We start from the raw sequence: 72,089 nt of genomic DNA, 5'->3' as shown, positions 1-72,089 counted from the left end.
TAGTTTTCAATTATTGAATTGATTTCAAAATATTTTATCTTTCAGATATGTCTCATTTACACACAACGGGAAAGAGGTAAGGACCTTTATTAAATTAAACCTAATTTAAATTGAATTAGGCACCCTATATTCAACTTCAGGTAATGACATCCATCAACATATGAATACTTTTAAGTATAACCAATGAGTTTTAAGTAACCCTTTTTTCATAATTAATGAAATAAATATACATTTTTTATTAGAAATATCAATATACAAAAAAGTGAAAGTAAAATGTGAATGCATGAAATTGACAATTAGAGGGAGACACAGGCAAATCTTTCATTTCTTTGTTTTGAATTTTCCATTCATTATTCTGTATATGTCCCACAAATTAATGCAATAAGTAGTCACAGGAACTAAACTTTTCTCCTTACAAAAAAAGCATTGATGCAAAGCATCAAAGGGCGTCCAAGCAAGAAATGCAGCAAGTGAAGATGAACTAGTACACATATGATGACAAGATATTCTTATAAACTACCAGAAATGTATATCACTTATGAATGAGTGGACGAAAGACATCGTTCATCATGAACTTTGATTGGCATGCTAGAGATTAGAATACTACTTATTTCTTTATGATCGTGGTTATTAATAGCAACGGATATACATGTATGCAATCATTTATAATCCATATGTGTAACGCATGATCAACACGTACCACACCTTTGTAATTGTCCCTTATTATGTTATCGCTATTAGCGAAGACCCCCTCTTAAGGTATCTGTTCACACTTTAAGTTAGTAAAAATATGACACTGGTTATATTACCATGTTGATCATGTTGAGCATAATTGTTTATTATACAATAATTGTAATATCTATTAATTTTAATAAAAAAATACAAATTTTATGAATATTGTTTTTTCTTTTCTTTTTTGTGTTTTATGTGCTATTTTAATACTGAGTTTTTACTACTCTTTTTTTATTACAATTGTAAAATAAATTTTAAGAATTCAATTGTCATATTGACCGACGATTATAAGTCAAAGCTTAACTGGAAAAAGTCAGTAAATTATGGTTTATCTTTCAATATATGATATTGTTTATTCTTAAACCATGTACATGTACATTTGTATTTTTCTTTATCATTTTTTAAATTATCAATCAATTGAATAATTCATAAAATCTAATTTGTAACTTTAAATAATTCCTTGGTATCTTTACTAAACACGGAAAACAAATTAAATAAAATGCTTCAAAGTTGATAATGTCATTATAATACCATAAAAATGTACCTTTTTCTCAATTATTGTACATATCACGGATTTATATTACATATAAATCCGTGTACATATTTATTGTTTTTATCTCATATAGATAAAATGAAACATGCTATTGTTGTTGTTTTTTTCTAATTGTAACGATATCAAACATCTACTCCAAAACCGGGAGAGACCGGACAATAAACGTGCGGTACTATTCGCCGGTCACTAGTAAATCCCGGTCAAAATAGACCGGGAGAGACCGGTAATTACCGATAGGAGTGATACATAGATATATCTATAAATAGATTTTTGGAATATTTAGTTCATCAACTGATAATTCTAGGATACATGTACAACAATAACATACCATGATAACCCACTGTGTACTACAAAATGATAAATAAAATACCCCGAAGAGCGCGATTTATTTACGGAAAAGGTTATTTCATTTGAAAATGTTTGCATTGCGAAATTTTCCAGTTTGCTATTCATTGTAACATATCGCGACATTTCATTCTTAATTAATAATCAAGCACCCTCATACCGATCGGAATGATCGGCTTTTATTATGACCGACTAAAAGGCTCGAGAAGTTGCTGTCGCCCTTTCACAAAATCTGATTTCATTCCATAAGGGCGCCGCGCTTCGGCGCGGACGCCAATAAAGTATAAAATGGTGATTTCGTAACTTGACCTACGCTGGTTGAATATAATAAATACGTCACCTTCTTTCTCATAAAAACAATTTCTACATTTTGGCGAATGATAACTGGAATTATACGAAAATCAGAAGCAATCGTCAGACATAAGACATGTGCATTGTGTTAAAAAAGGCAATGATGACCTAATAAACGTTTGACAAAACAATTTTCCGTTATGATAATATTTGTTATGAACTTTGTCGTTAATGCAGCGAACATTAAGAATTAAATATCATTATCACGTGTTGTTGTTCAATCGATATTTCATGTAATACTATGTAAAACAACTTTATATTTAGATAAGTGCGCTTACTTGACTTAATCAGCAACGTTATTTTTAAATGTAATAATAATGCCTCACAAGTATAAATATTGTTTTTGCCTTCGCAGTCTGTCTGTCCGCCTGTCGATTTGCTAGTCTGTCCGTCCGCGTTCGGCATGTCCGCAAAGTGCTTTTAAGATTTTAATGAAACAACAGAGGACTGATCAGTATCATCCCTAGTTGTGCATATCGCTGGTACGTTCTGCTTCGCTGGACAAAACAGCCGCAAGAGCTAAAACTAGAAGAAAAAAAAATGTTGCCGGTTTTTAATAGTCAAATTGTTTGCAGGATTTCAATGAAACTTAATAGAAATGATCATTACCATCCCTAGCTGTGCATATTGCTGGCATTTACCCTTTTGCTGCAAAAATCACCGTCAGCTATAAATAAAAAAATCTTGTCCGGCTTTCACACGAGCACCTGAGTAGAACCACCGACGTTGTTAAAGTTTATAGGGACGGTCAGTCTAATTTATATAAGTATGTGTATTTTATCACAGCAAAATTGATAAATTGATGTAAACATTACAATGTTTAAGACAGAGTTGTTAAAAGTTATAGACAGGTCAATATTATGTATGTAACGTAATGTTTTTGACTTTTTAGACTTGTTTATATACTGATACAATACAACATATCGGTATCATTGTTTATATTGGAATAAAATACTTTTATTTTGTTATAAATAGAAATAAGGAAGATAACACAATGTTATACAATGAATGATAAGTTGGTATTGTAGCAAAAAAATATGATAAACAAGATCAACAAGGAAAGGCGGCGTTCAATGAACGCAGCCCCCATCCGACCCAGTAAGCATTATGTTACATACTTTATAAACTGATATAATAGAAACAATTGACTGTTGTTTAACTCTTTTTTGTGATACACTAAATATTGTTTTTTTATTAGCCCACATGAGCTAGCTCAGTGTGAACCTTTAGGATCGTTGAATTTCCGCCTTCCGTCGACTGTGTCATCCGCCCACATTTGATCGGTAACACTATAGGGGTCATACTTTTGTCTTAGTCAACATCAAACTTTGTCAGGATGCTTGTCTAGGATGAGTTCAATCATGCGTCATCTCGGATAAAAACTAGGTCGCAGGAGCTAAAAATAGGAAATATTTGTTAACATTCTAGATGCTTCTGTTTTGATCTAAATGTCCCTGACAATGGTCTGAAAATTTGTTTTGATGATTTCTAGGTCACGTTTGAATATGGGTAACATTTGGTAAAAAACTAGGTTACACCGTCCAAATATGGAAAAATCTTGTTAACACGCTAATGGTCATATATGTTTACTCAATTGTCTTCAAACTGAGCCAGGTTGCTTGTCTAGGAAAATGCGCAAATGTGTTTGAACATGGATTGTCTCAAATGAAACAAACTAGGTAACAGGAGATGAAATAGAAAACATTTGCTAACATTCTAGTGGCTGCTGTTTTGATCCAAATATTCCGAATTTGTCTGAAAGTTTTATTTTTATAATTTCTAGATCAAGTTGGAATACCGGTCATCTGGGGTCAAACACTAGATCACATCGCTCAAATTCAAAAATTATCTTGTAAACACTCTAGTGTCTACATTTTTGACTCAATTGTCATCAAACTGACTTGAAATTTGGACCAGAAATACAATTCCTGATGCCAACTTGAATTTTTATATCAACTGACATGTTCGTGAAGTTGGCAGCCTAACAGCCTGAAGTTGGCAGCCTAGCAGCCTGAAGTTGGCAGCCTAGCAGCCTGGCAGCCTAGCAGCCTATCAGCCTAAAGAAAACTAAGGATAATACAAACATGAAAACCGTCGGATATGAATTGGTAGCTCATACTTAGACCGTTCCACATCTTATTCAGTATCGCGATCTTTATTTTTTTTAAATATTCAATTTGAACTTTTTTTTTATTTTAACACTTCGAAATTTGTGACGTAAGCAGCTTAGCAGCCTGGCAGCCTAACAGCCTAAAGAAAACTAAGGATAATACAAACATGAAAACCGTCGGAAATGAGTCAGTAGCACATACTTAGACCATTCCACATCTTTTTTTTTTCAGTATCGCGTTCTTTATTTTTTAAATATTGAACTTTTTTTTTTATTTTAACACTTCGAATTTTGGGAAGTAAGCAGCCTAGCAGCCTGGCAGCCTAGCAGCCTAAAGAAAACTAAGGATAATACAAACATGAAAACCATCGGAAATGAGTCGGTAGCACATACTTAGACCATTTCACGTCTTTTGTTAGTATTGCACTCTTTGTTTTTTTTAAATATTGAACTTGTTTTTTTTGACACTTCGAAATTTGTGACGTTAGCAGCCTAGAACCTTAGCAGCCTAGCAGCCTGAAGAAAACTTAGGATAATACAAACATGAAAACCGTCGGAAATGAGTCGGTAGCACATACTTAGACCATTCCACATCTATGTTCAGTATCGCAACCTTTATATTTTAAATATTGAACTTTGTTATTTTTTGTTTTTGTTTATTGACCCTTCGAAATTTGTGAAGTAAGCAGCCTAGCAGCCTGGCAGCCTTAATGAAAACTTATGATAATACAAACATGAAAACCGTCGGAAATGAGTCGGTTGCACATACTTAGACCATTGCACGTCTTTTTTCAGTATCGCGATCTCTATTTTTTGAGATATTGCACTTTGTTTGGATTTTTTTTTTTTTTTGCTTTTTTTTGACACTTCGAAATTGTGAAGTTAGCAGCTTAGCTCCCTTGCAGCCTGGCTGCCTAGCAGCCTGAAGAAAACTAAGGATAATACAAACTGAAAACCGTCGGAAATGAGTCGGTAGCACATACATAGACCATTCCACATCTTTGTTCAGTATCGCGATAATTATTTTTTTAGATATTGAACATTGTTTGTTTTTTGTTGTTGTTTTTTTGACACTTCGAAATTGTGAAGTTAGCAGTCTAGCTCCCTAGCAGCTTGGCTGCCTAGCAGCCTAGCAGCCTGAAGAAAACTAAGGATAATACAAATTGAAAACTGTCGGTAGCACATACTTAGACCATTACACATCTTTTTTCAGTATTGCAATCTTTATTTTTTTAAATATTGAACATTGTTGTTTTTTTTGACACTACGAAATTTGTGAAGCTAGCAGCCTAGCAGCCTGGCAGCTAAGCAGCCTAACAGCCTAAAGAAAACTAAGGATAAAACATGAAAACCGTTGGAAATGAATCTTGGCCCTCTTGTTTGTTTTAATTCAATTTATTTTTTTTAATTTAAAAGTTAATTTAATTGTTCTAATTGTGTTTTTTGTGTTGTTGTTGTTTTTTAGGTTGGCAAATTCTTACTATACCCCTGGAATTATCACTTTGCTGTAGGATTATTATCTTCTGGAGACGTAGTTAAACTTACTTCATTACCCGAAGAGTAGATATACAATCATGAAGTCACGATTTCGGCATGTAAGATCAATCATAAAGACGGCAATAATAAAAGAACATCAGAAGGAAATGCAACATAGAAAGAGTCATTGAACAAACGAAGCAATATTTTTAGTTGTAAATATATACTTGCAAGTGACAAAACACTAAGTCGTATTATTTATTATTTGTATTTTTATCATTTATGTTTTCAAATACTGTAGAGTGTCTACAAAAAACATATTATAAATGATATTAGTTTAGACGTACACTGTATGCCTATCAAGATAATAGTAACAATGTTACTTTTACTATCGTTTGCATAATACTTCACGCAGTAGTTCATTAAAGACAATACAAAACTTTGAAATGTCAAGGCATTTAAGTATAAATGCCAAGATATTGTAACTATCTACGTGCGATATTGTGTGTGCAGGAACGCAGTTGTAAATTTATTGTCGCAAAGTTATTCGTTTTATATGATTATTAATTGATTGTAAGTATTTTCTAGACGGCAATGAACAATCATTCACATTGGTAAACACAAAATATGCATATTTTTGTAAATATTTAAAATGATATCTTATGGAAAATTTACGTGCGCGTGTGTCTGTATATTTATATAATGATGATTTGGTTACTTGCTTGTTGTTTCTTTACAAAGACTGTCAACTCATTTGCGTTGTTCAATCAAAATCAAGTTTGCAGCTGCAGCTACATGTAATAATACTTGTACAATAGACCATGCTAAATGTGTGTGTATGCATAGATGTTTTTTGGTACAATATCTGGCAGTTTATTATTTTCTCCGATTGTGTTTCACCTTCTTGATTCCTTAAGGCCATTTGTATATAACAGTCATGATAAATACTTAAGCTAAAGATAATTTTACATATACATATGATACATTTCGTGAACTCTGAAGTTGTCACCATTGCGATATAGCTGCAAATACAAATTAATTATAGTATCAGCTAAGAAAAAGAAAATGCACCCAATATTACTTTATTCAGGTCAAATAAGTAGCTCTTATTCCTTTTCGTTTCGCAAAAAGACCTTCGAAGCACATGCTATCAAAATATTATATTACCCTACACAATTTATGTAAGTAAGCATGTTTTCGTTTTTTTTGTACTGTCGAATACATATTTTGTATGATAGTGAAACGCACAATAAAACAACTTCATAGTTCATCATTTGTTGAAGTATAATTAATGTTAATAAGCAATATATACTAGTATACTATACTATACTATATAATACTGTACTATACTATACTGTATCTAAACCATTGTCAATAACATTGACTGATTGATAGATAGAATGAACATATCTTAGGGCATTAATCTCTCATGTAATGACATATTTTTCGTTTCAAGAAAATATTTTACATTCTCGTGAATTTAGGTAAACCAAAAATGATGCGGTGGGATCTAGTCAAAAAGTAAGCACAGTATTAACATCTCTCCAAATACGATAATCCACCAGTAATTAAATGAAAATCAGCGCATAAATAAACAAATCTGAATATTTATTTGAATTCGTGTAACTTGAATACGTATCATATTTGTATTATTTTGTTTCTCATTTCAAAATGTATGCATAATTATGCCATTTGACTCGACATAAATCTTTGGTGATTCACATTTGAACTAAACTTTATCATTATTATTATTATGATTATGATTATGATTATTATTATTATTATTATTATTATTATAGTTTTATGTTAATGCAAATAAATAAGCATCACAGTGATTTCCTTTTCTTGTTTGCACATTTGATTTGCTAATGTTTTTTTGTGATTTATACAAACTGAGTTTTATTGTAAATAAAATTGAAATTGCTGTACTTTCATCTTCACCTTCAATTGAGTAAAAGAAATTCCTGAAGAACCTGCAAAACGGAATGATTGAAACATTGCAAACTCAATGTTTATGAACGATACTTGAAAGTGCAAGCTAGCTGACCTGTTTTAAGAGAATACGATTACCGGCATTTTCACATTTACATTACAAATCGGTCAAACTGTAAGGGTACAGCAAAATCATTTCAATTTTTTTTTAAAATTTGCTTTTTTTGTTTTGTTTATTTTCTTGTTGTTTGTTTTATTTATCTTTTAATTTATTCCTTTCTTCTTTTATTTCGTTTTTATGTTTTTTTTCCTTTCAAGTTCAACTCCTTAAAATCGCAATTTCATTTAAATATAATATTATAAACACTAATTCATTATTGTCATCACATGACTTCATTCACTTGAATTCAAAAGCTTAAATGTGAATATTCATCATATTAAATTTTTGAAGATGACATCGTTTATGATTCACGAGCTTTCACAAAAAGAATATAGCCTGAAGTATTATTAATAGTGTTTAAATATAGAATATGTTACGTTTAAAAGTTAAAATCGTTAATCGTGAAGAGTTCGTGAAACTGTAAATATGAAAGATCGATCTTATAGTCTTCTGTGCAGTTGTATATTCTCAAATTGTTCATGTAAAAATAAAACGGCTGATTTCTATAAATAAATTTCTTTTGTCTGTTTATTATTATGTTGCCTTCTAGATTTGTCGAAGGATTTAAATTATCACAAAGTTAGAAGTTACGTTTTCACATCAACAACTGTATTTCAAATCTGCAGTGCATTCGATGAATATACAAAACCGTCAAAATCATGAGACAAACGATGAATGAGAAAATAAAGAATATATCAATACACGTATATAAGTACAAGTAAATTGTACATGCAAAACACGCAGAGACAGCAAATTAATAAATAAAAAATGCAAAGTCAGAAGTTACGTTTTCACATCAACAACTGTATTTCAAATATACCGTGCGCATGCGCGGCATTAAATTATGAGCGAAAATCGAGGTCCGTAATTATAGTTTCGTTACTAAAGTGTATGATATATAAAAGTAACAATTATAAAAGAATGAAACATAAATATAACTTAACTAATGGTTTTCATAAACGTACATTTCAGATATATCAGGTTCGATTTATTTGACTGTAATTCAGATTTATGATTATCTAAAATTTTAATGACTTGTTTTCCCTTTTGCAAGCAAATTCTTTTTTCAGACTAAAATGACCTGGTTTCAGTCATCCAATACGAGGGGTGCTCGGGAAGTTTAAGGACTTTTGCTGTAGTTTGATAAGTAATAGGAATTGAAAAAAAAAAGAAAAACACCATAAAATATTTAATTCTTTTACAGCCAGCTGTAAAAATTACAATGAAATACATTAAACAATAAGTAAATTACAAATAAAACAAAACATACATATAAAACATCATATACGGAGCACGCTAACGTCACGTCAGTGCTAAATATGTTAACGTCAAATTTCCCCGATCGTCATATCGACACACTAACTTCTCGACGTAATCTCCATTCACAGCGATACATTTTTTATGCCTCTTAACCCATTTGTCGTACGTGTCCTCGTACCAGATGTTGTCGAATGACGAAACTATTTTGTAATTCCAACCGGTCTTTTACTCCAGTTTTCAATACCGATGGTCGACATCCTCTATTGACTCTCTGTCTTTTCGAAACATGTCGTGCCATCTAAATACTAGCGATCTACAGCATTTCTTTGTTGTACTAGATGCTTGAATCATTTTATACGGTCTCCGTTTTTGTCTTTTCTATTCCTACACAAAACTTGATGATTGCCCTGACTTCAACGTCACTTATTGACTTCACTTTTCTCTTGATTTGTGTAAGCACCAGTGATGTTAAAACCGTTGTTATTCAAACAATTGTAACGATTTACAAGTAGAATTTTCTGGAAATGACGTTGACGATGTATTTAACGCTCGTGCTTTTTCGTGACGTTATCCATTGTAATTTAAAAAATTATTATCAATTAAATATATCGGTTCCATTAACTTAAATACGATAAAATCGGAGTGCTCCGTATATGCGTTATGCGTTATGCGGTTTCTATAGAAACAAGTTTCGAGCGGTATTTGTCTATTCTTGTTAGTGAGCGTTATACTACATATTGAGCACATATTTAAATTACATTTTGTGAAATATGGATAAAACGCACCATTAAGGAAAAAATACAGCAAAAGTCCTTAAACTTCCCGAACACCCCTCGTAGTATGCTGAAAGCGAAAATGTTTAAGAAATAATTTTTCATAATTGTGAAAATAATGCGCTACATATGCTAATTAAAATAATGTTTGCATTATGAATTGTTGATCTCTTTTTGCTGTTTTTTTTTAATTTTATGTGTAATAACTACGGAGCGGCGGGATATTTCTATGAATTGTAACCTAAAATGGTTTATTATGAAGTATACAAAGTACCCACCACCTATTTCACTATGAACTACTTTGATAACAATAACAACAAATCTAGCTACTAAAACTGAATATATACAGGCATGCATAAATTGTATCATAAAAACTATACCATAAGTTACAACGGTTACTAGTTTGTACAGATCAGTCTTATTTAACTATAATTGAGATGGACGCGCATTTTTTCTGTTTTAAGAGTATTGGCTGTACTGCAGCCTGATGGACATAATATGTCATTGTTATTCATACTCGTTCTGGTATATTATTTTTTTTAGTTTGATTTGATGTAATTTGTCGATTGATGTCATATACTATAACTGTTTTATCGCCATGGCATAATGTTTCCTTTTTTAACAGATATAAATAAATAAATGAATAAATCTTTAGCTACATTAAAGTTATTTTTGATAAGGCATTTTTTCAAGTTGTTTTCGCTACCGCAAAAAAAAGATATACAAAAGACATCAAATGATGGATGAGGATTGTAAACTGTTACCAATGTTGATTCAAGATTAAAGGGTTTATTTCCGTGGGAATAAATCATTCAGCTTATGTACATTTTGATTAAATGAGAGTAAGCTTCATTTCATTAATTATCTTTGTTTATATTTTTCATTTATTTATTTATTAATATATTTATTTATTTATTCATTTATTTATTTTATTGATTCCCTTTTTCTTTGCTACTGGGAATGTTCGTTACCCCTGCCCCGTTTGAGCCTCTGTGAAAAAAACTACACTGATATATACAAGGTGCGAACAAACACAACTGCTATATAGCAGTCGATTTTTTTTCTATTATGAATCAATGAAAAAAAACTGAACTGCTACATATCAATACAGTTTTAAATGTTCATTGAAGTGAACTGAGTATAATGGGTTAGTAAGAACAAAGACAACGCTAATGGTGTGTATTGTCATACTAAGGTACAATATATTCGTGCCAACACCATGTCTACGTCGATTATCTCGATGCATGTATTTATCACATTCTGTGACAAGTTTTTCGTCTCAATATGCTGAAACATTCGGATCCGGACACCGAATCGTTATTCGAACGCTCGGATATCCGGACTCCGAATGACATTCTTAACATATTATATTAGGAAATGCGTCACAACTTTACTTTACAAAACGGTCACTTAACCAAGACTGAAGTAACATTAGTAACATAAAATATATCTGTATTCAGTTTGCTAAGTGGATGTATATTTAATTAAGCAGAAAAATCGCTGTATAAAACAGCTTCCAGTTTTTAAAACTTACAAAGCGATAGGTAAGAACTTTTACCATGATTATGATAAGTGTTTGCTTTATGTTTCATTAAATTTCTGCATCGATATTACTTGCATAGTAGTCTAAGTTCCAATACGATATGTACTTATGTTTAAATACTGAGTAAATACAGATTAACTAAATTTGTTATTATAATAATAACAGTTCACAGATCTGTTTCAATTGACATAAAATATCATCTTATTGTTTTCTCTATCGAATCAGTTATTAAATTGCTTATCAATTTTCTTGCTCACCAGAGGACAATGTCCTCTAGGTGAGCTTTTGCGATGGTCCATTGTCCGTCGTGCATCGCCCGTGCGTCTGTGCGTACGTCAATAATTGATTTAAACAACTTCTCTCCCTTCACGATTTGGCCGAATTTGTTGAAACTTTGCAGGGATGTTTCTTGCCTGAAGCTCTACCAAAATTGTACCAAGAATTAATTTGATAAGGAACTCTAGTTGCAATATCAACCGATATATTATTTTACAAATAATCTTAAAACATGTTGTTTTTTTTAAAAAAAGAGCTAGAGCTTGGACAAGTGTCATGAAACATCTAGTGGATGTATACCAAGTTTGTTCAAATGAACCCCTAGGGTCAAAAAAGAACCTGCCCTAGGAGGTTATTGATTTTCTTCTTGTTTTGATCCAAAAGTACTATATATTAGATATTAGGCATGAAACATCTTCTAGTGGATGTCTACCAAGTTTGTTCAAGTAAATACCATAAGGTCAAAATTGGCCGGGCCATGGGGAATTGATTTTCCATATATGTATATAGTAAAAAAATCTTCTTAAGAAAATCTTAAAGAACAAGAGCTTAGATATTTGGTCTGAAACATCTTCTAGTGGATGACTATCAAGTTTGTTTAAATCAAAGCCCTAAAGTCTAATTGGCCCGGTCTCAGGGGTCATTAATTTTCCTTATATGTATCAAGTAAAATCTTAAAAAATCTTCTTGTGACATCTAGTGGATGTCTACCAAGTTTGTTCAAATAGATGCCATAGGGTCAAAATTGGCCCGGTTCCATGGGTCAGTGACTTTCCATATATGTATGTAATAAACAAATCTCCTTGTGAAAATCCAAAAGTGATAGAGCTTAGATATTTGGCATGAAACATCTTTTAGTGAATTTATACCAAGTTTGTTCAAATTAAAGTCCATGGGAGAAACATGGGTGAAAATTTGCCCCGCCACAGGAGACCATTGATTTTTTTTTATATATGCATATAGAAAATACTTTAAAAATCGTCCAGAAAAAAAAATGTAAGAGGTTAGATATATGGCATAAAACATCTTCTAGCAGATGTCTATCAAGTTTGTTGAAATGAAAGCCCTTATGCCAAAATTGGCCTGGCCCCAGGGGTCATTGAGTTTCCTAAAATGTTTATAAAACTTTAATAATCGTCTTGTGAAAATCCAAGAGATAGAGCTTAGATATTTGGCATGAAACATGTTATACATGTTCTGGTGTATATCAATTATGTTTGTTGAAATGAAACGCTAGGGTCAAAATTGGCCCCGACCCAGGGGATCGAGATCGACATTTCAATCCCCAGCCATATCAAATATTTGTTTCTCTTCTCTTTTTTATGCCATCTTTTAATTAGCTCAACTCTCACTTAGCGACAGGCTAAACTGTTTAATTAAATGTTTGCCAGATTCTAAAATTAAAAAAAAAACAACAATATATAAAGAACATCTACACCACTCGTTTAATTTTGAAATAATTTTACACAGAAATTTCCTTGGTGCCAACAATCTTTCAGATTAAGCTGTCCCTTTTTCAAATGGTGCGTCTGGGGTGAAAAGGGGCTCCACTTTGACCTTTTGACCTATTTCTAAGGTGAACGATCTAGGGACCTGTGAGCCCTCTTTTTGTATTGCTGTTAAAATTTTATATTGTTATTTCCATCCAAATTCAAAAATGACTGTTTAAAAATCAACTGATTGTTGCACATACACGTGCACATTCATCGTAACTGGTAATTTAAAACGTTTTGTCCATCCAAAAGTTTTATGACACATATTTTAATCTACATACCTTTTGAATCAATGTCATGCCTTAAAATAATATTTTATTTATGTATTTATTTATTTATTTATTTATTTATCTATCTAATCTATCTATTTATTTATTTGTTTATTGCATACTCATCAATATACACAACTATAATAATATAAAATGCACATAACCAATCTTTAAGTTTTATAAGAGAAAAAAAAGTTGAATTACTATTTCCATATAAAAAAATAAATTACCATCAATAATTGAGCCCGGATTTTGAACCTGTGTTAAAATGAATCTACTGAAGTATATTGAAATACTTGGGTAACACAATACCTTTATTTTTCCATAAAGGGAATAATATGAGCAGCCATGATATGACATTTCCAAAAAAGTGGTCAAATTTGACATTTTACTTTGTTTCAAAGATTCTCAAAATGCATTATTTTCTGAATCATTTTAGACAAAAAATAATATTTTTGGACAATAAAAACTTGATTAAAACGCTATTGAACATTATTGGCGACGTCGTTTTATTTGGCGTTGGTGACGACGTCATTCAACAAGGGATATCATTGATGCCATGTGTCACCTCATGATAGTCATAACTCGGCAAAAAACCATTCAACATAAAAATCTGTGTAATATGCACAATATTTTGTGCCAACGATTAATCCTGTAAAGTTTCATTGACATTCCATAACTGGTATAAAAGGAAAAATTAAAATCATTAAAGGGCCAAAACTCTGACAAAAATTAATGAACCAAAAATGATAATGAGATGGTATTAATCATTCCCCTTCAGTTTTGATGAAAAGTTATTTCTGAGTGGTCCAGACAAAAGTTATGTGGCTGGCAAAAAAACAACTACCTTTTTATTTCAAGGGCAACAACTCAAAAAAATATTCAATCGGAAGAAAACTTGTGTTTTATAAGCAGCTACTTGATATATCAATCAATCATGTATAGTTTCATTGAAACTGCATGAGTAGTATACTAGGAGTAGTTCGGACAAACTTTATTAACACCCTTTTCATTCAAAGATCATAACTCAGCCAAATATCATTCAAGCGAAAACCCCGTAAAATATGCGCATCTACACTTGGAATTGATCATTCCTGTAAAGGTTGTGTTAAATTGAAACAAGAAACACCTTTTTTGTTCAAGGGGCATACCTCGGCCAAAATTCATTCAACCGGAAAATCCGTGCAATGTGCGCAAGGACTTGAGCTACAAATCAGTCCTGATTTATAAGTTTCATTTTTCCAATGTTCACGAGGAAAAGAACTGCTCATATCGTGCAATGAAAATTCTAAATTATTATAAACCATATCTTTAGCATTTTTAAATGTTATTTACTTGATTTCGAGAGTGCTTATATTTTATCCAATCAGAATATTTATTACTATTTAATGCTGTATGAAAGAGCCTATCTCTTTTTGCATTAAATTTTTCGTATACTGCTCAGTTTTTTTATAATTCCAATTTTTTCTTTTAAAAGGCTTGTTTGAATCAAATTCTACGGATAAATTATCGATGATAAGTGGTATAAGAGGAGAGGCAGTCCAAACAAACTTAAAAAAATACAAAATAAAATAAACATTAAAGGGCAATAACTTTGACAAAAATCATTGAATCGGAAAATGCTGACAATGTGCACAGCTGACTTGCTACTTATTATTCCTGTAAAGTTTGGATAAAATTGCACAAGTACTTTCTGAAGAGTAGTTCTGACATGTTTTTGACAGACGGACGGAAAGACAAATAGACGTGGGAGAAGTGACCCCTTTATGTCGCCACTACTCCGTAGAGGCAATAAAAAATGCTACATCACATGGTTTAAACTAAATCATCGTTTTGCTTAATATATACTCTTACATGTATAATATATAAGTACGTAAAACGCATACACATTTAAATATTAAAATTATTGACAAGGTAGCTCACATTTTTATAATGACTTTATTAAGCAAACTTTGTTCAAGAGTACCGTATCAATTGTAAGCCATCTAAAGTTGTGTGATCATATAAATGTATAGTATATTCACGTAAAACACTAACAACACCTATTTTTAAGCATGATCAATATTTTTTTTTTGCATTGGAAACTTACTCACGTAAAGAAAATGACCTTAGAAGTTCAACGGCTACGCGTACACTGCGCTTAACAAAATAATATACAGCTTAGAGTAACCATCGTGTTGATATATTTTTTTTAAATTATTTTAGCAAAGTTATTGTCTTTGAATCAAGAAATATCCTTTAAAGAACATGATTCACAATACATTTAAGGACATTACGGAATCATAAGTACTCAGGAAACAAAACAGTTCGACAAAGCTTGGTTCGCAACTCCGTGAGTGATTCTCTGAGTGATATTTGTTTTATCTCACTTAATAAAAACATAGACTTTAACTTATTAGCATAAACTATAACAACAACTTGACAGAGTACATCTCAAATAACAACGCAAAATATTGACAAAATAAAATATCACCATATATCTTCTACGTGACAAATGTAGTATATAAAACATGACGGAATTTAAACCACTTTAAGTGCTTTACGCACACATACATTACACTTCACAATTGTCGATCAATTATATACATGTACATCAATGTACAATTATGTTTAAGTGTCCGTTACATAAAGTAATGATATTTATGTGATGTGATATCATACTTGTTCTAGTAAGTGTTAATTTTTTACATATCACCTACGACATGTTACATTATAGAGAAATACTTGATAAACATCTTGACACTGGAAATGAAATAACAATCAAAAGAATACAGGTAATTTTTATTTCAGGATTACGGACCTAAATGGCCATCAATAAGAATAAGTTGTTCATAACTTTTTGTTTAAGACATTTATTTTTCAAATATAAGAAAATTACACCTTCCGAATTTTCTAATTTTTTTTTTTTTGAGTGTCACACCCCACCTTTGTTTTTTTTGCTCAAATATCAATCATACTGGCACATTTAGAGGAATTATTTTTACATATGATAGATGTGTTGTAGAAAATCTATGTTATTTTTTTTTCATTTAACGAAGTCGATGTAATCTTACAATTACGTTAAGACAATATCACGTCACTCCTCACCAGCATGGGAACACGCTTTAGTCTGTCAAGGGTCTGGACACCTTTTTAATTTTTACAACATTCATATTCAAGTCCTTCAAGTCTACTGTAAGCATTTGACATCCACTGTCGTAACTGAAGAGATAACACGAATAGTAACACTGTAATTCTCTCCAACATTACAGAAAGAGAATTTTCGAAACTAGAAAAACATATACAGCATGGTGTTGTATTTTTCTTTTTATATCTTTTTGTGGTTTCTTCTCTCTTGTTAACATTCCTGTCTCAATATCGAGCATAATTGAGATAATTGAGTAACAATGTGTTTTTTACGGGTTATTTATTACTCCTAGTTTGTCGTCTCATATTACACAATACAACTTATATACCTATGCATATAGAGGCGATTTATATCAATTATATAACGGCACAATAATCAAACTTAAATCGATGGTACAAACAAGTAATAGTATGAAATAAATCTAATATTCTTAAGTGAAGTTTGTTTTATTAAAATTTAATCAATGTAAGAATGATTTATATTTACCAGATATCATTAGAGCGAGCATATCAAATGCAATTATTTGCTTAAATGTCACAACATAATTATTAGACATATCTTTCCTTTAGTTAAATCAAGCCAAATATCTAATTAGCAATTTTATTCAGACGTTCATTGCCATTTTAATTAAGGTGGTTCAACATTAATTAAGTCAAGTCAAGTCAAAAGATTTATTCAGTAAGTAAAGGCCACCTGCCCAAAATACATGTCATACAAAAAATGATATTTAACATTATAAAGTTGTGTCTTATACAAGTTTTGACTCTCATTACGTTTATATACTACTGTGCTATAGAGATCATGAGGTGGTAAATATAAGTAGAGATTTTCTTAATTATAAAATTATCACATGATGAATGTAATTCATAAAAGTTATGTAATTAAGTTCCGGAACTATACCAGTTTAGTAAATACGTATTTCTAATTTCTAAATATTTTTTACAATAAAAAAGCATGATATTCACAGTCAATGTGATAAGTGAAATGATTTTCAAGACAAAAGTTGCAAAAGCGATCTTGAAAAGGTATATTTAAATGCCTACCGATTTCAACATTAAGTTTGTGATTTGAACAACGAAAGTTAGCATATGCTTTCTTATGTTTTACAGGGATTTCTATTAAAAGATACCGTTCTACATTTTATAAGCTTTTAAAATAACAATAATGGTGACATCTACTAGCATTGGTAATATTATCATGCCAATTTTGTGTAAAACAATCTATTATGCGTTGTTTAAAAGTGCTAACAAAAATATTCACATCTCCTATTTTCTTGAGAAATCCAAATGTTACCAAATCCGTAATTGTACAAAAGTATTCGTATTTTACTAGCCAAACAAGTTCTTCCAGCTTCATTTAGTGATTTTAACATTAGATAACATTGTTTTGGGTAACGGTATGGTCGCATAACTAATAGTTTACACCAATAACGGATGCAATTTGTATAATAAGTAATACAAATTGGGAGTCTACCACATTCACCTAACACCATGCTTGTATTTGTATTTTTTCGAACATTTAATAAACCCTAACAGAACACATTATGAACAGATTCTATAGTTGGACTAAATTGTAGAAGGAATGCTACAAGCGTGTGCCCTAAACGAGTAAACAATGGGCGGAACTAAATAAAATGGAATTGTTAAAGGGGATCAGAGGTTATAAAGCCTGCATATCACATATAAGACGTCAAAAGACAAATTTAAAAAGCAGGCCACATATCCTAAGGGTGATTCAAAAGTATTCAAGTGAGGAATACTGGAACAATACTGGAACCACCCAGCAAGAAAATAGCCGAATAGAAAGAATTAACTTACCACAAGCACAACAATACTGTCATGTGAACGATCCTTAAGGATCGGAAGCATAGTAATAAAATATAATATTGAATAACTTTCATCAAGTAAAGGATTTGTATCAATTAATAAGCTCAAAATATTTTTCTAACATTTTCAATTTATTTTAAATGAATGTACACCTTTCATTAACCTCATTGTTTTAGCTAATTGCATCATTTCCCCGTTTTTTGTTATTTACACATTTACAGAAATATGATATTCTTAGAAAAGACGAGGATATAAATCCTGGGACATCTAAATAACACATTTCAGTAAAAATGTGCCTGATAAAAGGGTCATTTATTTAGCTAATCTAAATGTGACATTTAAAAAACTTGACTATGTGTAGATGCGGCCTTAGGTAGTAGTAGTCCGTACAGGCAGTAACACTATTATAGTAGTCACACATTATGAGCGGAATTTCATATAAATGTAAAATTCTCATTGAGGGGTCAAAAGGTGATGGTGGGGTGTCCATCGCCCCGAGATTTAAAAAAAAATAAGGTTTTAAAGGCCCATTATGCTTTTATTTGTATTTGTATTTCTTAAAAGCTTTTTAATTTTGGTGTTCTTCTATAGTATCCAAAAAGTTATCATTGGTCAATTACCTGAACCACCTTTTTCATCTGTTGCTTGTTGGCAATAAGTATACAGTCATAGTGAATTAGTATTTTATATGGAAGTACAATACTATACATTGTTTACTTGTCAAATTATTTCACATTAATCACTAGTTTATTCCGGTACAGGCATCTTACATTTCTTTAAAACATTATAAAATTCATGTTTGCCTTTTCTAAAGAAGTATGAAAGATTTCCAATTAAAAAAGCCTCTGGCGAACGGTTGTTACAGAGCTTACAAAAAAGTTTGTTGATAAGCTTAATAATATATTTGTAAAAATCACTATCTTTAATCCGATCGAGAAACTTGATATTTCACCAGAACATTGCAACAGTATATATTAATAGTTCTTTGTTTGTTTGATTGGGTTTTACGTCACATCGACACATTATAGGTCATATCGCAACGTTCCAGCTTGAATAGTGAAGAAAGACCTCAGGTGCCCCTCCGTGCATTATTTCAGTCACGAACGGGCACCTGAGTAGAACCACCGACGTTCCGTTAGCTAGCTGGAAAGCTTCGTCACAAGAACTGATCCAAGTCCCTGTTGGGATTCGAACCCACAGCGGTGAGGGGCTAGTGGTTTGAAGTCAACGACCTTAACCATTCGGCCACGGACGCCCCTATAGTTCTTTGGGGTTTTGGAAAAAATATTAACTGCATTTTATTTAAACGCATCGTATCTAAATAATATCTAGGTATCAAATAGAAGCAAAAATGTGCTGTAGTACAATCAATGGGGACTTTAAATGATCTTGATCAGTTAGTGAAGAACTTTCATATTTAAAGTGGGGCTCAATATGGCACCAAAAGTTATCAAATAAATGACTGACAGAACATGATATGTTTCGCAGCATCTTTTAATTTTAGAAATACATTCACATTTTATGTTCTAGAGTACTTTTTTATATGGACACTATTATTAAATATTTCAAGTGGTAAAATCAATGATACTTTTTTCACTTAAGCATCAAACAAAGTATCGATAGTCATCTTGAACTCCACCTCAAATATTTCAATGTCGAAGATCGAAAATAAGTCAGTATTGACACCGTCAGAACTCTGGAACCCAAAGTGCGTTAATATGTAGCATATTTACGCACTTTGGGGTCAATTTCTCGATTTTGACCCCAAAGTGCGTTTGACCCCAAAGTGCGGTTTTACACAGCCTTAATCACTCGATCCGCGGACTCCCTTAAATAGATCAAAAGGTCAGAACTGAAGAATACATTTCAATATATCTAATAAATTCAATCAAACTTTTTTTAAAATCTTACGTACCTTACAAATAAAGTAAAGACTGTTGCATAAAGTAAAATAACATGAACACGTTTTATACATGTAAATCAATATGTGTCAATAATGTATTTTTTCGGCCGCGAGAATTTTGAATTACGTTTTGCATATCACTCGACTCGTGTATGATTCCCAGATATTTTACACTAAAAGTTCTCAGCAATTGCTTACAAAGAAATATGTCCATTTAAAAGCTAACTACATGATAACCAATATATGCAGTTACTAAAGATAGCAAGTGCGTACGATATAAAAAAGACTAAAAGCATACAACATATTTTGAAATAATAGACGTTGAAGGATGTTACAACATAAAAGTCTATATACGTTCTTATTGAATATAAAACTATTGCTCGGTGTACTTACCAGTGCATCATAAGGAAACACGCTTGCTACTACGGAATAAAATATAGGTGATTATATAATGTTCGGTAAAATACTGAAATCTTGTGGATGAGTACAAAGCGTTCAATACTATATTATATAAGGCGCTAGCCATGTCTGATATAGGCTTTGCAGCTCTGTACGAGTCACACAGAATCAATATTTTTCACAGCAATGTTTTATGATTTCTTTATGACATCCCACATTGTTTACATTTTGATTTTATATGGATCTTAATTGGTATGATATGCATTTGGTATTGATTTTTTACTTTGAAAATAGGAATGAGTTTTAATTGGTAAGATTCCGTAGCAGTAATTTTAACTTGATATCTAAAATAATAATCATGGTAAAATTTACTTACCTTACTCACATGACTATATTACTTTCTATTGACTGTCATGTGACCGCGTCTCTGCAGCTTATAAAAATTGTCAGTAATACATAATTATAAATAATATGCTCTATAACGTAGTGTGCATAAAATATACATTATTGTCTATAGAAATGCTCTATCACACGATGATACTCTTTAAATGTTTGCTCAAAGCTGTTATAAAATTGAAAACTAAACTAATTCTGTTTATACTTGGCCAAACTTTTATTCCCGACAATATATTTAAAATTTATATGTACAGTAATATAATCACTGCACTGTAAATGAGGAGAACACCGGACGCGTCCACACTCAATCAATTTTGGAACATTTCGCGTTTATATTTTGAATGCCTGTGTTCAGGAAAGGCGTTATATTTACGAGTTGAACACTTATCATTTGAACGTCAGTGTTCAATGGTAGTCCTTCTGACGAGACAACATGAGAGTATTTGAGTTTTTGAGAAATTGGGAAAGTTTTTTTGGTCAATATATTGTGTGTGTCAGTTGAGGTTATATTTACGCAATTTTATAAGTAATGGTGCTTTAATAATTAAAACATTATAAAGTAGAACATAATATGAACAGTAGCGTTCATCGAATGTTCCAATTGAGAACGTTTCTAAAAAGAGATGTGTGACAATTTTTGACGTCAAAATGAACATCCACACGAGGGCACCAATTCAAGTACAACAACAACAAGTAAGCGTTGGCGAAACGCAAGCTGAAAAGAGACAAACGTTACACTAAACTTGAAGAAAAATACGGTATTAACTTTTACTTTTTTAGCATCTTTTTTATCCGTAATTATTTTATTTTTCTGAAAAGAACTAAGTCGTCATATTGTTGAAGTTCACAATGGCATAATTAACGTGTCTCCTTATATACAAGGAGAAAATCTATATGCGATAATGTAGATTTTTCTGAGTAGTCGGATTATTAAAAAAAATGTGTATAGATCTTTGTATGATATATTTTGTTGCTTTATATTTTAATAGGATAGCGAGTAAGTACTGTTGTTTCAAGCAGTGATGAAAGATTTGAACTATACTGTAGATCAACAGAAACTGGAGCAAAATATTTACAGAAATAAGGAGAGGATGTAATTTCCAGACTTCCATACAGATCTTTGAGGTGTGTTTCCTGAAACAATATTAGCCGGATAATATTTAAATTCTAACATTTCAAAATGAGCTTTCATTTATACATTAATACAAGTTACAAAGATGGCCTGACATTTTGTCACAAATAAATTGTGTCGTACAAGAGTCGTAGCTATTATAAAGAAATATCTACTTGGTTATTTTCATTTGTGAATATTATCTAGTAAGTCTGGGTATAGAGTTGTAACTGACGTTTTTCTTTTTCAGTATAGCTGAAAATTTCAACTCCGTAAATTCATAAATTATACTTCGTGAAATTCAAAGCATGATTTCATCTTCGTGAAGTTGAAATCGTGAATTTGTGAAGTTTAATTCGTGAATTCATGAATGTTGAAACCGTTCATTGTGAATTCCGTAGGTTGAGAACGTGTATTCACGAAGTTAAAATTGCAAATTCACGAAGATGAAATCAGGAATTCATGAAGGTGAAATGTCCCTAAAGCAACAACAGTGACAGACAAGCTGGGACGGTTTTAAAGCAGGAAGAAAACAACACAAACAGTAATAAGCAGCTTCAGAACATGAGAAATAAGGGAGCATCTTTGCAGTGTTTACTTAGAACCTGTAAAACAAAAGTTTTAAGATAGCATTTTTGACATTAATTAGATAAAATTTCACTTCAGTAAGAAAAAGCATAGAATATGTTGAGACCTCGGCTAAGAAAACTACAAACGTTGAAAAAGCATTTGAAACTCTCATTGAGGGTTGGTTTTATTTAATTAAACATCTAGTGTTAAAAATGTAACATAGTCAGATATGGAGTGAAGTTTGAAACGTTACAACACTATAAAATTCAAAATAATTTTGTTTGAAAAAAAAAAATTTATAAATTATATTGGGTAAAGTGCAATGCCACAGGCATATTTTGTATCAATATTAACGTATTCAGATATCCTTTCATTGTGATCATTTATCAAGATTACATTCCAAATTACATGCAGAAAATCTACGAATTAGCATATGACATCAAACAGATAGACCAATATGCTTTGTATTGATACTCTTTTATATGTATAACTTCATTAGTTAATGTAAACTAAACTAAAGAAATAAAACAATATTATACTTTAAGATACGAGTAATATAAATGAGTTTATATCTGTGTTGTTTTGTTCTCTTATATTTTTCTTACATTTATTTAACTTGAAATAGTTGTCATGTGAAAATGTTTATATAGAAGTTTTTTTATATTTATCCCATGTTAATCAAGGAAAGTAAATGAAGATATAATAGTTTAATTTTGAGAATAATTGTAATAAACGTAATTAATCATTCAATGCATTTTTTGCTTTCTGTTTTAATGACATGCACGTAACCTTGGTATCAGAAAAGGTTATGCCCGAATTGGCTATATGTGTTTCTTTGGTTGGTTCAGTCGCACTAGCTCTCTCAAGATGATACGAAAACTTCCCAGCTTCGGCGGTGGAGGAAGGCTTTAAATGTCGTATAACAGCGCTGTCGCAAAGACGTGGTTGATTTCGTGAATGAAATAATTGTCAACGCACAAACTAGGCAACCACGTTTATACTGCAACGCTCAAGGAATAACGCAACATTTTTAATATAGATTGCAAATGTATAGTGGTCGGTGGCGTCCATTTAAAAGCCGTGATATATTTTATCGTCAGTTTATAAAATGTCGCGTGCAACTTTTCAATCCGCGGGATTTTATCTCAAAAATGCATTAAATGTCACGGCTTATAGAAACTATCGATTTTGTCTGACACAACTTTGTCGTAAAAATCCAGTTTTACGGAAGAAACATTTTCTGTCTACTAAGTAGAATAAGCCATGCAAACACATGTCTACTACAGGTAGTCGATTGCGGTCATTATAGTCCGACCCCAAAGTGCGTTAAACTTCGCACCGCACTTTGGAGTCAAACGCACTTTGGAGTCAAAATCGAGAAATTGACCCCAAAGTGCGGTAATATGCTACATATTAACGCACTTTGGGTTCCAGAGATCTAAAGGTGTAATCTGAGTTCTGCTTAAATACTGAGTACTGACTTATTTTTGATCTGCGACATTGAAATATATGAGGTGGAGTTCAAGATGGCGGTCAATACTTTGATGATGCTTAAGTGATAAAAGTTTCATGAATTTTACCACTTGAAGTATCTAAAAAATGTGTTTATATAACACAATTACGGTGGCCTAAAAGTGACATTTGCATTTTTTTTAGTTTTGCATACATATCATTTTTTAGTTTTGCATACATATTTTTTTTTAGTTTTGCATTCATATTTTATTTTAGTTATTCGTACATATTTTATTTTTGTTTTTCGTACATATTTTAGCCAATCAAAACAGCCTTCAAATCTCATAACAGCCCATAGTTGAGTATAAAACTAGCACAGTGGTTTGGTCACATTTCGGCCCATTTTTGGAACCGGCCCAGTCGTTTTCGGCCGGGCAAGTCTGGTTTCGGCCGACCCTTTTCGGCCCATTTTTTAAATTATATGTATTTTATATAATTATTGTTTTTTTTTAATATTATATACTATTATATTAGTGTCTATTTGGAATAGGCTTAAGATTAATGATCAGTTATTATTATGAATTTGCACCACTCAACCCAACTCCCTGAGAATAGCAAGGGGGGGGGTCATTGACTTTAAACCAAGCCGACCACTGGTAGAATCTTAGCCCTGTGGGGGATACTCAGATAACAACATTCCTGCCTTATGCCCCGGAACAGCGCAACATCAACACACGATTCTTTTTTAACCTGCACTCCCCGGGGGCAAGAGAGGTGGTTACAAATGACTGGTGTATTACAATAATGCATAACAAAAGATCTAAAAAGATCCACTGCTTAGTGGATTTTGATGAAAATTGGATCAATTCTTTAGCACATCCAGATAATGTGCAGAACTTATATGTCAGATGTGCCGGCTCAAGGTCGGGGTCACACCTTCAGGTCAAAGGATTAAGACTTGGGTTTCATGTCCGCTCCTTATCTCCAAAACCCCATAAAGGATTTTCAGGCACTTTGTGTAAAATGTTAACCACATCGAGACAATATGCAGAACCTTTCTTTGGGTTACCGCGGACTATATACTAAAAGTGTTGTTATTTTTGTTGATACCTCCAAAATGAAAATATTGGTATTTGCAAATGGCATTTGCAAATGGGGTACTGTAATTTACAAAGTGTAATTTACGAAGTGTTTTAAAATGGTGTTTTACAAATGGCGTAATTATCCAAACCTCTACTTTGCAAATTGCGTCATGTAAAAATATGTGCGAAAAAAAAAATTTGTACAAAAAAACTAAAATAAAATAGGCATGCAAAATTAATAAATGAAAATGTATGCAAAACTAAAAAAAGGATGTATTCAAAACTTAAAAAAAAATATGTACGACAAATAAAAAAAATATGTACATAAAACAAAAAAGTATAAAAAAATGCAAATGTACGGAGCCCCTAAGGTGACATTTTCGACACTTTTTCCCCGGCATTTAATTCGTTTTTACAAAATATTATTTCGTAATTACGAAATATTAATTCGTTTTTACGAAATATTATTTCGTAATTACGAAATATTAATTCGTAATTACGAAATAATAATTCGTTTTTACGAAATATTATTTCGTAATAACGAAATATTAATTCGTAAAAACGAAATGTTATTTCGTAATTACGAAATAATAATTCGTTTTTACGAAATATTAATTCGTTTTTTGTTACGCACTCTGGGGTCGGACCCCAAAGTACGTAACGCACTTTGGGGTTGGACCCCAAAGTGCGGTGTTACAAGGCTGAAAAAAGTGAAGAGAAAACCGTAAGATTCAATGTGACATAAGGTGATTGGAAGAAAATGAGATGATTTAAGTATGTAAACTAATTTAGAAACTAACACTGTGTTGTTTTCTTAAGAAATGAAATATTTCATAAGTCTCAATATTAATTGGTGACTTTGGTATTTGCATTTATAAAAAAGTTTATCTCAGTCCTGTGATCAGCTGAAAATTTCAATGAAAATGGGGGGGGGGGTATCCTCTTTGAAGAATGGTTGGCTACCCCTATACCCTCGTATAAGAAGATCATTTTTATGTGTCAGGCTTTTCATTCTGCTAGGAGTTCCACCTCTATAACAGGAAAACTCAATTTTAAGGCAGGACTAAGGACCATTTCTCAAAATGTAAGTCTATAAAGAGAAGAAAATTTGAAATGTCATAATTATGGCCGTGATATTTAAAAAAAAAAAACCTTTATTGAGGAACTTAAAGTAATAGCCTATATTTTTTTCTTCGACTTAATGTAGAATTTATTCAACACTTGAAAAACATGTCGTGGATTTGTTTCGGTTTCTATAAACGAGGGGTTAAATGTAGTGTAAAACCATGGACCCTACCAGCTATTGGAGTTAAAATGCTCCATGCTGTTCGTTTTCAACAACTTTTATAATATATCAAGGTTTAAACGTTCCACGTGACGATTTCGGCAGAAAAGCTTGTGGCTGTACTGAGATGAATGGGGTGATAATGGTGGAGATTAACTTGATGGTATAATGATTATGGTGATGGTTATTATAATAGTGATAGTGGTTATGATGGTGGTTACAATGATGATGCTGGGAATAGTAATGTTGGTGGTGATGATGATTGTTTTAATAATGATGGTGGTTGATATGATAATGGTGATGGTACTGATTATGGTGGTTGTGATGGTGGTATTTATGACGATCATAATTATGGTTGTAATTGTCTTCAGGATAATGATAATGCTGGTGATGATAATGATGATGTTGTTGTTGTTGACTGTGGTGAGAGTGGAAGCTATGTTGATTGTGGTAAAAATTATGGTTTTGATGGTAATTATGATGATGGTGGTTATAATGCAGACGATAATATTTTTATTATGCTGTCGGTGATTATCGTGATTGTGATAATGACGATGTTGTCTGCGATAATGATGATTGCAGATGTGACGATGTTGTTGTTAATGATTAAGATAAAGGCGAAGCATTCTACTGTACTTTTAAGTACTTTATTGCAGTTAATAATAACAACGGTAGATAATCTATTTTATTAGTTTTGTTTATGCTATGGAAGTATGCAATGGAAGTGTGTCTTTCATCCACGTAATCAGATTATACTTATGGTTGACAAATCACCGCATAAACAAACTTGACAACGCTATTATACTGTATAACAAGGTATTCCCCTTTGTATTTTATTAGGTCCGAGGCCGCCAGACAAATGCCACGATTGTTATCAAGCGGGATAGCTTCCTGACATGGTGTAAGTTATTATGAATTTACCAATAAATATTGTGGTGTATACATAAAGTACATTTACTTTTTTCATGTGAATATCAATGAGTATCACAAATCAAGTTACGTACTTATCTACATATTCAGCACAGAAAAAAAAAGATTCATATTTTGCCTAATATATTGTTGTAACCGTTTATAAACAAACATTTTTTACTTTGATAAATTGAACAGAGATAAAAAAACAAGCTTTGAATCACAAGTGTAATAAAAGCATATATTTTAATCGTTCTCTCTATAGGTCTGCCAATCTTTAACATTTTATCATCGGATTTGTTCACAAGAACAAGAACAAGAAAATTTCAGTTATAAGGTATGATTTTTTATACAAACATTCATCAAGATTATTTGTTTATGTCTTATCGTTTAAGAATACTTAAGTTGTATAGTTAAAAGAAGACATCTTTACAATTTAATCGAAACACATAATTGTTCATAATTAAGTAAAATGTAGAGTAGGAAATAAATTTAAAAAGTGGGAAAATTTATTCAAGTGTACTACATAGTTAATTGTTTCCTATCAGATCTATACAGCTGTCACCATTATTCAAATGTACGTATATTTTAACGAAATAATTCACTTATTGTGTGACTCAATTACTCATTTTTAACCGTTCAGCGTAATAGCGTAGTCGTTGAGTGTTGGCTTTGTCAGTGTAGAGACCGTTGTTCGATTCTTGGAAGAGGTATTTTTTCTTTTCTTTTATTTTTTGTTTTTAGATATTTTTCAAAGAACTGGATTTTAGTTCCTCGTGAATTTATTTCACACAATTCTATTTGAGAACATTTAGTTTAACACACATTCGCTTTAACAAGTAAAGTTAGAGGCAACACAGTCGTGATTATAGTGATAAATGTGGAATGGAAGAAATTAAAATATATCAATATACAATTGAGCCGAAATTGTAAAAAAAATGTAGCAAATTGAATTCAGAATTTTTAATAGAATTAAATTGACAATACTTTTCAATCTGTTTGATGACTGTTAAAATCAAATACATTTAATTTTGCTAAATCGTTATAAGTTTAACTTTAAATTGTACACAATATTAAACTAATAACAGGTTTATAAAAGAGAATATGAAAATGTTTTCTGAAAGCAAAAAACATACAGACTTTAAAAGACAATTCCAGATTTGAACTAAAAAAGAAAGCATTTTATTTACATGAACTCTCCATGCATGTCATAATCTGAACTCTCTTACCTCTACGCTACTCGGATTTACGTGTCTATATTCAATTAAAATCTTCTTTATTTCAGCAAAAATGCAAAAAGTAATAACTGAATAACTTGCACAACCCATTATATCATAATGATTTGACCGATTAATGTAAACGTTATCGTGTTCGACTTATAAGTATTTCACGTGAACAAAACAAATTTTTGTTCAATATAATAATATACATCCTACGTATATTAATGCAAACTCGTTTTTCTTTGCAAGTCATCTGTTTTGTTTGTTTGTATTTTTATTGTTTTTTTTTGTGAGCTAAGTATTTCACGTGAACAAAACAAATTTTAGTTCAATATAATTATGTACATTATACGTGTACTAATGCAAACTCGTTGTTCTTTGGCAAGTTATCAGTGTTCTTGTACGAGTATATGATCAAAACGTTAAGGGAATTTACATTTATGTATATAGAGATAACTACACTAAAAAGTAATAATCAATATATAAATCCTACAGTTAAAGAAGGTATATACAACATGTCATAAAACATAAAATTTGTCATACTGTACGTATAATCTTAGCATGAGTAAAGATAAAATCAAACAAAAGTTTTCAACAAACAAATATCATAAGCGAGACCTATATGCTTGTTGTCAATAAATACAAACTGTAATCGCTAAGCTTACATTACATTATAGCGTATGAACTCGAGCATAATTTTATGCCATTACGTGTTCAAATGCCGATTTTTGGTAAATCTCAGGTCCCTTATCTGTTGTGAAAATCTCCAGCACTAGTGTTGGTCATTATGTAAGGTCGTATACAAACAAAATACACAATCGCAACTACTCGGCCCTTTCCGTCAGTCTTCGGATAAGGGCCTCGAACACAATAATATGAATACACAGAACGGATGCGGTATTTCGGTCTACCCTACGCTAAGAAACTAAACATGTAAACAAATAGTAATTTAATGCTGGGAAGTGTTGACAAGTTTATTTCCAATATATGTAGTAAAAGTCCACCTAAAATAAGTGAATTCATAGGTACAAAAGCAAACAATACATTATTTATATATTTATTATTATGGTTGTAGAAACCGAAAGTACAAAAAACCAACCTGTTGACATTTGGTTGGATTTGTTTAAAATTGAACATCAGTGGGCATATTTAAATTACAAATTGTTGTCAGACATATTTTCAAGCATAAGAGTATCGGGACAGACATTAGATGTAAAATATATACATTCCTTTTACATAATCTCTGTTTCTGTTTACATCTGAAACCACGTGGTAGAACTACTTTCAATCCGTATTGTTTCCGAGGTTATTATAGATAATAGCCGAGGCAGTTCCGAATGCAAAATACACGGTGCTACGAACTATCTTGTCCAAACATAAAAATCAATATTAAGTATCGCTTCTTTTAGACTGAACAATTTATACGATAGTTGCATTTACCAAAATTAAACAGATTATAACAACCATTGACCGATGATGACAGTATGCGGATAATGTGTTAGTTTATCACACTTTTTTTTTCATAACACAAAATAATCAGTTTAGGATAACAAAATCGTCACATAAATAGGACGAAAGTATATTATCTTCAAAATATTCATTAAAAAACATGTGTACCCTTAACAAAATAAAGTTTAGCAAAGTTTAAACTCGATTTTTTATAAGCGTTCGCTCTAAAGGCTTAATTTATATCAGTGATTTCTAGGTGACAAGATACCGGTGGCCTAGTGGTTAAGGCGACCGCCTTCGGATCGGGAAGTCGAAGGTTCGATACCCCACGGGGGGAGCGTTAATTGAAGTATGAATGTTTATCGTGGGACTCGTTCTGAAATGGCCGCTTCGTGAGCCGCGAGGTAGTTACAATGAATGGTTACCGATTTCTATCCGCCTGGCGCCTTGCATAGAGGTAGGAGTTGGGAGGTACATGTTATGCAAGCAAAAGGTGTCTCATAAGTCAGAAATGGCTGGCCTTTCAGTAGGGATGACACTATTATAAACAAGACCTTTACCTTTACATTTTATTAAGTGGATGTATAATTGTTAACGCCGTAAAATCGATGTATAAACGGGCTATTTAAACTTATTATGCGACAGGTATATACCAACTGTTGTTAGCCTTATGTTTACTTAAGCTCTACATCGACTTTATCTACATATCGTAGGCTTAGTTTCAATATGATATTATTCGTATGTTTATACTGAGCAAGTACTGAGGAAAATTTTGTTATAACTGTTACAAAATCTTTTTCAATTGACAAAGAAGGATCATGTTTTTATATATCCGATCTCTTATCAAACTACTTAATATGTTGATTTCCAAGTTCTTACCGAGTTTTGTTTTTAAAATCACAGTATTGCTGCGATATAATCAATATAAACGTGACAATATGTGAATATAAAATAGGTTATCAATCTGGAAGTTTTGTGAAAACGCACCTTTTGAATCAATATAATACCTTGTAATAATGCACGATGTCGCATTTTACACAAACAATATTTAAACTATATATTTGAACATATCAGTTTGTGAGACACTTTTTTTTAAATGACTTTGATTTACTCTAATACTTCATTGAATATACAAATAAAAACATAAAATGTTCAATTAACAGCATTCAGTTTAATCCTTATTTATGTGAAATATGAAGACTTTAAAGTTAATATACTTTCGAGATAATGAGCCGAAACCGTTCTGACATGTGACCTTAGCATTTGACCTAGTGACCCAAAAACCATTAGGAATCATCTACGTGTTATACCCGATCAATATTTGAAACATAAAGACTATAAGATAAATAGTTTTCAAGATAATGGACGGAACCATTCTGACATTTAAGGCACCTGTGATCTATCTTGCCCTTTGAACAAGTGACTCTAAAATCATTAGTGGTCATCTACTGAATAAGATTAATCAATATGTGAAATATAAAGACTTTGTGATAAATAATGTTAAAGATAATGAACGGAAACCATTCTGACATATAAGGTCCCTGTGACCTAGTGACCCCAAAATCAATAGGGGTTATCTACTATCTATGACCAACCAGTATGTGAAATATGAAGACTTTGTGATAAATAGATTTCAAGATAATGAGCGGAAACCATTCTGACATATAAGGTGCCTGTGACCTTGTGACTCCAAAATCAATAGGGGTCATCTTCTATCTATGACCAACCAGTATGTGAAATATGAAGACTTTGTGATAAATAGGTTTCATGATAATGAGCGGAAACCATTATGACATTTAAGGCTCCTGTGACCTTTAACCTAGTAACCCAAGAATCAATAGGTGTCATTTATTACTTATTACCAATCATATCGTGAGATATGAAGACTTTTTGAGATAACCAGCGGAAACCATGTGGTCTGAACGACCGACATAAGCAAAACAATAAACCCCATCTTCTTCGAAAAGGGGGGGGGGGGTGCATAAAATGATACTGCAAAATATTATCAGTTCAAATCATGTCCATATGTATCCAGAATTTAAGGACCCTAAAAAAGCAAATCTAAAGGGTTTTAAATTCATTGTTGTAAGACAACTATCAAATCTAAAATGTAAAAGGTCATAATAAGTAAAGTCAACTTGCAATGTACCTAATTATTATAAGCAAAGCAGGAACATCGTTAACGATTCATAATTGAATAACGTAGATTAAGTTTTGATATGTAATGTAAGATTGCAAGTAAACTCGATAAATGTATGACATCAATATTCCTGCTTGAAAGTAGAGTAATGCTTATATTTAACATCAGATATTGTTACTTATTCTTAATTTCAAAATAGATACATATAAATGTATATGTAACAATGAGTTATTTTTGTGTATAACATATATTGTGACTTTATAAAGAGTTAAATTACTGTTTTAGGTATGTGCGTCGGCTATATCAAAATTATAAAAGTAAAAGTGACAAGAACAAAAAGTATGAAAAATAATAATACAACTTATTTTTCAGATATATTTAATTCGATTCATCGACTTTAAATTCAGATTTTTGTAGTAAATGATTATTTAACACTTTGCATAACTTGTATTCCTATCGCAAACAGTACAGAATTTTCAGATTAAGATGACATTGCTTTAATTGTCAAAGACTAATATAATACAATGTTATAGTGATAAAAAGGACGATAACACAATAAGATACAATAACGTTGTTAACTAACCTCAATTGTAATCTGTTTGTAAAACAACAAAAAGCCTCCAAATATTGAAAGTGGCTATAACAAAAGCAAGGAACAATTAAAATCAGTAAACGTTACAGATCGTCACTCACAGTCAAATTGAAATGACAGTATCGATTTGATTACACTTTCACTGACGGTACAACAAACCATTCCTTAGATGGTTGTTGTATAACACCCATAAAAAGACAAGAACGACGATATTTTTCAGAAGATTGGACAGTATAAACTAGAAATGCTAGAGCCAACCATAAAATGAGAATTGGACAGAAAACAACTGTATGTCATATAAAATACCAGATTAAGAGTACAGGTAGGCGGACAATTCAGGACAAGCAGTGCAAAATGAAAAAGGCTAAAACGTATTGCAATGTAAGGTATCAATAATCAATTTAATATTACTCAATACATAGTAGAATCATTCATTTAGTAAAAATGTGTTATTAAATCTAAATATTAGTACATTACAAATGCCGATTTGAAACATTATGTTATATTAATGTTTAAAGGCGTCTTAAATTGCACGCGCTTATAAATTAGGTAATCTTTTGATATAAACACTCGATTTTTTGAATAGGCCATTGTACATGAGTTTTAATATTATATTTGATAAATATTTCACTTGAAACAGATCGTTTAAGATATATATCCCTCCTATAATATTACATAACATTCATTATTTCCATCATTAAATATTTTGACAAATCTAGTGTTTATATCTTTTGTTGTTGACATTTCTAATTGCATGCCCCTAATAAGATACATTAACACGACATATGTATTATGCATACCAAGGCATTTCTTTATAGATGAAGAAATAGGACAATGCACAATCTTACACTATTTGTCAGGAAGTGTTTCTGTATGAATATAATGTTTATTTAGACGGACGAATACAATCACATTTGACAATGGTATATGAATAAATATTACCTTTCTCGTTAAGCGTTGTGTCATATTATTTTCTCACAGGAACCTTACTTCTTTTTAAAGGCAAGTCAGAAACATACAAATATTTACTTCTTCAGAAAAGGCAAAATGAATTGTATAATGTTAACAATGGTTTAATAAAATGTTAGATGCGTGTTTCTTGAAGAAAGTAGCGAAACATGCCTTATTTGTCTTTCTTTTGTAAATCAATAACACAAGAAAGGGGTAAGTCAAGTATGATTGTTTTAAAAAAATTGAACTTATTGTTTCACTTAGTTAATAATCAAGCAGCATATAATGTTAAAAGAAGACGGAAACATAATATCTTCAACGATTTATTTGTTCAAATAAAATGTGTGTACCATTTTAAGTAATAATGGAGTAAAAAATCGACTTTCAGTATTTTATGCTTTAAAGGCTGAAGGTATATTAGTGTTATGTATTCATCATACATTGGTTATCCTGAAAAACCGTTGTATTATTAAAAACTTATAAAGCAACTTATGATTATGATTGAATTTATGTTTTGCGTCGATATTACTTGCATAGAAGTTTTTGTTGCAATATAATACGTATGTTTGTTTGTATACTGACGAAATGCTGAATTACATTGTTATAACGTTTATCAAATCTGTTTCAATTTAAAATACACTTTCAATATGTTTGTTTTCTTTAGAGAATCAGTTAACAGTTTGCTTATTTTTGAATTTCTTTCAAATAAAATTTTGTTTTAAGTTATTAGATGTATAATTGACACTTTTTCAAAAGGCGTTAAAAACTCTACATTATTAAACTTTACTATATTCTGGACAAAAGTACAAACAAATGCAATCGTTTACAATCTTACTTGAAAAATATTGACAAATAAATTTAGTTTTTTGTATCGGTTTTATACAACACCAATTATATTTTCATTATCTGTTTCAGTATATTTATATGTTCCTTACTTGAAAAGTAATAAACAAGAACTAAATTTTCAAAAATCTACAAAGATATCAATGTTATATGTATATGATTTTTATCGAGCCAGGTATCTATTATTTTCTATCAAAAATGAAGAGGGTTGGATAAGATAACCCGTCAGATGTTGTCAATGTAATCGGGACATCAATACATTTTAATAATGATTATCAAGAAATTATTTTCAACATTTGTGCAAATAAAAAGAAAGTTAACCACACTGATTTGTTTTAAAATATAATCATTTGAGTGGTTATTCTATCCATTTTCACAGTAAAAATATACATAAAACCTTTTTTTTTCATACAAAAGAAAAAAAACACAACTGTTATTATTGAAAAAATGCATCTTCTGGGGTTTGAACACAATCTGTGTCTCCCCACTAATACTATTTAGAGAGAAGATACTGTATTAGGCATCTTATTCCTTAATATTAACGTCCAAATTCCATAATGTTTGTTTTAAAATCAACTTATACTTGCACAGACACTTACACTGAAACCGTGAATATAAAAGTGTGTAATAATCTGGAGGTTTAATGAAAAACAGTTTCAACCGCACTATTTGAATCATTAACATGCCTTATAATAATATACCAGATCGTGTAATTTCATTTATATAATCAAGAGGATATTGCATTTATGCTGTACTGATTGAAAACTGAAATTCATTTATTTTCATAGTTAACTGTTGGTTTTTTTTGCATAAAAAACGACAAAAAGCCTACTGATAGATATATGAGTGTTAAACGAGAGTTTCAAATTGGTATTTACTATTAACGGGAATATATTATAGTTAATCAAACAAGAAGTTTAAAAGCAGATATATAAACAGCAAATTCTTTTAATCAATACTATACTCTACATTAAAAACTTCGTTGGTCACACACACCTTTCACCGATTATAACAACCTTTGGCCGATGATGACAGTATGCGGATAATGTGTTAGTTTAACAGACGTTTGTTTATAACACAAAATAATCAGTTCAGGATAACAATATCGTCATAAAAATAGGACGAAAGTATAAAAAAACAACATATGTACCCTTTAAAAAACAAAGTTTAGCAAAGTTTTATCAGCGATTTCTATAAGCATTCGCTCGCTCTAAAGGCTTAAGTTATATCAGTGATTTATATTCAACATATTTAGTTGATGTATAATTGTTAACGCCGAAAAATCGATGTATAAACTAGCTATTTAAACTTATTATGCGACAGGTATATACTTAGTGTTGTTGTTGGCCTTATTAAGCTCTACAACGACTTTTCCTACAAAGCAGGCTTAGTTATTCGTATGTTTATATACTGAGTAAGTACCGAAGTAAATTTTGTTATAACTGTTACAAATTAATTTCAATTGATAGACAATGATCATGTTCTTTATATATCCAATCTCTTATCAAATTACTTGATATGTTGGTTGTCTTTTTAGCCCGCCTGAGCTAGCTCGTCCATCGTCCGTCGTCTTTCGCCCGTTCACACTTGTTCGTTAACACTAGCGGTCACATTTTTGCCTCAATCATCATCAAACTTTGTCAGGATGCTTACCTAGTAGATAGCTCAGACGAGTTCGAACATGGGTCATATCGGATGAAAAACTAGGTCACCGGAGCTAAAATAGAACCTTGTTAACACTCTAGTGGTCACATTTTTGCCTCAATCGTCATTAAACTTGAAAGCTCAAATGGCCTTGAACATGGGTCATCTCGGATGAAAAAACTAGGTCACAGGAGCTAAAAATAGAAAAAACTTGTTATCACTCTAGCGGTCGCATTTCAACTCAATAATCATCAAACTTGGGCAGAATGCTTGTCTAGGTAATAGCTCGGATGAGTTTGAACATGGGTTATCTCGGATGAAAAACTAGGTCACAGGAGCTAAAAATAGAAAAACCTTGTTTACACTAGAACGGTCGCATTTTTGACTCAATTGTCATAAAACTTGGTCAGGATGATTGTCAAGACATTAGTTCGGATGAGTTCGAACATGGGTCATCTCGGATGTAAAACTAGGTCACAGGAGATAAAAATAGAAAAAACCTTGTCAACACTTTAGTGGTCACATTTTTGACTCAATTGTCATCAAATTTGGTCAGGATGCTAGTCTAGGTAATTGCTCGGATGAGTTTCAACATGGGTCATCTCGGATGAAAAATTAGGTCACAGTAGCTAAAAATTAAAAAAAATCTTGATAACACTCTAGTTGCTACTGTTTTGATCCAAATATCCTGTAAATTGGATGAAATTTTGTTTTGATGATTTCTAGGTCAAGTTCGAATATGGGTCACCTGGGGTTAAAAACTAGATCACACTGCCCAAATAATGAAAAACCTTGTTAACATTCTTGTGGTCACAATTTTGACTCAAATATCATCGAACTTAATCAGGATGCTTGCCTAGGTAATTGCTCGGATGAGTTCGAACATAGGTCATCTCACTTGAAAAACTAGGTCACAGGAGCTAAAAATAGAAAAATTTTGTTAACACTATAGTGATCACATTTTTTACTCAATTATCATGAAACTTGGTCATGATGTTTGCGTAGGTATTTTTTCGGATGATTTCGAACATGGATCATCTCGGATGAAAAACTAGGTCAAAGGAGCTAAAAATAGAAAAATCTTGTAAACACTGTAGTGGCTACCGTTTTGATCAAGGTATCCTGGAAATTGGTCTGAAAGTTTGTTTTGATGATTTCTAGGTCAAATTCGAATATGGGTCACCTGGGGAAAAACTAGGTCACACTGTTCAAATATGGATAATCCTTGTTAACACTCTAGTGGTCGCATTTTTTTGACTCACGAATGTTTGTCTACGTAATTGTTCGGATGAGTTCGATGGGTCAAGTGAGCGATATAGGGCCATATTGGCCCTTTTGTTTATATCAATGTTCAATAAAATTGCACATTGTCTAGTTAATTGTTCGGATGAGTTCGATGGGTCAGGTGAGCGATCTTAGCCCTCTTGTTTATATTTATGTTTAATAAGATTTCAAATTATAACTTTTCAAGTTCTTGCAAAAGTTCTGTTTTTAAAATTACAGTATTGCTCTGATATAAACAATATGAACGTGAACAAATGTGAATATAAAATAGAGTATCAACCCGGAAGTTTTAAAAATACGCACCATTTGAATCAATATAATGATACACGAGGTCGTATTTTACCATTGATACTACATCAAGAATATTTTAACTATCTATGTGAACATATCAGTTTGTGAGACACTTTATTTGAAGGAATTTGATTTACACTAATGCTTCATTGCATATACAACTAAAACATAAACTGTTCAATTAACATCATTCATTCTAATTATTCATGTAAACATCGTGCAAATGTTAGATAATTAAAAGTAAAGAGGACGCAAGTTGTCATATGACAATCTAGTTACACGACATATTTTTGTCACAAAAAATCTATTATAAGTTTCAAGCGTGAGATAATTGATTTAATACATAATTGTCCTTATTTAAATTAACACATTTTACAAATCTAAAAATAGTTTAAATGTTTAGAAATTAAAATTGTAGTATATTATGCTGCTTTTATCTATAAAAGATATAACTTAAAAGGTTGATTCGCGTAAGGTTTTTTTGGGGTCATTTTCTAAAACAAATACATCAGCTTGTGTTCAATGAAGTTTGACAGGAAACTGTTAGTTCATGTTGCAGTTATATCAGATATCTGTACACACTTTTATTATTGTTAATAAAATGTAACATTTGATTACTTACAATTTCTGATATTTTAGTTTTAAACAATATAGTAATTTATCAACCCGAACTGTTTTGAAAAATAGTTTAACACTAAAGATAACTACGTGATAAATGCATAGGCATAGGGAAATAAATATATATTTATTTATAATCACAAGATGTTCAATGTAAATTATTCAATGTTTAATGTAAATCAGTACATTGTGTTACATACATTTCAACAATAACAAACTAACTTGATTTTAAAGATTTCTTGTCTCTCATTTCATATAGAATTGTATCGGTTTGTGTTTGAAAAAGGAATTGTTAACGTATTTCGTGACACGAAAGGTAATAGTTATATTAAACATATATCCGAAAGCTATATGCATAAGCAAATCTTACGAATCTTACCATACTGTTTTTGTGCTCATTAATTTGAGATTCGAATCACACTTAAACGGTCATTGTTAATGCTCCAACGATATTCAACAATGGTCGATACTTATTAGACGGACACATATTTTGAAAATAATCAGATATGTTTGTTAATTGTTACTCACTTTACATAGAGATCAATAAATGAAAATTTATAACAGTATAAAAAATGAGCTTTAAAGTGGAGAGTAAATGGCTGCGAAGGAGTGAGTAAATGGAAAGGAATAAGTCAAATGTTACGTGAAGAAAGTTGGGATGAATGTGAAATGATTTGTCATAAAAGTAGAAAAATGTGATAGGATTTTGTCTTCCGTTCAGATACTTAATTACAATAAATATACAAGGCACCTAAATGCATGGGGAAATAATGGTTTATTTATATCTCTTATAACTAATTTTCTTTTTTGGCCAAGCAAGTGCATTTCTCCGGTGTCCTTTTTCCGGAAATCGTATATGAAATGTTTTATTGGCCCGAGTCACTTAACATGTACCGTAAGTGTTTTTTCTTTCATTTTAGCACTAAACTCGTTTTCTTCTTGCAATTGTATATAATAAAATTTCTTTAAATGTAGCGTGTAAACAAACATATATAATGATTTGTATACGATTACAAATAATACGTCTTGACATTAATACAAACAGTTTTACTTCCAATCCTGATAAAACATATTAGAACGCACAGGGATCTGTAGAAAACTGTTAAGTCAATAAAAGTTAATTCTTAGACTTGGCAGTTTTAAGCTAAAACGTTTACGTCTATCCAGCTGGTTTGCGGAACGTTGGTTGATATATTCAGGTGCCTGTTCGTGTTTGAAATAATGCGTGTAGACGCACGTGCAGTCTTTCTTCACCAGTAAAGTTGGAAAGTCGCCATATGATATCTACTGTGTTGACATCACAACACGCCCTTCCCGCGAATTTCAGTCTCTTAAAAAATGTCAATCTTGATACAAGGTGCTGAAAGATGTTCCAATAGTTATTCAAATTCGAATTGTTTTCAAAACAATGAAGCATTATTTGTAAACTATCACAGGCACTGTCTCCATTATCTCTATAGAATGGACACAAACTCGGCCATAATCCGTTATATAAATAACCGTTATGAGGTTAAGTATTAAAATAAGATAACAGTTCCAGTTTCAGTTTTTTTATTAGTTTAAACATATTTATTTCCCGAATATTTACATGATATACATAATACAATACAATCAGAATACAAATATATAATATATTCAAAGAAAAGGATGAGAATGAAAGACTAAGTCTTATAAAATTCTTCTCCTTTTAGTGTAACTTTATAATGAGTCGATTTTCTAATATTTTGTACAATTATCAAAAAAGTGGAATGTAAATATTTGTGACGAAGTAAACGTTATATTTATAAGTAATCATCGGGATAAGAATTAGAAATTATAATAACGAAAAAAGAAGAAAGGAAAACAAATAATCAAATAGGAAGAAAAAAGAAAGAAAGAGAAAAGAAAGATTGCTTCACTGTTTCACTTTAAGTCAGAGAAATCGCTTTGATTCTGAGATAAAAGTATGAACATGTTTAAAGATATTGGCATTATCAGTATCTGAGATGTCCGGGTTGCCAAAAAGTAGGGTGTTGAGGGTAATATCGAAATTATTTAGATTTCCCAATAATTTTTCTCTACATGTACGAAAGCGATTGCAATCAAAGAAGTAATGATAGTTAGTTTCCATTTGACCACACTCACATAATGGCGATGGTGATATATTTTTTAGAAACAAATGATAATTAAGGGAGCTACATTTTGTGCGTAACCTGGTGTGAAGAATTTGAAGTTTTCTATCACCAAAATAAAAGTATTTTGGTGTAGTTTTCTTATCACGTAATAGATAATTTTTAAACATTGAAAGGGTTGGTAGATTCCTTATGTTAAGGGGCAAGTTGTTAGTTTTTTTATTAAACCAAGGCATATAATAACAAACAAACGAACAGAAAAATAACAGTCAAAAACCACTAATATCACAAAAAATAATACAATTATGACTATCTAAATAGACAGAAAAGGAGATCATATTGTTCATATTGTCACGTGAATTCAATACAACATGTATTTACACTGTAACATATGGGAACGAAGAATGAGAAGTACTTATTATCTAAATTTTAACATAATGTTTTTACAAAATAAAGATAGTTTTAATAGAATTGTTTTATCACAACTATTTATGAATTTGTCAAGAAGTTTAAAAATATTGGGATGAATATAAAAACAAGTAAGAAGAGATTTACGTTTTATGTCATTAAAGCACAAACATTCAAAGAATTAGTAAAATTCATCACCAATAGCTTGATGCGGACATAAGTAACAGAGCCTTTTATTATGATGAATTGCCAAATTTCTGCCTTTTTTAATTGGTAATAGGTGATTCATTGTTCTAAATTTACATAAATATGTGCCTACATCAAATGGAAGTACATCTAGATATTTTTCAAAACAATGAGTATTTTTTTATGTACGATACACTAAGCATTAAGAAGGTGTATCAATAGTACTATGTCAATCTTGTAAAAAAATATCATGTAGTCTAAGATTCACAATGTATTTAAAGTGACTTATATTATCTACTTTCTGTAAATGAAAATATTTTGCAGACCAAGATTATTAAGCGTTTCTTTCACAACAATTATCCATTTAGAATTAACAATAATTTTAGAGGACAAAGACAACCCGGGAAATAAAGTAAAGAATATCAGCACTTATCAGTACAAAATAATTAATAAATAAAAGTTGTGTGGCAGGAAAATTAATGAAAATGTATTGAATATATATGTACTCAAAGTGTGAGAAAAATATACCATTTTTTGCATTTTTTCAGTTTGTACATTGTAATGAATCGTATTATCTTTATCATTTTTTAAAACTAAATGTGTGACAAATTATTAAAAGGATTAAAAGGAATAGCTTCACCTGTAATAATGAGAAACATTGTCTTGTGGCGGGAATGCTTTGCTGTGTACATCAGTCACATCTTTGCAAGCAAATATATTCTGTTTTACTAAAATACAAGCGCTTAGAGATAGCGTTATAACATGTGTTCTGTTTTACTTTAAGAATTATATCGTATTAAATATGATGCAATAACGGTTATATGATTACGTGAATGTTTATATGAAATTTTAAGAATATTTCCAAGCTACATAATTTGAACATGTATTTTAGATGTTATAACACATATATCTTAAATTGAAAATATAAATACACAATATAGAGTATATCAATAATTGTATAGTTCTAGATTACTGTTTACCTTGTTATAATTATAATAATATTATAATGATAAAATAGATTTCTGACATTTTCAAGCCAGAAAAATGAATACAATTTTAATTTTTAAATCAAATTTGTGTCCTCTTGATTTCATTAGCTATATTTTAGTTACAATTCCAGCCGTGAAAAATCAAATTTTACACAGGTTTTTTTTTGACAAAATCAAATATAATTAACAATTGACATTTACGATTATTTGTTGTTATCTTAAAGATATGACTGTTTATTTAGAAAATAATTCAATAATAAAAATTGATACTCAAAGCTTGTAAAATGGGTAATTCATATGTAACGTAAAATATGTATTTATTCATTTTTATTTCCTGATTTGTAGGTACGCTTTTGTTACAGAAAAATGGAAATATCTAACCAAAAACTAATGAAGGACAAAGGTGCTCTACTGTGTAGTTTTTGTGAAGATTTTGATATAAAAACTTGTGTGGATGGTTTTTGCGTAGAATGTGAAGTTTACGTTTGCCATTCATGTTTTATGAAACATAAAGGACGCAAGATTAGTAGAAATCATACATTGGTAACAATTGACGATTCAAATGCAGTGAAAGTAACGGTTGATGATACGTACGACCCATGTCAGCAGCACAATGGAGAATTCGTGAAATTTTATTGTCCAAAGCACGACCAAGTTGGCTGTGGAGAATGTAGCGTTTTAAACCATAATGGATGCAAGTTGGAATTCATTCGGGACAAAGTTGCTGCCTTAAGTACAAGCCAAGATTCTAGAAATATCATACAAGAGATTGCTAAATGCACGAAAGAGGTTGAAGATAGTGCCTCATTACTTTTGATCAACAGACAACATATTGCCGAATTCCATGAGCAATTTGTTCGTGACGTAGAGGCATTCGCAGATCATGTGATTGAGCGTATACAAATAATGAAAACTAGCGTTCTGAATCAGGCAAAGGAGGTTATGTTGAACGACAAAAAAAGAATAGACGATTTACAGAAGCAGACCGACGACTTAATAGCTGAATTGTCCCGTCAAAGCAATTTGCTAGAATCAAAAATTAATCAGTCGAACAAGCTCTTTGTAGCCTCACTGCAAGTAAAGTCGTTTTTGAAAAGCACGAAGGAACACATTGATATTGTAAAAAAGAAAAACATTCTGACTCAGTATAAGTTCAAGCGTGACAAAATACTAGCTGAATCAATTAAAAACAGCAAAGTGATTGGGTCGCTCATAGAACAGTCAAAACATAGTAAGATTTTTTGTGTTTTTTAATTTATGATGCATAATATATAAATAAGAGGAGCATGCTTAAAACTGCGTTGCCTTTGTCGTCAATGCTAATCATTTCAATATATCTGTAGTAACCTTTTAACGATCATTCGGTATTCAATACTATTTTATTTGAGTTTGATGTGAAAAAGGGTGTGTTTTTTGTTTTTACCACTCAATGTTTAGGTAAAATCATTTCATATATGACATCTAGCATGCATGCCCAATTGAGTGTAATATACATTTTAGACAAAAATAGGATATCAGTTACTTTAGTATAAAAATGACACATCTATACATTTTAGACCAACAACATCATCACGAATTCAAGCAAACTAATCTGGCTGATGAAAGGCAAGTTCAAGATCCTTTACCTCAGGCAAGTCGATATAAGAATTTTCATTTAAAATCTCTGGTGTTACTTTATAATGTTCAAGTGGTTGAAACGTTTAAACTTACAATCCGAACAAAAGAACATTAAGGGGGAAAGATAATTATAACAAAATCTAAAGTGCAAAAGATATAAAACTACTTCCTGACGTATTGACCACAATACGTGGTTATTGTCCACAACAAATCAATAATGAACTATGTTTACTTGGACATGTAAAACGTAAAAATTCTGGATGTATGCCTAGACATGAAAGTCACACTACACCTCAGAATTGAATATTTTTTATGGCAATCGTGTGTTGCATAGTGTAGTAATTACGGACTAAGATAAGAATGCTATCATCTTAGGAAAATGACACACAAAGTAGTACTTTATCAATTTAACACTAACTCCCCAAAACATAAGCCGATAAATGACATAGAAATCATTGTTTGTTCAGGGCACATAAAAGTGAACACAACACTGTTGTAAGGCTAAAAGGGTATATCATGCAAAACTAAATTGTTTAAAGCATTGTAAACATTGAAAAAAATATCTAGAATAATCGCTTTACTTATTTCTTTCATATTATTTAAGAAATTAATTAATTAATTATTCAATTAATTAATTTGTTAATAAATTAATTAATCAGTTTTTATATTTTTATTTATGTTTTTATTTATTTTTTAGCTATTCATTTATTTTTTATCGTTTTCTTTCTCTCTTTCTTTCTTTCTTTCTTTCCCTCTTTCTTTCTTTCTTTCTTTCTTTCTTTCTTTCTTTCTTTCTTTCTTTCTTTCTTTCGTTCTTTCTTTAATTATTATTTATCTATTCATTTCGTAATATCACAAGTATTTAAAATAAGGTTAGTTATATGCAAAGATGTATAATCATGAACTTGTTTATGTTTTTATCAGTTCTATTACTAGAACTTTTTCTAGGGTACATAATCTTTGTCAATATGATAAGACGGGTTTTGTTGTTCTTGGTAATATATGGAGCAGAATTTGGGTATTTATTCGCTGTTTATCTTTCAATTTCTATTTATCTAATTTATATTCGTATTCATTGAATTCTTATCTATAATCATATAAATTTAAATTGATTTAAACAAGTTTAATTGCTACTTTTAATTGCCAGTTAAAAATTTGTAGTTTGATACTGCAGAATGCAAGGATCAATTGTTTCTACTTCTTGTTTAAACTACGTAATTAGATTTTATGTTGCATACTTCTTCTTTTTCAATTTGAATAATTTAGTTTTAACTTATGATCTTGAACATCCTTCCTTTTAATAATACAAATTGGGTTACATAACAATGAAATAAAATCTATACGAATGCACCTAGACGAATACGAACTGCAATAACACGAATACGAAATTACATTGAAATTTAAATTTATACATCTGGCCGGGCACCAATATTTCCGTACAAGTCCGTAATTTCTGACGGTGTAACCGTTGAAATATGCTCTTAAAAAACCCCACAAAATCCAGGGTAGCACTCCACAGTTAATTTCAAGTTTCTGCCGTCAATACGGCTAATAATTCTGATACCAAACTACACAACCTGGAAAAAGAAAACACATTTTGTTGAGAACATATATGACATAAGATTGCAAATCTACAAAGAAATCATCCCATCTGCAATAGGCAGGCAGTCAGAAAAGTTGCAATATTATTCATTCCGTTGAGTCCCAAAATCTACAGTGGCCCGAGACCAAAAACAACACATTTCGTCCCTCTGGCAAAAAAAGACCTGCAAATATACAGGCTAAAGGAACACCGTCTCTGTTTTAGCAACTCCCTTTACATGCAAAATATCACAAAAAAACTGGTGCTCAACCTTTTAGATTTTCTACTACTGCTAATAGTTTGTACCCCCCTGTAAAATGTTTTGTTTTTACCGTGCACGCTGTTTAAAAGCAATGTTTACAAAAAATGGCGACCTTGACATTTATAATCAACAGCATGTGATTTCTGGCCATGATTTCGAATTTGCAAGTGATCATATTAGATGTCACAAAAACAAATTTCATGCTGAAAATGCACTTAAAAGACAACCAGACATATTTTGATGGTTTTTTGCCCCCCCCCCCCTTCCTTTTTGAGGCCTCAAACAGTGACAAAATGCCCTATTTAGGCCCCCAACACTGTTTTTATTTTAGAAATGTTGATGTGCCCCCTTCTGTTTGGGGGTTTGAAGGTGGCGGTAGTCACCCTCATCGCCAAGAAAACTTTGGACATGTGTCAGGCTAAACACGGTCTCAGGTCGATCTCAGGGTAACTAGTAACCGACGCTGAAAAGCCTTTTACTCTATCTTAATTCATTGAGAAGTTGCAGCACTTTGAAATCAGTTTTGATGGAAAAAAAAAACAATGCAAAATAGTGATTTTGAGACGTTGCCCGTTGCCATGGTAACAGAAAATTTACGATTGAGCATGCTGTTACTGAGGTCATGGTCCAGTTAACATTTGTGCCAAGTTTCATCAGTATTGAAGCATTTTTTTATAGTTTCATAGCAGTTTGAATTTGTAACTGGAGGCTTTTCAATGAAAACTGCCATTTTTCACAATATGCTCATGGGGTAAAAGGTTAAATCCAGAATATTCACTATATCCAAGAAATCCTCCCTGGCCTTTCGAAGCTGTAGCTTACATTAATGTGGTGTGCTACCTATAAACTTGGATTAAATAAGTAGCATTGTATCCTCACACCTTGTGCTCACGGAAAATACCGAAGCGATACATGAGTTATCTCCCGTCACTAAGATTTTGCGCTAGAATTTTACAGCTAGGACATAGAAAACAAATAATAATCACTATAAACATAGTAAAAAAGAATAAATAAATATTTAAGTAAAGAACTTTGACTTACAGATGAATCAAATTTGTAGGAATATGATTTAAACTTAAGCAAATGAAAACAACAAGTAGTCAAATGAATAAATACCCAAATTCTGCTCCATAGTAATTGGTAAGAATTTGTCTTGAAAAAGCTGTGAATACAATTGTCGCAACCATTTTCTTTTTAAACTTAAAAAGTCATTCTAGTAAGATGATGAATACTAACAATTATCATTTTACATAGCGTCTTTATTTATTATATAGCATGCACAGAGTGAAAGAAGAACCAAAAATGTTGGTATGTTATAACATTTCTCAGTAAATTGAATATTTAGTGAACACTTTTGTTTCGGGTGAATTGATAGTCCTTTTAGAATTCACCACATAAAGTGTCCTTATATACTTTATAATGTAGCTTTCTTAATATTCATTTAAACTAACACGGGTGATAATAACAATGAATTTCCATTATAAATATATTCAGTTTTTATTAGTAATATTAATGTTCTTTAATCGTTTCGATGTAAGCTTAATATCATAAATCATAAATATCATCATAAAACAGTTTACATATGTCTAAAAGAAAGTTTCACTAATCTTGAAACGTGTATTTGTAATAGAGAAAGAATTGGCAGTGGCATGTAAAAGAGAAGATACGATGAAGGCAGTAGCGCCCCAAAAGCTTCAAGTGAGTTATTTAATACATGAACTGATTTTTTTCTTATGAAATATGCTCTATGAAATTAAGTGGCATGTAAAGATGTAATTACAGTATAATTACACATTTTTACGGTAATTAAACAATAATTGACGCCAACTTTTTTATTTTGTGATAAATAAATAAAATCATATTGATTATTTTCATGCGTCGGTGTTTGAAATATCTTGTTGACGATTTGGGCATTAGATATAAAAATAAATAGTGTTAGCGTTGTGTTATTAACTGAAAAATGCCGCTAGCCACTTTTGGCAATAAAAGCGCAGGTTCTTTCAGCATATAACGACATTAAATTTGCATGGCTCTGTGGTCTATGAGGCACCATAGAAGCGACTGGGTGTAACTTGAAGGTTCAATTCAATGTTTGTTTTATTTACATGTTGCCTATGTTAGATAACGGTAAAATTAAGGATATTGCTATTAAATAAATGATGTCACATGTATAATTTTTTGTTTAAAGGTTTTCAAATATGGATGTAGCAGATGTTCATTAAATTGTCGTTAACCAATACATTATGTGTTTCATTTGCAGCCATTACTTGACAGAAAACTGGTTTGCAAAAATCTAAATATAGATGGCGAATGTCTCAGGTATGTATAAAACTTAAATGTAGTTTTATATATATCTTTTAAGGTACTCTTATGCAAATACAAATAAAGCCTTTATTTAACATAAAACATTATTAAAATCTGACACATTTATTTGTATTAACTGCGACAACCACCAAACACTCAGTTGAAGCTTGTATGGAGAAATAAGAAACAATCATGTTATGAGATTACTATTTGGGCTTTATTAAGCCATAAGTATAATATGAATAAGAATGTGTTAATTTTTCGACATATCTGGCAGGTAAAAACCGCAAGCACCAAATAACAACAAGAAAGAACATGATAAATCAATATTAACAATCAGTATATGACTAGATAAGAAATTAGCATGAAGTTACAAAACTATTTATTTGCAAGACTGTAATGCAATTTATAATTGTGGTGGGAGGCTGGGAAAAGCAAATGCGAGTTTCTTTGTTCACTGAGGTACGCGAAGTGACGTAGGCTTATTATAAATGCACCGTTTATTTGTCGGTAACGAAACTTCGGTATGCGGACCTCTATCTGCAGTGTATAAGATATATGCGGATTTACAGAAAACTAAAGTGAATGATATTAAGAAATTATGTTGTCTTGCATATAAATAATTTTATGAAACATAAAATACATTTATATTAACTGCGACAACCACCAAAAACTCAATTGAAGCTTGTATTGGGAAATAAGAAACAACCATGTTATAAGATTGATTTTTGGGCTTTATTAAGCCATAAGTATAATATGAATAAGAATGTGTTAATTTTTCGACATATCTGGCAGGTAAAAACCGCCATAAATGGGTTGTTAATAAATTAACCCATATCTGCCAGACAAAATTGTGTTTTTGGTAGTAGTATATACATAATGTAAACATTGTTAATAAAATTGACAAAGTAATAAAAATAAATTGGCCATATTAGATTTAAGAAACATGAGACAAATTAACTTTAATATGTTGTATAACTCAAATATTAACAGCCAACTGTTAGTTAGGCTAGTCAGTGAATGTAACATGAAATATATATAATCTTGTAGCTTTAGCTGTCGGAGTCAAACATAATTTGTTCTGATCTTAGATATACACTTAGTAAAATTGTAGTCTTACTTACATAAAATTTGTATAAAATGCTTGTTGTTTATAAACTATATTTTAACAATTATGCCTTCTGCCAAACTTAGTCCTGTATAACAATTAAGATCAGATTATTTAGAAAAATGATTTTAAAAGGTATGAGGAACAAAATGTAAAAGTATCAATTAACACTTTGATGTTCTAAAATCCTGCTGCCTAAGCCAGTCATGAAAATATGAATAACAAGCAGTTAAATGTAAAAATATTAACTGTCATAAATATGTACAGATATATAGCTGCCTAACCAGTCAGAAAATTATGAATTAGAGTTAAAAGGATGATACATTGGAAGACTTTTCATATATGTACAGATATCCTGCTGCCTAAGCCAGTCAGGAAATATAAATGATTAGAGTAATAGATATAATTTGTGAAAATTGTTCATACGTACAAATATCCTGCTGCCTAAGTCAGTCAGGAACATGTTAAAAAGAGTAAAAATTGCAAGTTGAAAAAACGTTCATATGTACAGATTTCCTGCAGCCTCAGCCAGTCAGGAACATGTTTACAAGAATAAAAATTGCAAGTTGAAAAACGTTCATATGTACAGATTTCCTGCTGCCTCAGCCAGTCAGGAACAAGTTCATAAGAGTAAAAGTTGTATGTTGAAAAATGTTCATATGTACAGATTTCCTGCTGCCTCAGCCAGTCAGGAACAAGTTTATAAGAGTAAAAGTTTTATGTTGAAAAAAGTTCATATGTACAAATTTCCTGCTGCCTCAGCCAGTCAGGTAACTGTGAACACAAGTAATCAATGTCAGTATTACTTAACATTCAATATTAAATATCCTGCTGCCTTAGCCAGTCAGGATATTGCTAACAACAAAACAATCACTGTAGGTAGTATGATGGCACTAGCTTTTTTTATGGCATAAACTTTTTCGTATTATAAATTGACAGGGCGAATATATCCTTTGAAAGCATTGGATTTCCAGCGGCCTAATTTCTGGATTTGTAATTGAGTATATTGACAGTTGAAAGCGTGTGTGGCGTAACCTATTCTGAATGAGTGAGGTGTATATTTTATTGGATCCAAACCTATATGTTCAACACAGTTTCTTAACAATGAGCGAAAAGTAGAACTGAATAATGTACGGCCATTTTTACATATGAATAATTGACCAGGCCGAGCTGACCTTCTCTTTAGGTAACTTTTTAATGCGTTAACCGGACAAATGGTAAGATAGGTATTCTTTTTCAGTAGAATTGTGGAGGTTTTACCATCAAAATGTTTGTACTTTGACATATAAATCGTTGCTTTATTGTATTTATAGGTGGACTTTGATCTGTGGAAAGTGAGGTTATTACTTTGTATGACATTAGTAGAACCTGTTGGTGTGAGTGTCATTTCACCAATCCTTAAGAGGCCAAAGAAAGAAACTATGAAAATAGCCCTGTACAAGAGCTTGTCATATGATGAGGGCACTATTGTGTCGAGGGCTTGGATAATTGATTTCAAAATAGGGATAGTTATTGGAAGCCTACTGTCAGACGGGGTAGAGGTTGTTCTTATTGAATACAACATTTTCGAAATGACAAATGAGTCTGTAGGATTGTGATATTTATAGATTTTGTGCAAGTAAGCAATGGCTAATGTTTTAGTGCGTATAGTAATTTAGCGATAACCTTCTTCGAAACAGTATGTTATGTATTGAGCAGTTTTATACTCAGAGACAGGGAAAGGTGCTTTTCCCGGGTAGGTACTTTGTATAAATGTGAAAAAAATGTTTTAATGAATGCTCATATGAGTGCTTGGTTGAAATTGACAAAGAATTATTCAAGAGGTCTAGAACCGTTTGGTCTAAATGAGATCGGACACGTCTGTGGGATCCGGATCCATGTGCTGTTGTGCCACTGTTTTGAACTGGTTTATCTGTAAACGTGATAAAAGACCAGAGAGATAATTCAATTTACCACTGATATGGACAGCTTTAATGAGAATATAATATTTCATACAAAGTAATACAAAGCGTCTAACTAAATGCATTACTAAGGGGTTTTTGGAAGTTTGTTTATTTAAAATATATACAACAGCTTCATTATCAAAATGAAGAACAAGGCATTTATGGCATAACATTTGCCCCCGAAACTTCAATGGCTATTACTACAGGGAACATTTCTTTATAGGTAATGGCCATATTTGATAGACTTTCAGGCCAAAAATTATAGAACCAATGTTGCCAAATATTGCTCCAAACCCCAAACTTCCGGATGCATCAGTGAACAAACTTAATTGTTCATCTGTCAACCATTTTCCATCTAGCAGTAATTTTTTTCCATTAATTATTCCACAAATATTTGCCAAGCTTTAATATCTTTTCGGCTTTCAGCATTAAGTGTAATGCGATGGTTTGGTTTAATGACCTTTTTAGTGAGATCAATTAATCTTCTAAGAAAACATCTGGTGTGACTACATAGCAAAAGAAGTTTAGAAGACCAATTAAGCTTTGCATGTCTTTAAGAGTTATTTTCCTACAATTGATATAAACTGATAGTAACTGTCTTAATTTCATAAGCTTATCTTGTGGTAGTCTGGCCATCATTTGCACAGAGTCTAATTCTAAGCCCATAAATGTAATGACATTACATGGTTGTTGGGTCTTTTCAGATTAAATTGGTACCCGAATCGATTTACACATGGATAAAAAATTATCTAAATGGAGCTTACATGTATTTGTCTTTTGAGGGCCCATAATGAGAAAGTCATCCAAAATGTGTATTATATGTGGAATTAGCAATTTCTTCTTTGCGATCCACTCAAGGCTAGAGCTAAACCGTTCGAAAATGGCACAACTGCTGGAAGCTCCCAAAGGCAGACATTTGCCAAATTAAATTTGGTCTTTGAATTTGAAGCCTAACAAGCTATAATCATCCGGATGAATGGGTATTAATCTATAGGCATCTGCAATATCTGTTTTACTGAACAGGGAACCAGGGCCCAACTTAATGAGGAGGTTGACTGCATCATCAAATGATGTGTAACTTACTGTTGATAACGAAGGATCTATAAAATCGTTTACTGAGAAACCTGTTGGGTAACTTAAATGATGAATAAGACGGTATTGACCTGGTGTTTTCTTTTCAACAACTCCTATTGGGCTAATTTTTAAATTATCGAAGGGAGATACTTCAAATGGACCAACAATTATGTGATGCTTTTTCTCGGCTTCCAGTTTTCTTTCTACAATTTCTGGATATTCCATGCAAGATTTCAAATTTCTAATATCGCATGCTGACCTATCGCCTATATAACCTAAATGAACCCCCTTTTGGAAACCATTTTTTATCTAGTTCATGTCACTATTACCCTGTTGTAAGGAAATGAGGGGTCGAATTTTAATGGGTGTTGGAAGCTTGTTTTTGTACATATTTGACAGACTGTGGTTTGGTGAATTGGATTGTTTCCCTTGGTTTTGGCCGAGGAGGGATTGAGCTGCATGCGATCTGTTTCGATATTGGGACTGACTTGCATGACGGGTACCTTTACAGAAACCACAGACATGGGGTAATGTGCAGTTAGTTGATCTGCAGTCTTGTCTATTGTAAGGCCAGCATGTATTTGGCCAAAACTTTGACAAGGGTTGGGAAGGTTTAGGTTTTTTCCAGTGTCTATTTAATGAGAATTCTGAACGAAAGGGCCGGGGATTTGAATGTACGTAAGGAGGTGGATCGGTGCATGCTTTTAACCAAAGTTCGTAATGCATCGTATCCCAAGGCATGCCCATCTGGGATTCCAGTAATCGGAACTGCGTGTCATAAGTTTGCCACGCCAGTCCTTGTCGACAGGTTGCTATATTCCTGACTATTTCGGCATATTTCATCAGTGCAGCTGTTAAATATGGAAATTTTTTCGAATAAACAGCTACAAATCGTAGAAAGGCAGTTGTCCAATCATCAATTTTGAAAAATTTTCTGGGTTTGTGAGAGGGGGTAGGCTTACGTTATTTGAAGCGTAAATTGATTGGTATTGGTGGATGAGGTTTGCATTGGTAGAAGGTCTGCCATATCAATGTATGTGTCAGACCAAATTTTTTTCTTTAATTTTTTGTTAATCTGTGGGGAAATTGGGGTAGAAATGGGCGTGTTTAGAAGAGTGCCATCATACCCACCATTTTGAAAAAAATTATTTGTGTGATTTGCCGTTATTTGACTAAAAGTGACATCATCCATGTCTGAATCTGAACCATCACAGAAAGTTGAGGATTCTTGGTCAACTTCATCTGAGATATCATTTTCCGTGGGGTCTTCCGGCATTGATTGGTTCTTACTCTGAGCCTTCTTTCTGGGAGGGGTGGTCTTCTGTTTCTATTAATTGTACCGATTTTAGTTCCAGTTTTTAAATGCGATTTAACATTGGTAGAGAAAGAGTTTCTCTGTCCCAGTTTTGTCTGTATTTTAGTTGATTTTCTTTTCTGAGCTTGGCTATCAGAGGCTGCTGTACTAGCCTTCATGCCTGACCGGGTCCGTTTTACCTACAAAAATTTATAAAAAATTAAAACAAAGAACAAATTTATATCTTATAAGACTATTAAAGAAAACCCTCTTTAGGTATACTATATGAATATTCATGTATAATACAGTATATTTGATAAGTAGTAAAAAGCAGTACCACTACAAAGATGTATCAATTGATTCATATGATATTTGTGTAAAAACAATGACAATTAATGTAAATTATTATATTAACTTTAATATATGTTTGTCGTTCCCGAAATTTGATAATTATATTTTATATTTCTTGAGTTATGTACATTATACATATACCCTGTAATAGAAAGTAGAACATTTTTAGAACATCAGACCGAATTAGGAAAAAATTGCCTATCAATTGATTTGGATCATCAAAAAATATATACACTTGTTATAAATACTGCACCACAACACTGTTATTATAGTGTTAATCATCGCCATAAGGCATACTCCGTTACTATAGAGTAAATGTAATCATCGCCATCAGGCATAATCTGTTACTATATTGGAACATCGGACCAGCCCAAGGGCAAAATCTGGCTCATCAAATTTATAAACTGTACTGAAATATTGTCCGTCTAAAACACTCCTACTATAGTGCTTAACTAAAAAGTTCTGGATCATTAGATTCCAAAGGTAAAATAAATCCTTGAGGGAATCTAGAACATCAGAAGATATAATAAATAAATGCTGTATGACTGCACTGAAATGAAATAAAATATGCATATACTTAAACTGAAAAATACGGATCATGAGATAAAATTTCCTTGTGGAATTTTAAGCTAGTACATGTATGTAAGCCTCTAGAAAATATAAACATTTACATGATAAACTTTCCTTGTGGAATTTTAAGCTAGTACATGTATGCAAGCCTCTAGAAAATATAAACATTTTCTATGTACATGTAGCTATTGCCATACAGTTTCAAATCCTAATGATTAATGATTTGATAAAGACAATATAAGCCTTAAGAGATAAGACATTTAAAGTGAAAATCTAGCAGTGTATGGAATATATACGTATCTTGATTTATAAATCCTTTGTTACACTGATAATGGCTGCTCTAACATTGTTGTACAGTTTTCTGTTCCCTAGGGGAGATAAGTGTGTGCCGTCTGCAGCAAATACCCTCTGTTGACTTGTTTCTGTCCAAAAGCCTTTTAATCGCAACAATCTGGAGTACCCTTTTGGCAAATGGGAATGTAAATGATGGTTGAATATGTCAACATGACTGTTAAACGATATGCAGTCCACCGGATATTTAAAAAAAACACGTGGGGGTATTCTGTGTAATGTTTGTAGAACGACCACATATTTCACTTTGTACACGTTGTGCAGTTGTTCGTTAGAGTGCAGATGTCCTGTGCTATACGTTCTGGGTAACTGCCTGTTTGATAAAGGTCACACGTTCCTATCATTAAAAACACAATGTCAGGTTCAAAATCCTTCACAATTTCCAACAAGCTGCTTCGATCCAATTTCGACACGGTTGATCCTGGGAATGCAGAAAACTGCACCATGTAATGAGCTGGGTCCAAATTAAGGTGCATCAAATGGCAGCCATATTGTTTTGTTGAAAATTTTAGGTCAAAAATTAAAACTTTCAACTGAAGTATTGTGAGGTACATTTCAAAAGGAAAATGTTGAGGCATTAATCCTTTTCCTATAAAGAAGCTGTTACATTGCCTAAAAATAAAAAAAAAATAAAATAAAAGCAAAAGCCTTACCTGAATCAGTTTGCAGCACATGTAACTTGTAGGGGTGTAACAATACAGCAAAAACTGTATTGCAATATATTGCCATTTTGCTGAAGCGTATTGCAATATATTGCAATACGTATTGTCGTGTATATGTTTTGATGTAAAGATGGAGTAACATTTATATATTATTATTATATGTATATATTTTTAGTAGAAACTTAATAAAAATGTAAGGAATAAATAGAAAGTAGTGTCACACAATTTGATCAACAAAACTAGTCGCGTGTGACCTTTCACATCTGGGCGGCTTATGTAAATTATGTGGCCGCTTATTGACTTTCAAGTGTACTAGTTGTCGGATACTTTTATCTTACGTTGGTGCCAACAAAATTTGCCAATTAAAGATTTTATGTGAATTTGTACAAAATTAGAAGGCAATTAATTGAAAATGATGATTTTTATAAAATACCGGTTTTCCAAAAATCGTACCGCGGTTCGAAATTTATTTTTTCATATTGCAATATATCGGTATACCGGTAAACCGTTACACCCTTAGTAACTTGTATGTCAAAATAATGTTCCTTCCAATGATAAATATGTGATATGATGAATGAAAACTTTTAAAGTAACATCTATTTTAGTGACACTGAATCTCCATTACCTGAAAAAATTATTTATCAATTGAAAATTTATATTCCAATAAGGCCAGTAAACACAGCATTATCTAAGTCCAATGTTTACATAGCATGTACACAAAAGTAGTGCAAGGTTAAGTATGGTGTACTATTATGGACATGGCTTACTTATAAAAAAATTTACTGCAATAATCCATAAGATAAGCAGGATAATATTCCTTCTTGTAATAATTCATTAAAATGAATTGAAACATGACCTTCTTGCAAAATTAATTAAACATAAAAACCATAAAATCAGAAACTGTAAATTATTATATAGGATTAATTACATTCAAAGCTGTTGTAATATGATGTTAACATTAAAAAGATATTATGCATAATGTTATTTAAATATTTTTTAAAATCAATTTTTAAATATAAAAACATACAGTACATGGTATAATGTAAATTGGAAGAGAAATAAAGTATACCATTACAAATCTATGAAAGTTAAGGTGCCTTCATTATAGTCTTTGATCAAAGAATCTACTTCATATGACGCGTCTTCGCCTTCATATAGCACCTCATATACTGCATCAGGATTTCCGTCTTTTCCAGAAGAAACAGAAAGCACGGTGCCTTTGTACCAATTCAGAGAGCCATCTGATTCTGTCCACTGGTGGTTGATTCTCCTTCCAAGGAATTTTAATTTTCTCAAACGTGTTGATCTGCAAATTTGTATAAAAAAATATCAACTATCCTTTTCAAATACATGTTGAAGGCACTTAAAATCTGAAATAAATATTTATAATTTTTAGCCATTTTTAAACTTAAAATAAAGTTGCAAGTTAAATTTGCTCATTTATTTGGATGTTATGCCAAATTATATTTGGATGTTATGCCAAATTAATGTTTAAAAATAGTAAACAAAAGTTAATTTGAGAACAATTTACAGTTGCTTATAGTGTATAAAGGCAATAATATATGTTTATAACCATCATGATAGGAAAGGATTGCATGTAATGCACAATATTTTGTCAACATTTGTGTTACAGTACACAGTGAAAAAGTACATGAACATAAATTAATATAACAGCTTCATTCAAAAATTATAAAATTCAAATAAGGGTATATTGAAAATTCTAAACATCATTAAAAATTTAAAAATACTTCTTTATACATGTATACAGAGCAATCTAAACATTAATACTGCTAGATACCAACTGTACTTAAAAAGTACATTTCAACTGTCCCTTTCCATAATGTAAGAAACAAAATTACCTGTTACTTAAGACCACCTGCCTTTAAAGAACACTTTCATGTTTTCTGCATATTGGTATTTCCTAAACAAATTTACAGCTGTTAAAAGAGTGCAAATTGGTAATATTTCCTATTTAACAGAATTCTTTAAAGATCTTAATTATATATAGTTATATATACATTAAAATAAATCACCTTTTACTTGATTGTGTTGGTGTTGGTATTAATGGGGTTGCAATGTAAATATCTGTGTCTGTCTTAATCTGAGTATGTGAGTCTTTTTAGTCCAATTTGTCACCTTCAATTCTCTTACAGTTCTTTTTCTCTGATCTCTTGCAGGATGTACCACAAAACTGTAAAATATAAAAATGAAGGATTACACAAAAGATACAAGTTACAATAAATATATTTTTATTATTATACATGGTAATTTATTATATATGATGATATATATGTAAGCACATGTAAATATGCTGAAAAAAACAAAAACATTGTTATTATAAAAAATGAGTATTACATTTATGGGGAACATACCCATGGTAATTCAGGTTTTCTTATTCCAGATAGAGTACCATGTCTTGGAACTGCTAATTCAGGTAGCATGTGGGTGAAATAGAAAGCCTTTAATTTGGGAATCATAACATTTCTCCATAATTCTGTATCACAGTATATGCGCTGAATAAACATATCATGTGGATTTACTCTTCGAATTATTAGATCACACCATTTGAAATTCATAATATTCATCTGACCTTGTATTTGATAAAAATATTTATGATTTTTTTTCAGTTGAATAATGCCATTCTGCACTGACAAACAAAAGGCTTTATCATTTTCTGCTGATTCTTTGATCATTGCTTTTTTGTTCTGTAATAAAGTTTTAATTTCAATGAGACCTTCAGGACCTTTGGATCCAACTACGACACCATCGCTGGAGGCTGCTAAATAAGGATTCAGTTTGTCAACAATTAGACCCGGAATATCAATTTTGTATTTAAGATTTTCTTCTTTTTCTTTCAAATTAATGTATTCAATTCTTGCATTATCCTCTTCACTTAACCCTTTCAAAGTATACATGTTTCCTTTAAAGTTGGAATACAAAAGCCTTTTCACTAAATTGGGACGGTTATTATTTTGTGATCTTGACATCACTTCTCCAAATACAGAACTTGTGAGTCTTTTCTTTCTTTCAGCAAACCAGTTAATATTACTTGACTGACCACGTGTATGCTGTTCAATTAATTTACTATTGCATGTAGATATTGTTGATTTATAAAACGTATCACATTCCTTTTTTAATTGTGATGGACTGATATCAGCTGTATCTTGCAGCACAGTTTCGCCATATTCTTTTCTTGCTTTCTTACTGCTGCTTTCAACAGATGCTTTCATTTTCTTCAATTTCCTTTTGTTCCTGTTTATTTCACTACCTTTGGCACGTTTGGTACATCTGTAGCGTACAAACCTTTGTCTATAAGTGTTAATAAAAACTCTGTCAGGGCGTTTACCTGTAAGTTGATTGTAAACTTGTGGTGACCATGCTGGACCTAGCAAAGACCTCAACGCTCCACCATAACATCTTGCGTAAAATGAACCACGGAAGCATTTATTGAACATTTTACCCCCTTCAAATTTACATTTAATGCTCATCCAGGACTCGGCTAAATTACTTGTAAAGTTACCAATCAAACGGTTTGCCTTTTCAGATAGACGATTCAGAAATAGAAAAATGTCTCTTAACAACTCTTCAATATTAAAATTTTTCGGTGATATTGTCTTACCGCCCTTTCTTAACATTTCAATTTCACTTTCAGAATATTTTTTTACAGAATCAGTCCAGTACTCGCATTGGCTTATTATGATATCTTCTTCATCATTATTGCTATTTTCCATTTTATTATCATTTGATTTTGTTATGTCTGTATCTTTCTCCTTATTTTTACAAAAATCTGTGGAACATAAATCATGTAAGCCAAGGACATGTCTCCCGGCATTCCGTATATCCTGTTTAAGTTTTTTAATTGCTGTCATTTTATTGGGTTCAGAACTTCGCATTACAATAGCGCATCTTACTCCAGAACAAATTCTTCTAATGTTATTTCTCATGAGTTTACCTTTTCCTTTATAATGTGGCTTTTCAGATATTAAACGTTCTAAATTAGATCTAAGGCATTTAGTGGCATGGTTCATTTACAGTCTCAGCACGGCTACATATGTAACAAATTTTATTTCTGATACCTACATGCAGAAGTTTCTTTGTTCTAGCCCCGAAAACGACAGCAACTCCAGCCATGGCATTGTAGCTATGTTTGTGACTTCGATTACTCCAGCCTCCATCACATATAACAGTTATTGCTGGAATACCTTGAAAATATTCGTCATTTTCCTCTGCCAATGCACGCTCTTCCTGACCTGCTTTCACAAGTTCTTCATCAAGAAGGGACTTCCACATATGTCCAATCTCATTCTCAATTGAAGAGTACTTTTTTTCAGTAATGCCTGGAATTCCTATACTTCCAAAACACTCATTGAGCGAAGAGCAACCTCCTCCTGTTACCATGCTACCCCAAACTGAACGAACATTGATATCAACCATATTTGTATATCCAAACTTATCACTATTTTCCAGTTCAAATGTCTTACCACATCCTTGGCATTTACAGGTGATGATGGTATAAAAACCGTTCCTTTTCTCACTTTCCAGGACAATAACATTGTCATTTGAAAGGGCTTTCATGTGAGCTTCAGTGCATAGAGCGGCATGTGAAGTTATTTCTAAAATGTGATTTTTAAGTTTATGCATGTTAATGATTCTACTACCTTCTAAATTATCTTTCAATGATGTTATATACAGTCTTTCTTTTTCTTTATCGAGCAAACATTTGAATTTTCTAGCTCTCTGAATAATAATTTTACTAAGTGTAAATTTCAAACCTTGTTTTTTCTGCCTAATATAGAATGGGTCCACATGTTTAATATTCCTAAATTTTCTTCTCAATTTTTCATCTTTAATGACAATTTTCCTTCTATATTTCAAACTATGAATTCCAGTGGCCTTATTAAAAACTTGTCTTTTCCCTTTCTGATTTCTTTTATTACCCATCCTGGTGGATTAAAACTTTCTTGTGCCACTACAATATTTCCTTTATTTTCAAGCTATATGTTCACCACAAGTTATACAAGTATAAAATATTTCCAAATTAAAGAATACACAGACACAACAATTGAAATAAATTCCATAAAATATATTTAAAAATTAAATTCCAGGAATTTGGAGCACATCAGTACACCATAGCGCGTTACTTGTATATCCACTTTCATTCATGTCATTTCACGCTTCATTAGTTTGAAAAATATTTTTGTAAAACAATACAGATTTCGGGCTTACTTACCTTCAAAACTTAATTATAATATTACACTTGCATAATTATTCAGAAGAAATAAAATACAATTCATAAAATTGTTTTTACAGGGCATTCGAGAACCTGTTGTTTTTGTTTACATTTTGTTGAATGAAAACGAAAGTTACTTATTTGTAAATGCTAAATCATCGTACAACTTGGCCGATCGGTATAACAATTTATGGAATAAAGAAAGTGAATAAAGTACCAGTGTATAAATTATACTTAATACATCTGATCTTACCGGTAATAACTCAATACAAGTTGAAAACAAGATTTTCCGCCACAACGTGTCTACAATTCCGCCATGTTTAATTAGTTGGTACCCATTCTAACAAACTATAGTTATCGTACCGCGCACGACATTGGGGTAACCATACGAAATCCATATCCGCCCAATTGTACGGAATTAAAAGAACGTACGCGATTGTTCAAAGTTCCATGATATAATGCGTGTATTTGAAATACGTTTGTTATATTGATATTTTTTAACAAAGACGAAAACAAAACAATAAAAGAAATGTCATTTTCCTTAATATGCGCCAAAATTACCCGATCTTTCAGGTCAGGTCTACTTCAGTGTATGAATATTTTTTACTTCCTTTCGTTATGCGGTCAACAGAAAGCCGAAAAATGTAAATAAATACAAGAAAGATATTACTATGTCAGGTATAAAGCGATCGAAATGAAATTCTGTGTATTTAGGTATGGTGTATGAATATTTTTGTTCATGGGAATATTAATCAGTTTTAATTTATTTAAAAAAGCGAAGCATAAGAAGAATATCCTTTGGGAAAAAACGACGAAAAAACAGACACATTTGATAAAATGGCGGGTCAAAAATATATGCCGAAGCACGTGAAAAGTTTGGAATACGTAAAGGAGGTTATTTAACCGAAATTTAACATTTGGGTGCACTAATTTGATATATTGACTTAATGTTTATGAAAGAATTTGTATCTAATACTTAGTAATTAAACCAAATTTTGACATAGCAGTATGTGTGTAATTTTCAGTTTCAAACTTTTGCAACACTGTCATATTTTAATTTTTGAATAAATAAGTTACTCCAATGATGACATATCCCTATATATTTATTAAAATTAAACTTTTTTTACTCAATACTCTTCTCTATTTTGCAATTCAGCAACTGCCATTTAATGTTGAGGAGTAGCACATTCACAAGTTTGATGTACCTTAAATGAATACGAAAGATCATGTTCATTCCGAATGAAAAGTTTTAAATGAGACACAAATGAATGACCATATAACAAGACCTTTGTTGTTGGCATAATTGTAGCTGTTCAGCGTCTCCGTTGACCTACTTCCTCTGTTTGAAAATTTTGGTCGACAACAATGATTACAATCCTTCACTAGCAGTCTAAATAAGTTTATATCCACGTAAACACGGTAACATGTAATACACAAACACGCCGATGATTATATTCCGCTGATTATTTAATTGAAAATGTAGAAAAACAAAAGTTATACACAAATTTGATAGAGAGAAAAGCAAATGCGAGTTTCTTTGTTCACTGGGGTACGCGAAGTGACGTAGGCTAATTATAAACATGATAAATGCACCGTTTATTTGTCGGTAACGAAACTCCGGTATGCGGACCTCTATCTGCAGTGTATATGATGTATGCGGATTTACAGAAAACAAAAGTGAATGATATTAAGAAATTATGTTGTCTTGCATATAAATAATTTTATGACACATAAAATTCATTTATGTTGCGATTTAGAAATTTCACATGATTATACAAAGTTATGTTTAAAAGTGATATGAAAATGTATATGATATACGTTATCTAATTATATAAGCTCTAAACAGGAAAATAGCAATACCGAGTTTATAGTTATATATTTATTTCTTTTTTTATTGAATAATATAGACATAAGGTATTGCTATACAAATACTATTATCAGGTTTACATTACAAATTTAATTAATCATCGTGAAGAATTATTATGACAAGATAATCATCATCAATTTATATTAACTTGTAAAATAACCAACGTAACATTTTCATCATATTAAAAAAAGAAAATACTAAAAAGTAACGATACTTGATATACCAGCGAAAATGCATGGTTTAAAACACCTGCCATACAATAATTTCAAATGCAATCAGAATAATTAACTATTACATTCTTTCTTTAGACTTGTAACAAATGTACGCATTACAATAATATGGTTTCACGTTTATTTTTACAGCTATGCAACATACGAAAGTAATGGTATTGGATTGTATGTGTTCAAGCCGAATGTGTACACTAGCGAAGAGTTTGAAATTGAGATATTAAGCATGGACAAAAGCGGGTCTTTAGGTAACATTAATATACTTATTGTTAAAATATTCACCCGGCGTGTAAAGTCAGTTTGTACATTTTCAATATGTATTTCCTAATGACTCATATCAACAAACGATCACGTCATTACGATCTTTGCTACTACGGCAATTATTCTCTTGTTACATTTTATGTATATACATTAAAAACATTATATTTTACATAACTTATTTTTCCTTCCAATGTTATGTCCAGACTTTTTGTCATTTTAATTCAAATATTGTTCATGGTTATTTCTTTTTTAAATAGATTTTTTTTACCATAAATGAAAAGTTAGATTAGTTTTTATTAACACTTCTTAATCTAAATTGAAATGTTTACTTCCGTTACTTAAACAAAATAAAAAAGAACGTGTAGTATAATATTTATATTCTAGCTATTGGTGTAGTGCCAAAAGACTATCCTGACAATCTTCTACCGGGCGTAGGCCAATATTCCTGGGGATACCATTCAGATGGCAAGTATGTATGGACATCTTTATTGACTAATGTTTTCATTATTTGTATAGTTTTACTGTTGATTTGTATGATTTAAAGAAAAAAAGTAGTATAAATATATACATTATTAAGTATGCAACTAAATGAATCATATCGTATCAGCAAACTTTGAAAAAAAAGGTAAAGAAATATATTTTTCCTTGCATTTTTATCACATCGTTAACCCTTTAGAACTATGTACGATCTGAAATGCAATACATTGACAACACTGGCATTATTCAGCAAACTGCGGTTAACAAGTGGCACATGAGATGTATACTTGTTACATACTCCAGTTAAACAATTTAATGCGAACTATGCGTCTCCGTCATTCGGTAATTTTCAGATAGAAACACGCAATGGGTACTTGTATTCAATAATTATTATTGAATTGATAATAATCGATTATAAACAGAATGATTAAAAATAAAACTTACTGCTGACAATAAATAACAATAATTTTGTTTCTGTGAATATCGTGTTCCGTCATCCTCCGGTTTATATAATGAACGGACGATTTTCAAAGCGTTTAGTAAACGGGGAGTGATTGTTTCAAAATAATTTTACAACCACTTTTTTCTTCGAATGTTTGTTGTGAATGTTAAACTTAGTATCTTGTATTATTATAATAAATGTTTGAGTAAGTTACACTATATATGGACAGTGTTTCTGTTGTATAAGCAACTTTTCTGTATTATTCTATTCGAACAATTGCAGTATAGTTAAAAAATACGTGTTTACAGTAAGTTTTCTGTCTGCATGAAATACTTAATTTTGAAATATTTTCTTTAATTAAAGACCGTCCGATGCATTTTTGTTTCGAATTTAGTAAGTACATGTTAAACAAGATGATAACAGTTACGGTTTAAATAAAGTAGTTAACTACTGCTGGTCATACAATGTGAAACCATTACTATTACTTCACATAAATCCTTAAGGGATCATAACTGCATTTCCTATGGTTTTTATGTTTCTTCATGGATGAATATATGGCAAAATACACAGGAGCCATGTCCAGAGAATACACGCTTATTCATATATATTGTATGCATAGCATTGCTTTTAAAGGTAGTGTAAACGTTTTCTTTATCTTAAGGGTTTGAAAGAGTACACAACTTAAGAAAAATCTGCAACGAATGTTTTCAACAAACTGAACACACTGTATGAAGAATTGCTATGATAATTATATATTATAATACTGGAGACATATACCAAGTTATCGATATATCAAAATTAACTTCAACGGCATTAGATTTTTAAATTGCTTAATGATATCCGATTGGTGCCTAACGGCTAACTCTGATCTTCAATCTCAATCGTCGTATGAAGTGCATCGAAAATTTACGTCACTTTTGTCAAGTCCTGTTGTGTTTTTCTTACACGACCTGATGTCCCTTGTCGTCAGAAACCTACCGGTTAGTTTATTTGTTCTCCGGATATTCCCTTTTTGTTTTATCAATCATCCTTAGCGTGTATTGTAATATTTGTACATTATAATGACAGAACTGAAAACTTCTACTGATTTCCCGCATGTCTGTTAACGACATTTCCAAACTAGAAACAACGCACTATGAATTTTGTTGTAATTAAATCGCATCATTCATATTATGCCAAACTTTGGCATAATAGCATCAGTATATCAAACTATTGTGGGTTCATTTTGTGATTTTCTCATTTCTTTCTTGAATTGTGATTTGCGTTTCTTAAGAAGAATCATATGGCGTGCTTGAAATTTGTACTCAGAATAGTATATCTCTATCTTGTTGTTAATTGAATGTTCTGTTCGTTTTCTTTTTATATAATATTATGATTTACAAAATTTGGCGGCCGTGTGAAGTCGTCCAAAAGTTTACGTTATTTTGGATAACCCCTCGTTTATTCTATGATAAAAAGACATTCAATATCTTCAATATTTAAACTGAAATATTCAAATTATCAATAATAATAACAATCAAATCTTTCTTAAAACTAAATACAAATTTTCTAGTTTGATGAATTATGAATAATAAAAACGTACCAATCTTTGTAAAACCGTATACAATTTTCTACTTTTGTGGTGAATCATAAACAAGAAGGCCAAGATGGCCCTAGATCGCTCACCTGACCCATCGAACTCATCCGAACAATTACCTAGATAAGGATCCTGAATAAGTTTCTGGACAGGTGAGTCAAAAATGTAACCACTAGAGTGTTAACAAGGATTATCCATATTTGACCAGTGTTACCTAATTTTTGACGCCAGGTGACCCATATTCGAACCTGACCTAGAAATCATCAACACAAACTTTCAGACAAATTTCCATGATACTTTTATCAAAACAGTAGCCACTAGAGTGTTTACAAGATTTTTCTATTTTTAGCTCCTGTGACCTAGTTTTTCATTCGAGATGACCCATGTTCAAACTCGTCCAAGAAATTACCTAGAGAAGCATCCTGACCAAGTTTGATGATATTTGAGTCAAAAAAAAAAATACCACTAGAGTGTCAACAATTCCAAATTTGGGCGGTGTGACCTAGTTTATCAACCGGGATGACCCATGTTCGAACGTGACTTAGAAATCATCAAAACAACCTTTCAGACCAATTTACATGATATTCGGATAAAAATAGTAGCTACTAGAGTGTTAACAATATTTTTTTATTTTTTTAGCTAATGTGACCTAGTTTTTCATCCGAGATGACCAATCTTCGAACTCATCCGAGCAACAACCTAGACAAGCATCCTGACCAAGTTTTATGTCCGAGATGACCCATATTCGAACTCATCCGAGCAAATACCTAGACAAGCATCCTGACCAAGATTGATGATAATTAAGCCAAACATGTGACCAGTAGAGTATTAACAATGTTTATCTAGCTCCTGTGACTTAGTTTTTGATTCGAGATGACCCATGTTCGAGCTCGTCCGCGAAATTACGTAGCCAAGCATCCTGACCAAGTTTGATGATAATTGAGTAAAATAATGTTCCGCTAAAGTGTTAACATGGTTTTTCTATTTTTAGCTCCTTTGACCTAGTTTTTTTATCCGAGATGACCCATCCTCGAACTCATCCGAGCAACAACCTAGACAAGCATCCTGGCCAAGTTTGATGATAATTGAGTCAAAGATGTGACCACTGGAGTATTAACAAGGTTTTCCCATATTTGGGCGGTGTGACCAAAGTTTTGATCCCAGGTGATCCATATTCGAACTTGACCTAAAAATCATCAAAACAAACTTTCAGACCATTTTCCAGGATATTTGGAACAAACCAGTAGCAACTAGAGTGTTAACAAGATTTTACTATTTTTAGCTCATGTGACCTAGTTTTTCATTCGGGATGACCCATGTTCGAACTCAACGGAACAATTTTCCATTCAAGCATCCTGACGAAGTTTGATGATGATTGAGTCACAAATGTGACCACTAGAGTTTTAACAAGAATTTTCTTTTTTTAGTTCCTGTGACTTAGTTTTTCATCCGAGATTACCCATATTCGAACTCATCTGAGCAAATACCTAGACAAGTATCCTGACCAAGATTGATGATAATTGAGTCAAACATGTGACCACTAGAGTGTTAACAATTTTTATCTACCTCCTGTGACCAAGTGTTTCATCCGAGATGACCCATGTTCGAGCTCGTCCGAATAATTACCTAGGCAAGCATTCTGATCCAGTTTTGTGATAATTGAGTCAAAATTGTGACCGCTAGAGTGTTAACAAGGTTTTTCTATTTTTAGCTCTTGTGACCTAATTGTTTTATCCGCGATGACCCATGTTCGAACTCATCCGAGCAATAACCTAGACAAGCATCCTGACCAAGTTTGATGATAATTGAGTAAAAAATGAGACCACTAAAGTGTTAACAAGGTTTTTTCTTTTTTTAGCTCTTGTGACCAAGTTTTTCATCTGAATGACCCATGTTCGAACTCAACGGAGCAATTTCCTAGTCAAGCATCCTGACCACGTTTGATGATGATTAAGTCAAAAAATGTGACCCCTAGATTACGTAGTCAAGCATCCTGACAAAGTTTGATGATGATTGAGGCAAAAATGTGACCGCTAGAGGGTTAACAAGGTTTTTCTATTTTTATATGCCCGAAAGAATTTCGGGCATATTATGTTATACCCCCTGGCGTCCGTCCGTCCGTCCGTCTGTCTATCCGTCCGTCCGTCTGTCCGTCCGTCCGTTAGCAATTTGGTTTCCGGAGCATAACTTAAGTTCCATTTGGCCCACAACATTCAAACTTCATAGGATAATTGTCCATATTGAGTAGAAGACCCCTATTGATTTTGGGGTCACAAGGTCAAAGGTCAAGGTCACTATGACCCTAAAACTGAAAACAGTTTCTGGAGCATAACTTAAGTTCCATTTGGCCCACAGTGTTCAAACTTCATAGGATGATTGTCCATATTGGGTAGAAGACCCCTTTTATTTTTAGTGTCACAAGGTCAAAGGTCAAGGTCACTATGACCTTAAAACTGAAAACAGTTTCCGGAGCATAATTTAAGGTCCATTTGGCCGCCAGTGTTCAAACTTCATAGGATGATTGTCCATTTTGGGTAGAAGACCCCTATTGATTTTGGGGTCACAAGGTCAAAGGTCAAGGTCAATATGACCTTAAAACTGAAAACAGTTTCCAGGGCATAACTTAAGTTCTATTTGGCCGACAGTGTTCAAACTTCATAGGATGATTGTCCATATTGGGTAGAAGACCCCTATTGATTTTGGGGTCACAAGGTCAAAGGTCAAGGTCACTATGACCTTAAAACTGAAAACAGTTTCCGGAACATAACTTAAGTTCCATTTGGCTGACAGTGTTCAAACTTCATAGGATGATTGTCCATATTGGGTAGGAGACCCCTATTGATTTTGGGGTCACAAGGTCAAAGGTCAAGGTCACTATTACTTTAAAACTGAAAACAGTTTCCGGAGCATAACTTAAGGTCTATTTGTCCCACAATATTCAAACTTCAGAGGATGATTGTCCATATTGGGTAAAGACCCCTATTGATTTTGGGGTCACAATGTCAAAGGTCAAGGTCACTATTACTTTAAAACTGAAAAAAGTTTCCAGAACATAACTTACTTTCTATTTGGCCCATAGTGTTGAAACTTCATAGGATGATTGTTCATATTGGGTAGAAGACCCCTATTGATTTTGGGGTCACACGGTCAAAGTTCAAGGTAGCTATTACCTCAAAACTAAAAACAGTTTCCAGAGCATAACTGAAGTTCCATTTGGCCCACAATATTCAAACTTTATAGGAGGATTGCTGTTTGAAGGAGGTAATACTTTATTTAATTTATGTAATGTCTTACAAATGCTTCATCCTTAGAAAAGAAAAAAAAACACTTTCGGGCATATAATGCTCCGCCTAGCGGTGCTCTTGTTAGTTCATGTGACCTAGTTTTTCATCCAAGATGACCTTTGTTAAAACCCGTTCGAGCTCTTACCTAGATAAGCATCCTGACAAAGTTGGATGATGATTGAGGCAAAAATGTGACCGCTAGAGGGTTAACAAGGTTTTTCTATTTTTAGTTCATGTGACCTAGTTTTTCATCCAAGATGACCTTTGTTCAAACCCGTTCGAGCTCTTATCTAGATAAGCATCCTGACAAAGTTGGATGATGATTGAGGCAAAATTGTGACCGCTAGAGTGGAGTGTTAACAAACAACTGTGGACTGACGGCGGACGACATACGACGGACATTCAATGATCCTAAAAGATCACCCTGAGCTAGCTCATGTGGATGGATTTTATTATGTCATAAAACAACTACAAATTCAATGACAACATCAAGAGATACATGTAAACATGAAAGTGCATGCGTTGATACGTAAGAGTGTACCTCATTTGCAATTTGAAAATGCTCATTTAAATAACTAGGTGCACTATTGTTATGTATCTTATGTACATGACCAAGAATAAGGAAATTTACCCTCTTATGTACTGGTAACCAACCAACTTCCTCAAAATGAGCCCTCCCTATATGAGTACGGGGACTGAGATTAAGTATAAACCTCACCAACTTATTCTGTGTGGCATGAAGTCTATTTTTTAGATTTTGACTCAACCCTAAATACCAGAAGGCACACGCATAATCAAAATGACATTGTATTAATTTAAATGAAGAAACTAAAGGCTGTTTAGTAAACCTATTTAAAAATGAACTTTTTTCTTTATAAAGACTTAAGTTTTGCATTGGCCTTCTTAATTACCTGATTGGCTATAGACTCACCAGATAGACAGGCTAGGTGAGCTAAAAAGTTAACAAGGTACACATTTTTGTAAAGACTGTTTTAATGTTTACTAGTTTGATCAATTATAAATGATAGTAACGAGCAGTGGCATTTAAAAAAGAAGAGTTTCATTTTTGATTTGCAGTTTAAATTAAGTTATGTTTACGTTCATTTCGTATGTTACAAGGGAAAAAAGTATTATGTCCCTAATAAAACAATACATATTTCTTCCATTTCTTATCTATATTTAATTTTATTTAACCGACAGTGGTATAATAAATATTAAGATCATCGTTTAGATAATATCAGAATAACTTGTATTTATGACTGCATTTCATTTCTGAAATTTGAGAACATTTACAAAGAGACAACAAATGAATTAACAATTTACGTGTTAAAATATTTTTCAAAATCAAAACTAACTATAACAGAAAAAACCCATTACATTTTATTTGTTAAAAAGCAACAATGGCAGAGACCACTTTTAAAAGGCACGTTTTTACAAATGCAGTGAAGATTTAGCCTGACTATAATTATTTCATTATTTTATGTAGAAAGTAAATCTTAAGTTCTTAAGTTGAATACCCCTATCATAACATGAATATTTTATAAATATTATAACGTAGGGAAGCATTCTTTTATATTTAAAACTGGTTATTTCCCTAAATGATGAGCTGAAATAAAACAGAGTAAGTGTCTGATATGCTCAAATAAATGAACAATTCAACCACAATTGTGATTAAGTCATTGAAACATGTATTACCTTTCCCTTAAGTATACGTTAGTTTAACAACATATTTTTATCCATCTTATAGCAGTCAAATGTTAGTACGATATATAGAAAATAATTGAATTGCATTATACCAACAACATTTAAATGGTATAAGACATAATCATTCGTTGGATTCAATTGCATAAAATAACAGACACATTTTACATGTGTTATGAAACGAACTGATTCATAAAATAATGCATTTCTTTCTGAAATACAATATCATTCCAAAGTGATAAACGTTCACTGAAGGCAAAATTCCAAGTTTATTAATAAAATTGACATATGTACTAAGAAGAGCCATCATTTAGTTAATACATTACTTAAAATATGATTTCCAGATAACGTTTCACAGTAATCGGTAAAATAAACATAAACTGCACTCTTCATAAATCATAAAAGCGAATCAGTTAAATTAATTGTAAAACGTTTCTTTGTGTCTATTTCATTTTTATATTTGGATAAACACAGGATTTTGATTATAATTTTTGTTTTAAAATGATTCAGTAGTTTGCCATTAAACAATAGATTTAAAATGAGTTAGTGTTTTATACAGTTATCTCACTAAAACGTATTCTATGTACATATAGTACATAAATACAAATATTACATATACACAAATATTATATAAAATATATATATATATTATTTTTTTTTTTTATGTTTATTTATTTTTATTCTTTACCAGTAAACTCGTTTTATCTTCAAACAAAAATATGAGTTTTACTGACACTTGCTTTAGATAAATGACAGGTAATAAAACACTTACATTCCTTAACACAACGTTAAATTTCTAATCAGTATCAATGTAAAATATGCTAAAAAATTAATATTGTATTTTCATCCTTCAATTTGAAATGGAAACTTGTTTATCTGTCTATTTATCTGAAGGGTATTTAAAGGAAGAGATTCCGGTCAAAATGTTGGAGACTCATGGAAGGTCGGCGATCGAATCAAATGCACTTTTAATATGTAAGTATAAAGTACTTTCAGTCTCCGCTTGAATGGCTTGATTTATATAGATCTACAAAGGCAATTATTATCATTTCATTATTTTGATATTTTATATAGATAATATCAAAAACAAATAATTCCGTCAAATGTTTAAAATGAAACCTAACCTTTATTTATACGGTATAAAAAACATGTATATGTGTTTTTTTCTGAAGACCGTAATGATCCAAACTTATATGTACTGTTGTCCAATACTAATGGTTAATAAGTTTTGTAATAAAATCCTTCATACACAATCTCCTTCCGTAAATATCAGAAACATAGATGCCTTTAAAGAGCAAGCTCGATGGGCGGGACATTCAATAAGTTTGATGGTTTCTGCAGTTTTAATATCACGAAGGCAAGTTGATGAAAGGTGCATTAGCGCTATTTTCGCAAACATATATAGCTCTGATTCGGAAAATACGCATTTAGCTTCTGGTGTTGCTCATTACGTGTAGCCACAGTAATAACAAAATAGTATATCAAGATGATCGGTGTAACAATGTTAACGATAATTAAGTTTAAGGAACAATTTTTCAATATAACGTGCCATATATTACTTAAATACGTTTGCCTTAATATTATACATAAAACTAATAATAATTGAGAAATATTTAAGATGAAAGTCATAGTTAATCACTGTTTTGTTTTTAACTTATTTTACCAGGATTAACTGTTACAATGAGGGAAGAATGCATATCAATAGTGTCTGGTCGAACAGTATTAACCGTTTTGCTTGATGTTTATTATATGTATAGATTCCTTAAGATTGCGTTCTATTACAAATATCTATACATGTTATGATGCGCCAAATATATTAGTTTTACTTTTTACCACATTGACGGTAC

The 72,089-nt window shown here is 31.6% G+C and overlaps 1 protein-coding gene across 1 annotated transcript; it reads right to left on the bottom strand.

The window, feature by feature from the left end:
• Positions 1-55,696: 55,696 nt before the first annotated feature.
• Positions 55,697-59,182, bottom strand: LOC132727107 (uncharacterized). Its single transcript, XM_060712513.1, has 4 exons — positions 57,550-59,182; positions 57,211-57,368; positions 56,247-56,483; positions 55,697-55,802 (listed from the first exon to the last, which is right to left on the bottom strand). Exons 1-2 carry the CDS (start codon positions 59,119-59,121, stop codon positions 57,297-57,299), a joined length of 1,644 nt encoding a protein of 547 aa, XP_060568496.1. The 5' UTR covers positions 59,122-59,182; the 3' UTR covers positions 55,697-55,802; positions 56,247-56,483; positions 57,211-57,296.
• Positions 59,183-72,089: the final 12,907 nt, after the last annotated feature.

The sequence above is a fragment of the Ruditapes philippinarum genome, unplaced genomic scaffold (assembly GCF_026571515.1).
Source record: "Ruditapes philippinarum isolate M1 unplaced genomic scaffold, ASM2657151v2 ctg5588_1_1_1_1, whole genome shotgun sequence".
Classification (NCBI taxonomy): Eukaryota; Metazoa; Mollusca; class Bivalvia; order Venerida; family Veneridae; genus Ruditapes; species Ruditapes philippinarum.
The sequence above is the reverse complement of the archived record's forward strand: the minus strand, read 5'-3'. Positions and strand labels throughout refer to the sequence as shown.

Bases quoted from the DNA above. Each gene is read 5' to 3' on its own strand.
- LOC132727107 (XM_060712513.1), bottom strand. From the start codon at position 59,121: ATGAGAAATAACATTAGAAGAATTTGTTCTGGAGTAAGATGCGCTATT. The intron at 57,369-57,549 runs GTATGTTCCCCA...TATATTTTACAG, and splicing joins GAAAACCTGAATTACCATGG to TTTTGTGGTACATCCTGCAA.